The 60948-nt window shown below is 37.3% G+C and overlaps 1 long non-coding RNA gene across 2 annotated transcripts; it reads right to left on the bottom strand.

The window, feature by feature from the left end:
* Positions 1-480: 480 nt before the first annotated feature.
* On the bottom strand, positions 481-37981 carry LOC119150216. 2 transcript variants are annotated; one of them, XR_005104967.1, is made up of 7 exons: positions 37374-37981; positions 31357-36336; positions 29549-29641; positions 21401-21520; positions 18520-18577; positions 1299-3485; positions 481-653 (listed from the first exon to the last, which is right to left on the bottom strand). It is a non-coding gene; the product is annotated as an uncharacterized LOC119150216 (long non-coding RNA). The 2 variants fall into 2 exon arrangements; XR_005104968.1 differs by lacking the exons at positions 18520-18577; positions 21401-21520.
* Between the last annotated feature and the right edge of the window lie 22967 nt (positions 37982-60948).

Below are 60948 nucleotides of genomic sequence, written 5' to 3'. Positions count from 1 at the left end.
TTACTGTATAGTAGAATGAAAGACTTATTACCTCTATCAAGAAGACTTAAAAGTTCAGACTTGAAGAGTAAATCAAACCTCTCAATAAGAAGTGCTGTAAGAACAGGGTGAAGTGGTAGTCTTTTAAATGGAAATTTTCATTGGGCGGGTGGATATTATATTCAAACATAAATGCTCTCAAACAAACCTTGGAAAATTTGTGTAAAGATGGGGAAACTGGATAAGAACCATTTTCTGGAAATATAAAGATAATGAGTCATATGTACCCTTTATGTTGTGTGTTGTGCATAAATGTATTTTGTATTGTGTATCAGGTGTTACGGCAACTTTGAGACAGAGTGCACAAGGTTCCATAAAATTTGGAGAAAAAACCAACTCTTGAATAAATTGTGCATTAGGCATGCTGGTTTTTTTGTCTCATCACAGTCTTTTGCCTCCTCCAACAGCATCAATCTTGGACAAAGAAAGGAAAATGGTAAATACACACTGATTGACAGTTTTTGCACTTTTCAACTTTGACTAGTGAAATTCCCAGGATGCCTGAGTACACACAGCAGGCTTGCCAATTTCCTCACAAATAACCTAGCAAATTCTCTGCAGTGGGCTGAGAAAAGACTGTGAGCAGTTGCATGCTCTGTCCTCAACAGAAGATGCTGCAAAAAGAGACAAACAAGTGCATAATGGAAAGTTTGTTTCACAGCCTGTCACACTTGGGTATTTTTGTTATACATGTAAATCTATGACATACATAAATTAGGATGTGGCATTTTGGGATAATACAAAAAAAACTGACTCAGCTTTCAGCAACCTTTTTTTCTTTTTGACCAAAGGTTTCATCATCAAAAAGAACTCATTGGATTGCTATAAACTGGACCTTGGGAGTAAACCAATATGTATGCTGTGTAAAATGATTAGTTGACTTGGCCCTGGAGCAGACAAGAAAGCAAACCAACCTGGCAGTCTAGCTGTATTCAAGAGTGACAAAAGGTCACTTCCATTTAGTTAAAACTGATTTTTCCATCAACAGATGACCCACCACTGTCCCTAGCAGTGAAAAATGGTTTCTATGTATTGAATACATGCTATAAAAAATATACTTCTCTGATTTGCAACATTATAAAGTTCATGTCATGAGGACTACTTGTGGAAGTGAGAGTAGCAGCTACCCAGTTTAGCACACAGTAACATACGCATTTCTAACAGACATAATATATGTAATAAATTTTAAAGTGTTCTCTGCGTGGCTCAGCACAGAGGGCACTGGTCTGGAAGCTACTGGATGCAGGTCCTGTTCCTACCTTTGCCAATTACCAGCTGTTGGAGACATAACTCAAATTCTGTGGTTAAAGATGATACATTTTGATAACAGAAGTCCTGCTGCCATAAGAAGATGATAAATTTTAGAAATTCATCCAGTCTGTGCATCAACTCTCTAACTTTTGGTTGAAGTGGAGAATACTTTTCTTCTGAAAATAAATAGAAATATTTTATTTTCTAAGTTCATATTTAAAAAAATACCCCAAAATAATGACATTTCTGTTAAAATTCTATTTTATATTAACACAAAGTTCTCATTCATTCCATTATTCACTATCTGCATTTCATCATGTGGAGAGAAGGAAATAGATTTCTTGGAAGTTTTTTGTATGAAAAGCCTGTAATATTTAATCTTTGATGGAATTTATTCCAAACAGAATTTTAACAAAAAATATTCATCAGCATTTTAATAATTTATTGAATTTGTAATCTCAGAAGTTGCAATGCTCTTCCTGATTAACAATAATATTTTATATTTATTTTCATAGCTACAGGATTATGGGTAAGCAAATCCAGATCTCTGTGTCTTTTCCTCTTCTGAAGCATCCAGTTGCAGAATGGATCCTGGCCTAAGCAAAAGCCTGAAGCTAGAAGTTATGTCCTCTATGTATTTCTTTGAGTACACTGTGCAAAGTACTAGCAAAAGTTGAGGTCTGGTGACACAGCATGCAGTATCTTTCTGTTTGCAGAAAAACAGATCAAACCAACCAAAATATATGAAGCACTGGATAAGGGGTTGGGAAGAGTGACAGTGTAGTACTGCAAATTAAGTAAAGCATGTGACTGGCTGAAGGACAGAACAAGACAAGCCCCAACGATCCTAATTTAAACAGCTGATATTTGACAGATTGGTGAAGCTAGATCAGAATCAGCAACACCAAAATGAAAGAAGCTATCATGTTTTCCATGAGGGTCATCGCTGGGTCCTGAATTCTCAAACAGATTACTCACATGACTGTTAATAAACTGATTGCAGTTTTTTCAGACCACGAGTAACATCTTTCCTAAAGGCATCTTCAGACCTGGTGACACAATCCTGAATCTGATTGCTCCATAAACATTATAATAAATATTATATTCCAAAATATTTGCAGTAAAAGCTATTACCACTATTGTCATGACAATCTTTCCCCCCTGCCTTCAGATCTGAAAACTCTAAATAACATGAAACAGGGAATTTCACAATGCATTGTTCTGGTAGGTGAGATCTATTCAGGGAGGATCCCACACCATGCTAATTTGTGGCTGCCTTTACTATAACTCACAAGTATCTCAGTTTAATAAAATCTATTTCTTCTTTCTTGCCTCATTTAAGAGCACAGCAATTCGTTGCAACTCTATAAGAAAACACAACATAGGGCACAACAGCCAATTAAAATTAGACCCATAGAACCTAATTACTTGTATTTGAGATGGCTGGCAAGTATAGGAGAAGTACTGAGCTAGATACTACAGCAGGATGAAAACATCCAAATTTCATAAACTGGCCCCATTACAGTCATATTGCAGAACTCCAGAAAAATAGTTTGTTGGGCTAATAACAAGCAGGTTTTCAACAAACACACAAAATAAATATTTGTATTTCCATAATGAAAAGAAAGTTTGAATTGTGAGGTCATAGTTATTGGAACCTAGTGGAAAACGCCTTTCCAAAGAGAAATTATGTTTGGAAATGAATGACATGATACAGCATAGCAGTTGAAGCCATAGAGGCAAAATGGCAATTTATATCTAGTTGCTGTTTTGTTTTCTGAGCTGCTTTTTTCAAATGTCTCAGAAGTAGTTAAACAGTTCTGGATTCAAATTAGTCTTGCCATTTCATTTCCACACGTGTTCAAAATGATTGTATGATCATACTGATCCAGGTAGGGAAAAAATAGTGAGAAAATACCATATTATTCATAGGGCTTTCCTCATTTCATCTTAACAGAAGAAAGAATAAGGATGTGAACATACCCTATACGTAGTTTCTTCCAGCACAGGTCATCTCCCCAGAAAGACTGCATCCTACTTTGTTCTCACTTGTCCTGCAAGGCTCATCTTACCTAGCTAGCGTGCCTTCCTCAGGAACTCCAGGCCATCCTCCAGAAGCACTCTTGGTCCTCATCTTCCTTCACGCCACAGCTTTAGCATACTTTTATTTCTGCCGAAGCTCTTCCCAGGTCCTGCTGCATGGAGGTAGAAGGCGAAAGGTGTGCATATGGAGTCCATCATGCAGAGAAGAGACATGAGGCCAGGTTTAGAATCATGAAATCATAGAATAGTTTGGGTTGGAAGGGACCTTTAAAGGTCATCTAGTCCAAATCCTTGCAACAAGCAGGGACATCTTCAACTAGATGAGGTTGCTCAGAGCCCCGTCCAACCTGACCTTGAATGTTTCCAGGGATGGGGCATCTACCACCACTCTGGGCAGCTTGTGCCAGTGTTTCACCACCCTCATTGTAAAAAAAAATCTTCCTATTATCTAGTCTAAATCTACTATCTTTTAGTTTAAAATCATTACCCTTTGTCCTATCACAACAGGCCTCACTAAAGTGTTTGTCCCCATGTTTCTTAAAAGCCCCCTTGAAGTACCGACAGGCTGCAATAAGGTCTCCCCGGAGCCTTCTCTTCTCCAGGTTGAACAATCCCAACTCCCTGAGCCTTTCTTCATAGGAGAGGTGTTCCAGCCCTCTGATCATTTCTATGGCCATCGTCTGGACCTGCCTCAACAGGTCCATGTCTTTGCTGCGCTGAGGGCCCCAGAGCTGGATGCAGTACTCCAGGTGGGGTCTCACCAGAGTGGAGCAGAGGGGCAGAATTACCTCCCTCAGCCTGCTGGCCACACTTATTTTGATCCAGCCCATGATACAATTGAGTATGGATGAGCTGGATGAGCAGTTCAGTCACCCAGCACCCTACAAGGGTCAACTCTGTGAGAAAGGATCAGCATGGTCAATCAACTTCAAGAGGAAGAAAGGCACCATGTCCTGGATGTAGTGAAGTGCCTTTCTGCAACCAAGGATTGGTTGCACCTTCAGGTCCTGGAGCAGTGTGAGAGTTACCCAGGTGCCTGTTTGACTTTGCTAAAGGATAGTGTGGAGAACTCTGGACTGGGCACTTGTTTCTGGTTATAAGCCGTGATAATTCTGGTGTCCCAGAGCCATCCTCTCTCTGTCCATCTTCAGGGATTATTCCCCCATTGCGATTAGACAGCACTCATCAGTCCCAAACCTCTGTTCACCCTGTGTCAGTGTTCAAAGGCTGGCACTGTCAGAGCTATGACCAGGATGTATCCACTCACTATCGTCTCCTGGCTGTGGGCTGGTGGCAGCCGGAGAGCCAGCCTAATGCTGCCAGCCCAGCAGCAAAGTGGTGTCAGTCCCACATGAGCCACACTGAAACCACCCAAAACTGAGCATATGCAGGCTTTTAAGAAGCTTGTTGGCACTGCAACCAAGACGTCTGGAAAACCCAGTAATCATACTGGCCATACCCAGACATCTAATAAGGCTAGCACTACACTGGAGTGGTAGAAAGCACTTATGCCTACCTCACTTGGTCACATTCGCAGCCTGGCTTTCTAGCTTAAACTGCTGATAAAGGTGGAGATGAGCTAAAATATGAGAGGGGTTGTGCTGACATTGGCAGAAGCTTTGCAGTGAGAGTTGAACACTGAGCTGTGGATTCCAGCAGACCGGAATGCACCACAGGCTTGGACACTGCCCAGCTCCTCTGTGTACACCTCCCCGTACACCAGATATTTACGATGCAGGCTTTCCATCCATGCTGTGTGAGCCAGGCAGAGTGAAAATAACGGGGTTTCCACTGAGTATTGATAAAACCCGGCAAATGTTTACGTCAGTAATTGAACTGTTTGCAAACTGAGGGAGGAAACAGAAAGTCCTGATAGGATAAAATGTGATCAGAACAACAACTTGCTGCTGAGCACCTAAAGCACAGGTAACGTGCCCTGGGAAGTGAGAGAAAAGCTGAAAACGCAGCAATTAAGACCTTCACTTAGCATTTAACAGGCAAATACATGCAATACCATGTGCCTTTGCACAATCAAGTTCTAACAAGTTAAGAGATTTCCTTCAAAATAACAATACTGTGCAGTACCTATTGGGATGCATGATAGGAACGTGTTAGGCTGTTCTTGGTTTTGAACAAATGTCAATGGAACTGGATCTATGTAATGGGATATGGCATGACAGAAAACATCACTCAGCTGAAGGAATTTTTTAGAGTGGCCTGTAAAAAGCAGCTGAGTTTTGCAAGCAGAGCATCGCTTTTCATTGTTTGCTTTTTAAATTTAATCACTGGTATGGCTGCAGATGTTCATGAGAGAGTGAATCACAGAAGTTAGACAAATGTTTAGTTCTTCATGCTTATTCATTTCACGCTTGTTAGAACAGAGGGAGGGCTGAGTATTTGCCTACAATGCTTTCCAGCAGCTGTATTGCTGTTGCAGCAGCCACCCTTTCAAAGGAGCAATTTGGCCCATCCCATTGTCTCTGTCTCTTTTCTTTTTTTAGGATCCCCAAGGACAAGCAGAACTTACAGGTTGTTGGCCCTGTCTTCTTTCAACACAATGAGAAGACATAATTGAAAGAATTTCAGCTAATTTCATCTCATGAAATTTTCTGGCTTTGCTAATCTCTTTCTATGACACAGGGAATGGAGAAACATTAGGGCCCTAAATTAAGTACTGGATGAGGTAAAAACTCCTCAATGTCAAAAGCAAACAAACAAAATGTAGTGACTATAAATGAAAGCAAGAAAAACAACAAAACTGTATAACAGCTGTTGATGTGGTTAGAAAAAACAATTATTCTATGAGAAACAATTAAATCAAACAATTAAACAGGAGGTTGGCATAAGGCAGCTACGTAAAGCCTAGGAGTATGGGAAAGCAAACAGGTTAAGCAGGTTTTGCTGCTGTCTCAATATCCCTGAGGAACCTATGGATAATACTAGGTTTGCTTTGCTTGAGTTTCATTGGAGTTACATCAGAGATGTCAAAAACTGGCATTGTACTTAAGGGACCACCCCCCACCCCCCGACTTCTGTTATTGATGATTGCAAAGACAGGGGAGCCTTTAATAAACATCTTCTTGCTCAGATTACATAAATGAGCAACTGCTGAAGAGAATTCAGTGGGATGTCTGATCTACTCTCCTTCCATATCTGGGAGACAGTCCTGACAACTAGCTAATGTCTGTTCACTTACTCATTTGGCTTGAGATATTAATCACTGCTACAATGATTGTTACTTCCTATTTTTCAGATGGCAAGGTATGTATAGGAATACCCTGTGTAGTATACATACTATTCCACCTGAGTGTAATTTGGATTGGCTAACTTGTTAAATATGTATGCATTTGTGAAGCAAAACCAACAATTCTTGTGCTCATTTTACAAGAGAAAATGCCAATCTATAAGTTTTAAATAAATATAGATAGATATCTAATAGGAGGAATAAAAGAAACAGGATATTTCAAAGTAATATTTGTACACTGAAGCTGTATAGAGATGAAAAATACTCACTGTGTACAGGGGAAAATATGCCTTGTGATTAACTACAGAGTTAGATAACCTGACCATCCACCTCCATTCCTCATTATATGAAAGTAATTTCCTGATTTCTTTTGCATTTACAAACCCTTCTTGACTCCAACATGATGTAGGGTAAAGCGTGTATTGTTTTTATGGGATCTTCTATTCCATTCCCAGTCAATATTTTTCTAAGTATTTAAAATATTTCTAAAAATTATAAAATTTATAATTTACAGGCCTTATTCAGTTTTTAGTTCATATAAACTAGATAGTTACTTTACATTTACTTCCATAGCCATTTAGAACACAGAGCTGTAAAGGAAAAATAGGGAAAATATGCAAAATATGGAATAAGTTAAAATTAAAACAAAATATACAAGTTCTAGCTGTGTCTGTGCCCTGTAATTTGCCTACAGCTTTCCTGTTGTAAAATGGGTTGTTTATGTCATTTTATTAGGTTTCCATTCATGAACAGAAGGCACATCAGGCAAAATTGTTGATCACATCTTTGCAATACCATGGAAGACAATCCCTGCTACAGGTGTAGATTACTGATGGTTTTGCTTCATACAGTCATTAAGGGTGGACATGCAGTCTGGAAAGGTTTAGCAATGCAGGAGCTGGGAGAGAGTCCTCTGGTAAGCTCCCTGTGTGGCCTGGTAGGTGTTTCAGCTCTTTTCTTTATGTAACTCTCACTTTCCTGGTGTTTGGTAACCTGCTTTTACGTTAACCAGCTAGTTTTCATTTTAACTGCCTGGGTGAAAGCACCCAGGCGACCATCCAATCCAAATGTAACCAGCATCCAAGAGCCATCTGGAGAAGAAAAAGATGACTGCAATGTCCCTTTCCTGAAAATAGCATCCCTACCCTCCACTGTTTCTCCAGGGTAGAAGTATTCTTATAAGGTGATGCTACCCTTCAAATCACATTTTGAAATTAAGATATTATGAAACAGAATAAGGAGGATGATGTAATTCTAGGTTGAAATGGAAATGGCACATCAGAGTCCATACATATAACCTTTAGTTATAACCCCCTGATCATCTGCTCTTCATGTCCAGGTTGCTTCATACTGTATCGCTGGGTATGTAGGGCTCCCTTGATAGAAACTTCGTGCTTCACCTGTAACCCATTTTGCCTTTAAACATGCATGCATTTTGCACTCAGCAACACCCCTTTACACTATAAGTTTTAGGAAGAGACAAATAAAACCTCCTTCTGAGATATGTTTTTTGAGATGCTCCTTGCTGCCTAATAGGATGGGGGAAATGTCTTCTGCTTCAGGGACACAAGGGCTCTACTAAAAACTGAATCACAACTTCCTCCATAATTTTTACGTTCTAGTGCTGTATAATAAAGATAATAAATTGACGCCTATAAAGCACCAAAAATTCCCAGAAGGATTACACGTAGTAAGCACTTGAGATATGCCAAGTTTCATGTGACATTGTAATTGGTTGTACAATGTATTTTAGAATTAACTATATTTTTCTATCAAAGTAATAATAAATTTTTAGGATAATGCTTTCTGTGTTTTGAATACCTAGGATGAAATTTTGTAGATTTTTCAAGTTTCAAATGTCCTCTTAAAAAAAAACCCAACCAAAATAATAAAAAAGCACTTCAGCAAAATATTTAATTTATTTCTATGATCCTCTGAGAATGAACAGCTTAATTTTAATTTACACGCCTAACATATTATACTTCAACTTGTAGCTCAACGTAAGTTTCTGATACCATTAACCCAAGGTAGCTTATACATTAAAAAAAAAAAAAAAAAAAAAAAAAAGGTAGAATTGCATGGCCCTCACCATGCTATCTGATATACAACTTTGTTCTGAGACTAAGATATAGCTGCCTACACTATCCCTGACAAGTTCTTGCTTTATCTTTTCTTAAAACTTTCTGTTTTGTTTCACTTACTTTTCAAAATTGACAGAAATGATCATCCCACATTTGGAAAACTTATTTAAATAATTTAATTTGATAATTTAAAAGAATGGCCTAAGGGTTTGGAGGTGTGTGTGGGGAAAATCCAAGCAAGTAAAATGTATTAGGAAGTTGAAGATAAAGTTGATAATATTTTAGATCTGAAAGTCAGCCTGTTTAGAAACTGGTTTATCAGAAATCCTAGAAACGACAGCATATAATAACAAAATCCTGTTACATAAACCTTTATCAAAGACAGGAAAATAAATATAATTTAGATATTATTCTGAAAATGTTATAGAATTTTTTAAAGTTTTGGAATCTTAATTTAGGTTTTAAGTCATCTTTTAAATGTAGTAAAATGATTATTATATATGAGATTTTATAAAAGTTATCTTTTTCTATTAAGTTCTTTATTCTAGAAAGAAAACTTTAATTTGAGGTCAGAAGTGGATGATATGGATGAGATTTAGATAAGGAATTTAAATCTTTCCTTCTTGCATTAACCCTTCATTTCATTTTTACAAATCCAGATATGATATTATGGTAGAGCCCAAGAAGAGCTGAAATACTGGCTAAGATTTTTCTGAAAATACAGAATAAGTTGTATTGTTTGCTAAAGGTTTGTGCAGAAATGCTAAGTGAGAGATAATTCACACTCCTCATAAATTATATAGCTTGCTGTCAATGACTGTTAATCTGAGATGAAGCTTGCCAGTAGGGGTGGAATGTGCAAGCTGTAATGTTTCTCCCAGCATCAAGTATGTAGGAGGTGTTTAAGAAAGAGCCAGCTCTAGCAATGTTGGCACAGGGTGCCTTGTTCTGTCTACTTTTCCTTAATGATACTCTTCAAATTACTTGGAAGTTCATCCCACACATGATTAACCAGCACGTTCAGGACAATTAAATGAAGAGTAGGCTGTATTACAGCGCCTTACCCAAAACTGTGTTTCCAAATCATAACACTTTCTTTCTGAGCAGGACCTTGACCTTCAAGACATGTTTACTGTCCTCAACATACCGTAAACTTATGCCATGCATATTAATGTGTGAAAAGCATGTTGCTCGCCTACTAGTCTCTCATGCCACTCAAGGTGTGTCTTGCTAGTTCTAGCTTGCAGAAACTAAGAGTTTTCATTGATATGCTACAGGGTGTTCAACCAGTTCTCACTATATCTGCAAATAAACAAGCATGAGATATAGACACATATTTTATCCAAGTGGAAGCCATCATATGATAATGTTAATACTCAGAAGTGACAATCACAACTTCTCTGTATGTTTTGTTTTTATAACATGTATCTCATTGTATATCGCATAGGAACATCAGCTTTCATTTCACAATCAAAAGGTGACAGCACTCTTCCAAACCTTTACAGCAATGGAAAACCGGGACAATGAGGATTAGAAACTGCTCAGTGAATTTCCAACTCATTTGTACCTCAGGAAAGTTGTAATTAACTCTCCATTCTCTTCCATATTCTGGCCAACACAGGAGCATTTTAGAGAAGTATACAAATGTACTAGTGATGATCTAAGCCCAAATCTGAGGTGAACCATGGTCCTAAATTCTCTTTCTAAGTCAGCCAACAGAGTTGAATTAACTTCCAAAAAGGTTCACAATACTTATGCTCTCTGGGAATGCTGAGAGGGAAAATGTGGTTTGCTGTGGATTCCTGTAATTCCGCCATGATACAGAGTTGAAGACCAGAGGGGATCACTACCATTAGGTAAGTTGCCTGTGTAATGCAAGCCATTGATCTTCCATGGATCCCCTTTCTGCTCAAGGTCCAATACCTCTAAAGAAAAGATACAGCTTCGGAATCAATATCCAAAATTACATAAATATATTCCTTTTATATAAACTTCTCCAATTCCCATCTACTCTCCATTGAGAGGTTCTCCATTCCCTTGATAGTTCCTCAAATTCTTTCTTATTTTGATTCACTACCTTTTCATGAGAGCTCTGACTTGACAACATCATGACACACATTTAATCCTGTATTGGTCTCTTTTCCCCAATGGTATCATAATTACAGCTTTCCCAATTGCACAAAGGCATGCATTTAGGTCTTTAGACCTTCTGTGAAAAGAACTCTTCCCATTAAGCAGTGAGTTTTAAGTGTACACAGTCATCCCTCAGTTATCAGGGGTAATGGAGGACTGGGAAAAACTAGATAAAACAAAAATACAGATAATAGCAAGCACATGAATTGCCCTGTGAGAGTACATTTAGTACATTTTCTTCTCAAAGCTTAAAAAGTCCTGTTTATGCAGTTTTCACTCAAAAGAGGGGTACTTTTACATAGCAACAGGCAGATTTTGACCTGTTTGTATTAAGCCTTCTTTATTATGCATTTTATGGACAGTTCTGTATGTGATATGTGCATAGGAGAGGAAGGAATGGGGGAAGGTATGGTTAATATAAAATTTAGATAATCCACTTGGAAGAATTAAGTTACCTGAAACTACTGGTCCATGTATCTCTTCCTTTAGTACTAATCCTGCTGGTTCTGATATAACAGGCATGTACGTATGCCCAGTGTAAAACTAATACATACCACTTGATTTCATGGCAACTGCTTTCTTCATCACTTGCAACTACTCTTCCATGAGGAATTCCTGGGAGCCAACAGTGCTGTCATCCTCTTTGACCACGAGGCACATGCTCCCAGTGTGCTTCAGATATCTTCCCACTTGATGCACATGGTTTTGATGGTTACATTTGGATGATGTTTTGGACAGGACACCACACTCTAGCTTTTCATAAGGAACTTTGATTTCGAATTATTCATGACTTTCAACCTGCTTTTGTCGGCAGTAGTTTTGGCTCTCAGTGTTTGTCTTGTGTCAAAGAACAAGCTTTCAGTCAAGACTGGACAATCTTCTTTCTCAGCACGTTCTAACTCCTTGCTTAAGCGTTAACTCTGGGTTTCCTTAACATATCTATGAGCTTTGGCCTGTATTCTGATCATGATTTAGCTTGTTATCACAGACTTCATTAGCCTCAAAAACTTATAGGGAAGACTGCATCTGCTGCCCTAGAGTAGAGATGAACAGCTTTTTTTTTTATCTCATCTTTTCAGAAAAATCTCTGTATTTTACACAGAATGTTGTACCCCCTGAACATTTCTGATTTCCAATTTAATTCTTAACTCAGGTTAAGACTATGGCTTATTAATAGCCAGGCCATCTGTTGTCAGAAATAAGACCGTGTTCTGACTAGCTAGCACTCATAATTTACAGTTACGACATTGAAGTGTCTACCAGTCCTGCACGTTTCCAGAGTGTCAATGATGCTTTTAACTGATCTACTAAAGGTGGTTTTTAGATGCCTTTAATTACATTAATGTGTTTTGCTTATTCAACATCCACAGCCAAGAGCATTAGATAGATCTGAACATGAGCTCAAGCACTGATCTGCAATTGTCCATACTGCTCAATTGCTGGTGTTTTCCCTGCCACACGCACAAACTGGCTGTGCTTGAGGAAGAGTGCTTAGCTGTAACTATACGAGCTGTGATGTATCATTTGCTTGCAGGATCAGAGAACAGCTTCTTGCATGTTATATTTAGCAGCACATACATAGCCAAAGAGTCTGACAGCGATCTGCTTCCTTCAGCCATTAAATTTAACTGATTACTAACACGAGCCACCCAAGAAGACAGCTAGTTCCAATCAATGTGGTCTGTGGCAGCTGAGTTCCAAACATCCAGAGCCTATTCCCTTAAAATTCAAAGTGCTTGATTTATTTTTCTGTCCACAAAATGGTGCCGGTGCTAGGGGAGGAGCGGGAGAGAGGAGGTCATAAGGAGGTTGAAGACCAACACAGGGGCTATAAGGGAAGCCCCTGTGGCTGGGACTGAGCCCTGTCTGATCTTGCACTTTGCGCTTGCAGGTGGAGGATTTCAGTCTTCTCATCCCCTCACACTTGCCCTGACTCCCAAGTGACATGTTCTCTTTATTACTTAATGAAAATTATGTCACACACTAGTTATCACAGTTTAATAGTCAAACAATACTAAGGGACTATATCTGATAAAATATATTTTAAATAAAATACACTGAGTCTGGTTATACATAGACAGTGAACTGAGAGTGTTCACGCTCAGGTTGCTGGTAAAAATATTCACTAAGCTTTAGCCAATAAATGATTCTTGGAATGCCCTGCAAAAACATAATGAAGAGTTTTCCCTTAAAGTTACAATTAAACATGCAAAGTATCTAATCAACACATATGTTGTCAGCTTCCAGTTCTTTCAGCCTGTTCACTAAAAAGTCATGCAATGAAATTCAGATTTGTATGTGAGTCCAAGTAAACTAAACCAACATTATTGCACTAACATTCTATTGCTTGAAAGGACATGCTTTCAATAGATGGGTCTTTAGTATTAGGTGATTGGTATTAATTATATCGTCTTGTAGCTTTCTATTAATAAAACTTCAGAGCAGCTTGTATGTAATTTTACTCACAACAACTCATTTTCAAGCATGTCATTCTTTGGTGACATAATTTTGTCTTTCAAATACTGTAAAGCATTATTTTTCTTCGATTTATATGCCTCTTTTATGGATGTCGTAAGATTTCATTCGAAACAGAAAAGTAATCAATAAAATCCTTTGCTCCCATGCTACATTGTCTCCTACTGAAGATTATGACACAAAACAAAAGCTTCATCATCTAAATAGCTACTCAATAAACATTTATTTTTACTTCTATGATTGCCAAAACCTTGCCATGAAAATTCAATACAATAATTGTGATAAAAATGTACCAGTTTTGCTATCAAGCCAGCAGTAAGCAACATCACTGAAGATTTGTTAATGAGAACTCCTTGGTTTGTTTTTCTCTTCCTCTTAACAGTGTGTAAGTGGTTGGTTGCACATCAAACTTTCCCAGCAAAAGATATGTGAACAAGGGGTGAACAATCATTCAGTTTTCTGTTTTAGGTGGGGATTTATCCCACAAATTCTGATTAAAGAAATGCTGCAGAAATATGAGTTATGCTGCATATTTTGAAAGTATGTACACAGCAAAAGCCTGAAAAGGAACTGCTTAAATATCAGGAAATCACCTAGTAAGAGTACAATGGGAAATTAAGTTTGAGATTTGGTTCTATCGTTTCTGTCTATTGTTTCTTATATTTCTATGAGGCCGGAACTATGTTATTTCAGCGATCCATGCTCTGAAAGTTATGGTCATTTCAAGGTGCCTGGTATTTTTGTGTCATTTCTGCAACTGCTCTCAAGGATGTTAGACGCTAGATGCATCTGTTTCTGAAGTTGGGAATAGGGTATTTCTAACTTCTTACCTGCTTTCATACTAGAAAAAACATGGTGCTTTACTTGTTTGATAGAACCAAGGGATTTAGTTCTCTCCCACAGAGCAAAGTACCAGGCCATTGAAGAGAGCAGGACTTATGTCACCAACTTCAGTGAAGCTAGAAATGTATTATCCTAAGCTGCAAGAACACCGTCAGAGTGAGAACGCAGTTCAAGCCTTTATGCTCAGTTACTTTTTTCCAGAGGTCAAGATAATCAAATTAGTTTTAGAAAGATTTTTTTCATTTTATTTTTTCAACAGAAAAGGGACTGTTTAAATTGAATCTGCAATACTTATATTTACTCTGGTTTTATTGCTTAACAACTCATTGGTTTCCTTTTGTCCTAAAATACCTCGCAGAGCTTCAAACATGCTTTGCTGCTGCTATTGAGAAAACTGAGTTGTAAAATCTTTACAGCGATTTCAGGCAGTTTTGCATTTGAGGCTTGCTTTTAAATGCTCAGTGACCTGAATTTTGCAAAGGACTCAGGACTGTAAGATATGACACTGTGACATCTGTAGAAGGACTTGTTGGCCAGGTGGCTCCTCAGTGTTTTCACAACTGTATTACATAATAGGTTGTGTAATTGGAGTTTGCACAGCAGCCTGGTGTTACAAAGCCAGATTTTTATTGACCAACAGACAAGTAAAGCAGAAAATAACTCAAATGATGACTAAACAACACTATATACAAAAAGACGGCAAGATGTCTAAATATGACTAGCTGAACATGGTCACGTGCATGAATCCACTTGTCTTTTACAAGTTAAGCTAATAAAGCTGCACAAACAGATTATATTAATTTGACTAACAGCACTTCATGTCACTATTAGAGCTGAAAGTTGGCAAGTTTTCTGTCTGAAAAGATGTACCAAAGATAACATCATTCATACAGCCAGCCTGTTTTTCTTAGGAAGTTTCAAAGTGGTTATTTTCCATTTCCATAGAAACTGTTATAGCAAGTGCCTTTCTCCACTCCTGGGGATCCTTCAGTAACATACAGTTAGTTAGAGAGGGCTCCACAGGGGCTTTTACCAGATTTTGAGTTTTTCCCTTTTCATTTTGCACCTCAAAAAGCAGAATTCTATAGGTAAATAAAAATCAATTCGTTTTGAGTCTTTTAGGAAAAAAAAATTATAAATTTATAATGTTTTATAAAATGCCAAAGAGAAGGAAATAGAATGAAACCAAAAAAATAACTACAGCCCACTGATGCATGCTGTTATTCTAGTGACAACCACATCACATAGGAAGCTCAATTAGAATTAGTTTAGACTGACTTTGAGGCTCATTACTGGTTCAAAATAAAAAAATAATATAACACTAAGTTTTTCACCCATAAAAGTTTCTTTACTTATATTTCTATTTAATAACATACTTTTGTCTTCCTTTTTAGTCACTTTACATTTTTAATGAGTTTTTTTCTAAATGGAATACAAAATAAGTCTATACCAGGATTCATAAAACAAAACAAAAACTTAAATACTGTTTAAACATCGTTTGTAAATCATAGTAAGGATGGTTAAAGTTAAGTGTTGTGTATATATCCTACAAAGTCACTTCCTAATTTGAAAATTCCTAAATCTACAATTGTTAATTTGTTTTGAGAAGATGACTGGACTGGAGGAAGAAGGGAAACTGAAAGGTGATTATTTGTATGTGGGTGGGCAAAGAGAAGGCTGAGCGAGGCAGAGGATGTTTTGAGCGCTTTTGGGCGAGGAGCGGGAGAACTGGCAAGGCAGCTGGCTCTCTTAAAAGTAGGATGGTAGAGAGGACCTGTGTAAGAAGCAGAAGTCAGAAAGGTCTGTGTAGGAGACAGGAGTCTGGATAGTTTTAGAGAGAGATTTCTGTAACAAACTATGGATGTGTTTCAGGGAGAGGTAAAGGCAGAGGATGCTCTTCCTTCCCTCCTTTAGTCATCAAATTCCTCCTTTTGTGCTCTTCTAGGGTGTAAGAACAGCGTTCCCTGTTCCTCTTCTCCCAGCAATTCCCACTAGGAACAAACAAACCACCTTCCTGGGTCTTTGGAACCTCTTGGCAAGGGCAGGCCAGTTTCCTTTGGGAGGAAAGCAGCAGGATGCTGCCACTCTGAGTGCATCCAGGTGAGTGCTGCAGTGGGGCCAGAGGTGCTGGACTGGACTGGTGGCTGTGAGGAAAGATGGCAGGGCATCTTCTCAGGCAGGGCTGCAGCAGACACCCTTCCCGTCACCCCAAGCCACGGTCCTCAGGTGCATGCCAACCCTGTTCTCCAGCAAAAATATCTGGAACGCCTATAAATTGATTCACTGACTACCAAAATCTTTCTGTATTGCTAGCCCTTTCCCCCAGATCCTGAGTCCCGGTAGGGAAAAGTGGAAGCCCTGTCCCAGGCAGCCAACTGCTCATCCCACAGCAACAGCTATAACTGGAAAGTGGAAAGTACAAGCTGGGGTACTCTCGGGTCAAGGAGAGAAATCTTCTTACTTCTGAATGATGGCTTTAAATGCTTATACATTACTAGGGAAAAGGATAATTCTTTCTGATGTATTTTTTGGGGAAAAAAAACCCAAACAAACACTAAAAAAACAAACCAGCAAGTTTTAGACTTTTATGAAAGAGAAGATATTTTTGGCACTAGAAATCCAGAGTGCAGAAGGCACCTTCTAGCAGCAGGTGACTGGTCAATAAATGTCCCAGACAGACTGTCCTTGAAATTTCCTGTCTTGGCTGATTCCAGTCTTTACACATCGGCTTCTGAACTTTGCTCCTGTGACAGACTGGAGGCACATTGGGAAGGTTTTTGATTCTGCTACAGCAACCAAATAGATAAGTCCTTTTTGGGGAACTTGGGCTGAAGCAAAGTGGGAATTAGTATAATTTAATCTTTGTGTTAGGACATATCTTAAAAGTTTTTAGAAAAGTGACTCATGTAGATTAGGTATTCCAATCAGATTGCAGCTATTGTGGACAAAGACTGAATAGGACCAGAAGCAAACAAGACACTTCATTTTATCTACATAGTTTCATTGCCTATGAAAATAAAATTTTATTAAAGGAAATACAGTGTGCTGGTCTCAGTATCACTTAGGTACTGAGCAAATTCATACTGTGAACATCATCTAGCCGAAGCTGTTACCAATGTAGACAGCATTTAGCCAAAAAGAAAAAGAGCAATAGGAGCCTAGCCTGGCAAAAACCCCTGCGTGAATCCCAGGTTACTCCAATCTCACAGACACAAATGCTTCCAAGCAAGCTAAAGCCAATCTCCAGCAGACAGCTATTGTCAATGAACATTAAATGGGAGCACTTTTGATTTGAAGAGGTAGTCTAGCAGAAGGGGCTCCACTTAACTTTGCCTCTTAGAGCTACTGCTGCTCAGAGCTCCCAATTTTCTCTGTGTTCCTCTCCGTTCTTAAAAAGCATGGGCAGGACAACAGTGCTTTGCTCATTATCCCTTTTTGCAGCAGGACCTGTTTGTGCTGGGAAAGGTAAAGCAACCTCTATTAATTCATGACTCAAATGAGTGGTTACTTCATGAGTTTTGAAATGACGGGCATTAGGAAAGCCTTTGCGTCTCTCAAGGGGCTCTGTTGTGTGAGCAGAGAAGGTCTAAGTTAGACCCTTCAAAAGCTCTCCACCTACCTAGCTAAGAACAAGTCGACAACTTATCGCCTGGAATAAGTAAATCTTCTTTATTATGATACAAACACAAATGATGTTTCTGCCAGCTTTGACATGACCTAGACTATATCGTTTTAGTTTCTCCAAAACAAACTCCCTACCCTTCTAGCCATACAGGATGTAAGTCTTGGAATTTAAAATAAAATTTTTCATTTCGGCAGATCAGGTTTGATTGAGCATCAGCATATTTGGGTTTAGCTGCAATATCTGTCTTCACAATTTAGTTCTTTCAAGCCTGCTTTCACCTGAAGCATTGCAGTATGTAAATCAAGCTGTAATGTCATGTGGTACTTGCAGGAGATTATGAGGACAGTGTTCTGCTCATGAGTGTACTGAAAGTTAAGGAATCAAACTACAAACCTTAAAATTCATCACAAATTCATAATTATCAATTGTGCTACATACCATATTCACCTCAACAGAGTTTATTAAAATGAAGAAAATATGCAGGTAGATTTAGTAGTAATTGTTACTAAAATATAACCTACTATATATAATTCAAGGGGTAATTTCTCTCCGTTGGATACTGTATAGTTCTTTGTAACCATGTGAAAGGAAGAGCAAGCCACCCAAAAGACTTGCTTCAGGCATTTTTTTATTCTGCACCCATTGTGAAATCTTTTCAGCCCTTGGCAGGAAGTCTGACATTCGCATACAAAGCCAAATAAAATAGTTACAATTTTATACCTTAAAATAAGAAAGAAAGAGATGAGAGTTGTTAAAAAAAAAAAAAAAAGAAATTTAGCACTTACTAGATTTTGGTCTACAATACGTGATGGGCTGACGTCACAAGAAAATAGATGCAGTTCACTGTGAAAATAATTTGAATGGTCCACTTGAGGATTTAAAAAGATTGCAAAGAAGTCGAATAATTAAACCATTTCAAACAATGCTCAAATGTTATTTCCTGAATTGTGAAATCTAGGGAGTGAAATCTGAATTTTGCTGTTAACTAAGTAGAGTCCTTCAGGACACACTGTGCCTATTTCTCAAAGTACTACAACAAACACAATATCCTCCTGAAGCAACAAAAAATATCACCCTCAGCTTTCAGCTGGGAGGAGCATCTGAGCAAGCGATGACTAAAGATCCTGGTAGAACTGGGAAAAAAACCCAAACAAACAACAAAGTAGAACATCATTTGATGACTCCTATGTACAAAAATGCAGAATATAAATATTCAAAAGGGGATTGTATTCTAGAGGTCAAGTGGAGGAAGGTTAAATCCTCAGTAAATATTGAAAACAGTTAAGCTGATTTTTAGAACTATTAAGAACTGAGGACAAAACAGAAATTTCATTATTTTCTGTCGGGTTTTGATGGTTCACACACATCTTAAAGACACAGTACAATCGTGACCATCTATATTAACAAAATAAATCAAAAGGGTAATAATAATATCTGAAGATGTGAGAGAGCTTAAAGGGTTACTAAAAACATAAAACTCATTGGCTAAAGGTGACAAGATTATGATGAAGATCTGGAAAATCACAAAGAGTGGAGATTTGAAGGAAGTGAGTAGGGATGGATAGCTCACCGTCACAATATCTTGGGGACAACTAATAAGATTATGAACTAACAGAATTATAGCTAAAAAGGATTACTTTTTTTCTGCACAATGTATAATAAAACATCGAACTCATTGATGGGACATATTAGAGAGGACAGATTATAATGAAATTCAAGCAAGGAAATAAATGGAAGATAGGTCCCTTGCTGAGCATCAAAACTATTGCTATTTCCAGTGTAAAATATCCTTGAATAACCAGAAGCTGGAAGTATTTTCTAGAAAAAAAGATCCCCTTTATCAATGCAGTAGTACTTCAGCACTGGTTCTCTAATAGAGCACCTCTGACCAATGGACCAAAGACCACTAGGAAAAAAAAAAATAAATGTGAGGAACAACAGGAATAAACTAAATGATTTATGAGGCAACAAATAATAAGAAGAGAAAATTAGTGGTTCAAAATAGTAAAATCAGAGATGCATCTGCTGTGCACATATCCTTTTGCAAAGACATTGAAGCAGCTAATATTATGGGCCAGGCTGGAGGTAAAACAGCAAAGGACAAGCAGGAGACCCAGAGGCATGTGCAAATCACTAAAATAACTGGGCCAGGACACCAAGTCAGCACTGTTACTGTCATCTGTACCATTTCATTCCCAGCATGCTTCCAGGCATGGCAGGGCTAGTTATAAGGCTGGAGTTTTAAGTGGCAGGGCTAGTTTTAAGACCAGGAAAGGTCTGAGGAGCAGCAGGTGTCAGGGATTATTTCCAGTATTTAGTCTGGACAGATCTGTGCTGTTTGGATCAGGGAAGGGAGTTTAGCTATGGCAAGCTATGCAACACCACTTGCCCTCAGGACCACGTAAGAGGCCCTGTTTTCTGGTATGGATATGTGGGATCACACGGATTCCTGCTAAGCTTTTTGGTAGAGTGGATGGGCTGCTAGCTCTTCACCAACTTGGAAGAGGCTGGGCAAGCAATTCCCAAGATTACAAAATCATTAAGGATATAAGATGAAAAGCTGAGAAGAATATAGCCAGTATCTTAGTATAATGTTATAATGGGGCTGAAAAAGAGGTTGCACTATAACATGGTTCCTTGTTGCTGTGTGTAGGTGTCCCCTCGTCACCACAGAAAATAGAACTAGGGGACAGGTAGATAGATAGATACGTAGTATTGTTTGAGGCTTAGTGGAAATAAAATGCACACCACTGTTCCTGGGCAGGAGAAAGGAGGATGGAGATTAGTAGAAAAAACCATGTTTTTATGGCTGATGGTACTGCCAAGTGGGTTATTTTTTTTTATCTTAGGCTGCATTCGATCCTGTATGTGTCCTAAACATCACTCTAGGAGAGGAAATAAATGGCCTGAGCTGCTTCCACACTTTCTCCTTTTCTCTTTAAGACCATGCAAAGACACAATTCTTACTAGGGGCTGCACAGAGTGTGTGCCTATTCAACTCATTTATCTCAGCATTGCCTTTACGCTGGCTGAATGTCAGGCAGTTAGCCCACCTCCAGCCGTAATATCTGTAACTATTTCTCAAATTCAAGGTGCAGCCAAGATAATGAATCTCTTAGAGAATAAATACATTCCTATATGTATGAAAAATGTTCATATGAACAGTCATTTCTGCATCAATGTTGTGTTCCTATTTAAAATTCACAGCAACAAGCAAGGGAAATACAAGCCTCTCTTTGAGCCTCCACCCACAAAGTGATGACTCTATACAGATCAACAGCAGAAAATTCTGCTTCTAATGAACCTGTGACAGTGGTGTAGCCATTTTGACACAGATCTTGGTGTAAAGAATGAAATACTTCTATGCAGCTTGACAACCACCCAGGCTTGTTCTTGCCTTCTTTATCTTTGCAGGTTTGGCCAAAACTCCACACTTGACAATGAGGCCACCCCAAAGAAGCTCTACTGGGCTTATGAGTTCTGCTTTTCATTTAATTCCTTTTTGAAGAGGGAAAGTAATAACATCTCCCAACCATATTCCATTTTTGACATCAGGTTAAGATCACTAAGTCAACCATGTTAATCCATGACATGATTTCTCCTTTCTAGTTCAACAGGCAAAAATGTTTAATGTCTCTCAACTTTTAAATAGTCGACACTACTCACCAACAGGAATGCGTTGATGTGAAGCACCCAGAACTGTTGCATAGAATGCATGCCAGGTTTGTCTCTGCATCCCCATGCTCAGTTAAGAACAGAGTTCTGTTGTTATCAGAATGGGTGCAGCTGAATAAAGCAGAATTAAAGCTGAGGTTGTGGAAAATTAACCAGCAGCATCAGAACTACACATATAGCCAGCAGGCATCAACCAGCCTTTTCCAGCAGAGATGAGCACAATGAGAAAGATGCCACTCACATAGGTAATTGAGAGGATTTTTTAACTAAGATATCTATCGCCCTCCTTGTGGGTATGACAGTAGAAATGGACAGTAACAATTTAAATTACTAATCTGGTCAAAACCTTGCAATATTGTTAGAGTAATCTAAACTTATGAAGAACTCTTTTGACCTACTCATTCAGTTTGCTTAGTTCCAAGATCCATATAAAGGGGGAAAGAAAGTTGCATTTTCAATTACATGGACTTGAAGTGGATAAGTCTTTTATGGATTTTTATTGATGTTGGGGGGATACTGAAGACATGCAGAGAGTCAGATTGTGCACCCCAAATCCAGAGGAGCTGTTTCTCATAGGCCCACTAATTTCAGTAGGTTTTCTCTCTAAAAAAGGACCTACCATCCTGAGAAATAACTGCCTGAACCAGCTCAAATTGCATCCTTCTGACTGCTTTGGACAGCTAAAAAGAGGAAAAGGAAGCTACTTCTCAATTTGTTTAATGTTCATTTCTACCCATAAGTGTGGGAGAAGTCATCCTCTGAGTACTTTTTATTCTGTGGTGACACAAAATAGCAAATGCCAAATAACAAGCATACAAACCTGCTGATGAAAGAAGTCAGCAAAGTCCCATTTTATTGAAGGAGAGGAGGTGTTAATTACAGACCTCATGGTAACTGAGCTGCCGAGAACTACTAAGTATAATATTCAAATCCAAATGGTGCATTATTTCCTGATTCTTACATGTTCAGATATTTAGACTAAGTTCAAGATGGATAATATTTTTCTTTTTACTTTAAAAAATGTTTTCCTACACTTTATGTTAAAGTCTGTTTTATCTGCAAATACAGTGGAGAACATAAGGCAGTAAAAAAGGCAATTGTCTTACCAGAATTAAAATTATGAAATATCCATAGACCTAAAGACAAAAGCAAACTTGAAGCAGACATGCTACATCAACAGAAACCAATGTAGCCCCAGTCAGTAGTATCAATTTCTCATTGTGTGCAGCAGCAAGCCCAGCTACGGTTCAGGTGGGAAGTCCTGGTCCCAGTGGCCAGTTGTTGTCCCAGGTATCTAAGGCCTGGGTGAGGTGTCTGATCTGCATTGGCAGGATTTAGGTGTCAGCCTTCCTTCACTGCTTTGGAGAAATGATGCTTCATTGCCTCAGCTGTGGCAGGCACCTATGTTCCTCTCAAAACCATGCGCTTGTGTCCCTTGGCACTGCTAGTGAGTACATTCAGGTGTGCTTCCCTGCTGGCTGCACTTCGCCAGAGGTAAAGGCTTACTCTACCCAAGCCTACTTGACATTCAGGTGAGGCATCCCTATGCCCAAGACTCTTTGAGACCTCAGTTCAGCCTTTGAACATCTTTGATGCTAATTATGATATAACAGCTATGTGAAGTATAGTCTATATTTGAGTCGACTAAGACTAAGACAAATTGTTGCTACTGAAACCCCTCGGGATTTCCTGTATACAACCTGTTTAGTGAATGTGGGATTCATTTCAACTCATTGCAGCCACCATTGCAAGTTAAACTGTCAATCTAAGCTACATGACCTCAAAGACACCTCCAGAAGATGATTCATTTCACATGCTATGAACACTTCTCTGTTGCTCTTTTGTCTCTGTTGATCACAGAAGGAACTGAGGTGCCTCACTTAGCTTATGATCAAGTGAAAAAGGAAGAATTTAATGTTAGGGCTGTTTGATCTTATGCTTTGGTTTCTTGTAATTTATTATGCTTTGTGTATAAATTAGGTTCTGTATGGGAAGTGTTCGTTGTTTTGTTACCAGTGGTCATAATATCAATACTAATAAACACACCTTCACATATGGAAACTGAAACCTGAAGTGTCTTATTGGTGCTGGTTTCAAATACTACAGCTGGCTAGAAGCAGACTATTTAAAAGCATATTTTTTTAAATAAAGAGGGGAAAGTAGCAGATCAAACCACATGAGAGAGTACAGTGAGTGGGAAGGATGCAGCTTTATATTGATGATAATTTTATTCTTTCAAGCTCCAGTGACTTACATTATCCTTTCTGCAGCTAAAATTCCATTGTGTTTATGGCATTTAATAAAAAAGTACAGGTCGGTTATTATTGCTGTCAGCAAAGGACTTTTCTTGAAGTCATTTAAACTACATACTAAAATTTAAATGCAGTGAGTTAGGTGTCGATTTCACTTGAATACCTAAGCACACGCAGATATTAGCTCAGAATCTTTTCTGTTAGACAATGGTCACATAAAGTAATTAAAAATGAGTTATCAGAACTTCATTTTGTCAGTAATTTATTCTGTAATTCTTAATAATGATACAGTGAAGATGTTTATTAGTACACTCAGTTTATTTAATAACTTTTGTGTATGTCGTGTAACTGAAGTTTGAGCTTAGATTTGTAGAGGTACTTCAGTTCTATTCTTGCTACTATTTCTCCTGTCCTTATGCTGTTCTTCAAAATAAAGTTTTAACATACTATTATGGATACACAAAGAAGGGAAGATTCAAGACATGCAGATAGAAAGAAGGAGCATGATTCCTACTGATTTTTAATAGATTTGATACGTAACTGCTATTTATGCCTTTAAAGTATTTCCTGAAATGATTTAAATCAAAGAGAAAATGGAATGTTCAAACCCTAGTGCATACAAGCAAACTGCACATGCAGGTAAAGATTTTAAACTTGCATGTTGTTTTGGTACTTACATGGCCTGCTTACCTGTCATATCCAAGCATTTAACAATACATATGCCCTTCTGTCCTCATCAAAGAAAAAATCATGGGTTAGTTATTTTTGGTTTGCCTGCCCCAAATCCAAAGTACATGGGAAAGGTCATGCTGACTTCTTGGTTATCCTTATTTCACAAGTAGTACCTAGCACCAGTGAGGGCTGTGCTTTGCAAAACTACTGTTCGAGACTTCTCCTGCTGAGAGAAGGCTGCGTGTTGGACATGACCACAGTGACAACCAGCAGCGGAGATTCACATGCAACAAGGGCCAGTTTCTGTTGCAATTTTGACACTATAGGGCATTCAGGAGAAAAAAACCCACTGCTCACAGCAAGGTCAGTGAGCTGCTGCTTTTTTTCTAAAAACTATCACTGTCACAATATCGGAAGCGTTGTCCAGTCCAGTTTGAGCATGAATCTCCCTGGCTAGATTTATGTCATCAGATGTGGGGTTTGGGATTGCATAAATGTAATATATTACCAAGTAGAGCTCAAGGACATTAGGGTTGCAGACTAACAAAATGCAGAGTCAGGTGCCACTGTTTGGAGAATATGAGAACAAAAGGTTTACACCTTGGGGTTTTTTTGTTAGCAGTAATCTCCTTCAGTCACAATGACACGTGGGTTGAGGTATCTGTTCTTTCTTCAGGTGCCATTCCATGCTGATGTGTCAGGAGAGTTTAGTGCTTATGATTTAGATGCACTTGCTATCAGAGCTCTGCTTTTGTCCTGCTAAATCCAGATAAATCACACCTGAATTCCCAAAAATATTCTGAGAGGGCTCAAATAATATGGGAGATATAATAATTTTTGTAGTACTTTGCGGGGGGAAGTTCTGGAAATCAGTGTAACTTCAGCCCCTAACAGCCTATGTTTTACCCTGAAAGTATTTAAGAGAGCTCCCATTTGCCTCAGCAGTCAGAAAGACTACTGGTTATTAGCAGTTCAGACTCAACGAAATATGCCCATGCTCTCCCTCCTAGTCTTTTCTGTGGTGCCGTATTTCAGACAGAAGAGTTTAAGATGCTAGTAGCTAGCACAGCCAAAAGATTATTATTTTTTTTTAGGAATTACGTGTAGACTAATACTAATCCAAATGGAAGTTGATAGATCTGAACTAGCAGTGTATTTTGTTTCCTGTACCTTATATTTTAATAGCTAGTAAGTAAAACCTAGTTGGTGTTAGTCTACTGGTAATTTTAAGTGTAAAAGCAACCCTCTCTGTGGTCAAGACATCTGAAATGACATAAGAAAAGGAATGAAAATAAAAGGTGTAATGTGAAGACAGATGGGTTTCTACAGCCTTCAGCTCCCATGGTAACAAAGGATTTTGTACTAAATATTCACAGTGTAGGTTTCAGGACAGAATATGGAACATCATACAACATTTCAAAGAAAGTCTGAGATGCCTAAAATTCATTATCAGAAGAAACATGATAAGGGTTAATCGACAGACCATTTTTCTTTCTAATGTTCTTGATCTGATTTGAGACATTTCTAACAGAGAGATATTTTATCCTGTATAACCACATTTCCGTAGCAAAAGTTTTAGACCCACCCATGCCCAAGTGGGCATTCAGAGCCCTCCTCTCCTGCAGACCTGAGTCATTGTGGAGGTTTCCCCAGCAATATGTAACAAATTCTTTATGACTTTGTTAGGTGTTTTGCAGATACTGCTTTTGCACTAGCTATTTAGCATGAACTAGTCTATGTGATTCACTTTATGAAAATTATTTCCTATTAAAACCTTTCTACTGGAAAACTTAAGTCAATCATTATACCATTCATTTTATTCAAAGCTTGTGGTTTTGATTGCACGGTGTTTAATCAAATAGAGAATGTTATTTCATAAGTAACATCATTCGAAATCAGTTTGATGAGCACAGGAGCTGGAGGAGCCAGATAACAGCAATAAACAGGAAAGGGCATTGTGACAAGTAATGCAAGGAAGTAAAGGCTGTGATGGAAACTGAGACAGCAGTGTAAGCAACCCAAAAATTTAAAGATGGTGTGTTATCCTTCAGTAGATGTAAGGTAGTCATACAAAAGAATTATCACCTGACATGCCTTCAGTTTCCATGTGCTTTTAAAAATAGGGACAGAGCTGAAGAAGAATGGGTATGTGAAGGAAGAGCAGAGAAGAGACAAAGTTTCAGGGACAATTGAGCCCTTGCAGATACCTGCTGAAAAACAATGCCTGGAAAACAGATATGTGCTCAAGAACAAAAGATTTATGAGCGAGGCCAAGGGCTGTTGTGACTGGTGGAGTAAACAGAGCTGTTGACTGTCAGATTAGATAAGAGGAGTAATCCTAGTTATTTCTGCTTTGACACAATCACAATGATCACAGAAAGCCACCAACTTCAGCAACAGTCAAGAGGGTATTAATGTTTTCAATGCCAAAAATAAACATTCCAAAACACAACAGTCTTTGTGTTAATCAATTGTTCTACCATAACTGAGAAGGTGGATAGAGAGGGAAACATGCTGCATGAATAAGCATGAACGGGCCCCTTAAGCATACTTGTATTTTATTTTATACATATTTTACAATCATATGTGTATACCCCAAATACATATAAAATACTTTATTTTTCTGGCAAAACTTCATTTACTGCCTTTAAATCTGTTTTCTGTTTGAAACAGGAGTAGGAGTTCTGTGTTCCTTATAAAAATTACCTAAGCTTCACAAAGTATCCTGTCAAAATACTTGGTAACCAGGCACTTCAGTCTCATAAGTATTTTGGAAGAATACCATAATTCCCTTTTAAACAGTTTTCTGTTGAAGAAAACAAACACACCAATTTAAGCCTATTAACACAAAACAGATCTCTTTTGTCAAACCATGTAATTTCTTTCCCTTAACTATGCACTAAAAAATTCCTAGTTATATCTATCAAGAGATTAGTTTCCTTTTTTTTTTTTTTCTTTTTTCTTTTACTTCAAAAGCAGCTAACTACACAAAATTGAAGAGAATATAATAGAGGAAGTTGGAAAGTTGGAGGGTAGCATAGGTTTCAGATCAGAAGCAAAGGTGCTTCTCTGGAAGGTCTGCATGGAAAAAGTGAACTTGAAGAGGAAAAATAAATTTTGCACAATAGTATGGCCTCTGAAACCAATCTGAATCAACAGAATTCAACAGGAGCTTCAAAGGCGATTACAATGATGACCTGCTGTCCTGTGAAATAATAATATAGTCACAGAGATAGTTTTGTAGAAGCCATTTGTGGAATTCTTGAAAGAAACTAGGACTTTTCAGTTAAAATGTATTTATAGGTTACTGACTTACTGACTGATGACAAAGAAGTGAAGCCCACACCAAACCCATAAGCAGACAATTTGGTTTCCTTATGAAACAGGAACACAAATACCAGATAAGTAATAGAAAAGTCAGAGAAATTTCTGACTTTCTATAAAAATAATAATAAAAAAAGGAAGTAAATGTTGTTTCTGAATAAAATTGTCTTGCTCTGGTATTCAAGAAATAAGTTTCCCACAGGCACTGTTGAACCCCACTGGCCGAAAGCCTTAGAGGAGTTCTAAAGTAAAAGTGTTGGTAATATGTGCCCTTTTTACACACACACTCATGTTTTAACTTGCAATAAAACTGCAGATATGTAAATTACTTCAGAAGTTCACTTAATACCCCATTTTTTTGTCTATAACTATGAACTTGCTATGAATTTCTTCTGCTGAACCCTTTTTGCATAATACAGTAGGTTTGACTGTGGCCTTATTATCCTTTAGTGCCATCCCTTACCAACGTAAAACATCACCACAGACTTTGCCTGAACTTCCCCCTTCCCTCTTTGTACAAGCTTCTTACCATCTGCTATATATCCTTAGATGCTTTCTTTGTTTACATATGGATTTTGGTTCATTATCTGTCAAAAAACCACAGATTTATTTCTCCCAAACTGTCCCCTCGGCTATGAGGTGTTCTGTCAGTGTTTTTAGAGTAACACCCCTATTGCTATTTGAAACAATGCCTATAATATTCAATACTGGCAAATTTCCAGATGACCACTGGATTCCCAGAGGTGATCTGTGCAATTTTCAAGTGAAAGCAAGAGTCTCAGTTTCAGGACTATGCAGCATGGGAGCAAAATATCAAACTAAGGTGGTCCCAAGGGAACAGCTGCAATGCCAGCTTGATTTCTTCAAAAGCAGCAAGATGTTTCTGTTTCTGTTGCTGTTATGTTCAAAGCCCCATAGCTCTAAAAAAAGGTTTTCACAATTAGATATGGAAAGAGAGATGACATATAGGGTTTTTTACAAGTTAACATTAAAACTTTGTGCGTTACTACAATGCAGACTTTGGCTCCCGTGAGAAAATTTGCACACCGGAGAGAATTCCATTTATTTAGCCCAAGTTTCCTAATGATTTCCTCTATTCCCAGTTTTCCAAGTTCTTCTGCACCTGTCTCTGACTAATACTAATTAAGGTGCTCTCTTTAAACTCTCCTCTGCTCCACCAAGTGTTTTAAAGAGTGCCAAGCACACCACCCAAATTTTGTGTGCTGCTTCTGCCATCTCCTGTATATGTGTTTAATCTCTGACAGGTTTGCAAAAAGCAGGAGAGAAGGAATAATGTAAGAGGAGGAATAATGTAATATTTATCAGCAAAACCAGTTTGAGAACAGCAACAATACAACCTACTGATTCTTGCTCCAGGAATAAAAAACACAACCCAGAAACAAAACTCCTGCTCCTCATAAACTAATCATACAGATTAGATATTTAGATGAAGAATAAGCTTTTAATCTTATACCATGACATTTGTACATGGGAAATATTTAACAAGAAAGGCAAGAGGGGAAATGTTTGAAGAATGTCCTGATTTGGGAGATCACCATTTTATTTACTTGGAGCAGGGCATTATTGTAGAGAGAGTTCAGAAAATTAAATGAACTTTAACAAATTTGCTGGTTATACACTTCTTGAAATGAATGTTCACAGTTACTGTAGAGATCCTTCTAGAATTTAGTTGTGGTTGGGTTTATGAGACCTTTCTGGTTCTATTAAATGAGCTGAATACAGACTAAGGACTAACATAAAACCCACTGAAGTTACTGTAAGTCATTTATATACTGAAGCAAGAAATCTAACCTCTCTTTCCTGTACAGGTTTCAGGTCACCTACAAATGAGCTTTTTCTCACTCATTTATGATAGCTCTCCTGCACTTACCTAGCAGAAGGTTTCACTCTTGGATAAGGCAACCTTCCCTTCCATTTAATCAGCTTCTCTGTGTGCCCAGGGAAACTCATGTGTAGGTTCCTTCTGACAGGAGAGGGACAAGAAAAAATACATTTAAAGGAAAGGGAGGAGGAGGAGTTTGCAGGTGCATGGAAGACCAAGTGAACAAGTACAAAACTGCAGTCTCCTCTTCTGCTGCTGCTTCCTGAGGACCAGGCACATGGATTGGAGTTAGACCACAGACTGTCCTGCTCTTCAGAGAAAAACAGGAAATAACACTAAGCATCTAAACAGTAATTCAAGAAAAATATGCCGATTTAAGTTACCACTATTCTTAGATAATAAAAAAAGACAGTCTCAAATGGTTCAGAAGGGCTATATGATTACTGATGTTGTACATGCTCAGGATACCAGAGGAAAATAGAATTTTCCTACACGAGACTCACAATCTGCAGGAAGTTCATCTTTTATAAAGCAGCTTTTTCAAAGAATCTATATACAGAACTGTGACTCACCACCACCCAAGTAGTTTAAGAGAAGTTAAAAGAAAAAAGCAAGTAAACAAGCCTAAGCCTAGTGTCTTGCTCAATCTCCCCCAACCCCTCTGCCTTTCTTCCACCCTTCCCAGGAAAGATTCAGAAGAGTTTATAATGATGAAGAAGTATAGCCCTATAAAACATTAAAGAGGCCAACAGAAATAGCTACTTTGAATGTCTCCAAAGCCCCTTTAAGGTCTTAATTGCCAGTCACGTTAAAAGCTCTCTGTACAGACTCTAATTGAAAATGAAGTGTAGGAGAAATGAAATCTAGCCTCATCTAAGTCAGTAGGAGTCTTATCATCTACACTGACAGCAGCAGAATTTCACACAGGATATTTACTGTTGCCATCCTGGTGAATAGCTCAGCACCTTTTTTAACACTCAGCTGGAAACTTTTTAGCAGCACAGTACAACCAGATTTTACAGCCTGATCCTTGCTATGTTGTGTAGTCACAGAGAATGTGAGCAAATGTATAGACAGATGTGACAATACTTACATGCTTGTAAGATTGCTTGGACTTTTACCAATGGGAAATGCTGTGACTCATATGACCATTATTACACAGTGCCTTGCATATAAGTGACTCCTAAATTCTTTGCAAATCTCAGTTCTATGAGAATTTTAAATTAAGTTTTGCACTGTCCATTTTTTGCAGTCATGATCCTTGCAGCTATGGAAGGGTCCCTTTCAAGTCTGAAACACAGTGGGGATAATTTTGCACTTCTTTTTCTGCTTGTTTATATCTACTTATTGTAATCCCTGTTCAAGCAATAATGAAATAAAATGAACAACCTAACTGAATTGTCAGTTTGAATGTTTCCAGCATTCAAAAAAGAAAAAAGCTACAAACAACTAAGATTCAAGAGAACAAAGAAATTGTGACAAAACTTTTTGATCAGAAAGCAGATGGTGTGAGGTATTAAAATTAGATACCTGTTAAATATAAAATATGTTATGTGAACAAAAATGCAATATTTGCCTTTCCTACACAGCTTTGCATGAACGTGTTTAACATCTTCCCCCCAAGTGAAGACTGAGAAGGAGCAGCTATGGTTTCAGGACCAGCGTTTAATGGAAGCACAGAAGTACTGGAGAACTTAAACATCACAAGCGTATTACTCATTCATACTTTTCTACCATTTAAAATGCACAAAAGCTGTAACACAGACAGCATTTTCATGTTTTTGATTAAGATAATTCTTCTTATAGCTGTAACCGGTACTTTTTATTCACTAAACTGAAGTTCTGTCCATACTTACCTTTCAAGCCAGATGGTGATTTTTGCCTAGAGGGATTCCAGAAGGGCATTCTTGCAATAGGAATGTACTTTGTATCTGGTACAGAAAAACAAAGAGCAGCCAGGCATGAGGCTCTGTGTTGTTCTGTTCTGCAGACTGTTTTTTCACGTATCTCTCTCTCTCTCTCTCTCTCCCTGTTCTGTTCTCCATTTAATTTCTTCATGCACCTTTCCAGACCCCTACCAAACCTTTATTGAGTAGAAGATGACCTACACTATCTAGATTCCCAACAGCAGAGACATCCTTGCCCATCTGAGGTTAGTAACTAAAAGGCATCAGTTCATTTCAGAATGAGTCATGATTCAATATATTAATTCAATCTATTAAAATGGCCATGTATTTGACTAAAAGGCTTATCGTTTTGTTTCTCCTTCACATTTATGATAAATCTTTTCAGGTTTTACAGCATTATCTTCTTTAATAATATTTGTTAAAACATGTGTACATTTAAATGACGTTTTCTTCAAAACAGAACCTAACTGGTTTCTCACCATTGACCATACCAAGTGTTAGGAATTAGGTTCTTTGAAGCTCAGTTTCTTAATTACCTTGAAAGCAGATATTGCTGATCTACTTAAAGTTGTTCTATTTTTTTCTCATAATAGACCCCAACATTTTCAGAAAAAACAAATAACAGATGGGTTAATCTATTTTTATTTATTAAGTGATAAGTCTAAGAGACTTAAGAAAAAAAGGAGTCTGAACTGTATGTGTATGGAGGACACTAAGCTGTGTGTTATCATGCTTAGTACTGTTTGAACAAACATCTCTGTAGTGTTCACTCAGGCTGAATTCATTTACTCTATTGGGCTCAGTATTTGTCTGCAGTATAAGAAGAAATCCTGTATAAAATAAAACTTAAAGGAAAATGGTATTTTCCCTTGAATTGAAGTTCTTCCTGTGCAGGCTTGAAATGCATGTATGGTATAGAATATATCACTTTGTTGTTGCAAGGTTTCTGTAGATGAGGAGAGAAGAAATAAACAACAGTTTCCCCCAAAGCAATTTACAAATAAATATAAAATGTCTTAATGGATATTATATTAATGTATCTTCATATAGGTGACCAATAGTCATATGTTACCCATTTATTTATTTATTACTGTAGGGTAGCAACTATTATAAAATAGAATGAAGGCCTGGTTAAACTAATATTTAGCTAGTTGTTTATGTTACAGTAAGATCCAAAGCATGCTTCAGGGTGCAATGGTGGTACCCTAAAAGGGACAATCACTTAAGATGAACAAAATGTAGACAAGGACACTCTAGAGCTGTCATTGTCTTAGAGAGATCTGGGTTATGCAAATTGCTACAACAGAACACCAAGAGGAGACAATTCTGCAAGCAATTTCTGTTGTACAGTTACATAGGCTCAGCTTGTCACATTGTATTTCTATTCCATAATACAATATAAAATCAGATGCTCCTTGAAAACTTCTAATTAATTTGGGAATTTATACGAAGTAATTTATCTTTGATTCAATCCTTTTAATTTTATGGTACAAGAGAAATGTGAATAAAGACATCATCTTCCAGCAAGTCTCTACATGACTGGGCCAAAGCAGTGAAAGGAAGCAAGTTTAGATACTAGCCCACTCCCTTATTGGCAAACGTTGAAACAACTTATCCCTGATTGAGCTGTCTTGCTGCATTAAAATCAACACACAGGTAAGAAAAACAAAGAGTAGTTCAGTTAAATAACACAAAACCAGAGCAAACAAGGAATTTTATCATAGCGCTAGTCAGCAAAGCTAATAATATGCAAATGACAACCTTTTTAACTACACATGAGGGAGTTAGACCACTGAAATGTTGAAAGTTTATCTCATTTTTAAATCCCAGCATTGTTTTGGGAGTTCCACAATTCTGTATATATCACAGAAGTCTAAACATTCCCCTTCATACATACAATTCCTTTCAAACAGAAAAACTTCTTAGGAGGATCTCTAAGTTTCTCTATGCACTTGCTGGAGAAAACAATAAAAGGTAGCAATTTTCAATTCTGGCAGTGAACCTATTACCTGACAATTTGCTATAGTTACCCATAATTAGATTTATTGATAAAACCTATACTTTTTGGCGGATTTGATTTTTCTATATCTTTAGCACCCTTTAACATGGGTCATTAGACCAAATCCACAGCATTTTATTTATTCCACAAATATGATGAGTGCTAGAGCAGGAGAGACAGATAAATGCAAAATATGGAAACTCTGAATTCTTTCTAGTTTAATGCTCTATATAGGTTTTATCGATTTAATATACCTACAAGAGAAAAGGAATTTCAGGCTCACTGGCTACAGAATGAGAAGCTTTGCTAATACATAATTTAGGTCAAATCTTCAGAGCTTGTGATTATTTTTTTTTTCCCCAACAGTAGCTAGGACAAAATTTCATCAAGGTATTTATTTTGCAGCAGCACAAGCCAGTATTAATGCCTAACCTGATTTCAATACTGTCTCTCCAAAAGCTTAAAACAAGGTGGCTCAAAATATCTTGTGGCCACATCTCATAGAGTACAAATAGTCACCTGATCTCAGTTCACATACTCTCCTACCAACTGATTCACTTATCTGATCCATCGTATTGATAATAGAATGAAGTTAAACACAAGCAAAGTCTGTTAGTGTTTTCCTGGGCATTACCTGCCTTCCATCTGTACCAGGCAAAGCCAGAACTAATATTATAGCCATTTTATATATATACTATATATATATATATATATAAAATATTGACAGGAGATACTATCTAAGAAATAGTAGCTACCTATATAAAGCCTCAGGCCAGGCAGGTGTCCTGGGTAGCTCAAAAGGTGAGTTTTCTATGCTGAACCGGAACTGTGAGCCTGAGCATAAATCCTGGCCTAATAATGGGAATTCTTTGTGTTGATGCTCTGTTTTTTCCATCGCAGTCTTCTTTCACAGTACAAAATATAGTGAACACTAGACACTTCTGAATCTCAGAAGTCTTTCACCAACTTCTCTTTGAACCCTGACATGAGTGCTTGAATGGTTATTTGTAGCTGCACAAGCTTTTAAAATGCCTCCCCTTAGAACCTGTTTTACGAGCAGTAATACCCGCAAATCTGTTCTCAGGATAGCAGTCAGTTGGTAGTATTTGATAATACTGAATTATTCACAGAGCCAGTTTCCTTGTTACATGCCTACCTGGTTGGTTTCTACAATACTGTCATGTTTGGGTTGCTGCTTGTAGCTGATATTAGATGTGATGCATAGTGATTAAAAGCTTTTAAGATGCATATTTTCTGAGATTTATTTAGTTCACCGTATTTAATATTATAACCCAATATTCTTGAATGATCTCACACTTTTTTTCTATCTCACTTTATGCATTCTCATAATGGAAATTAAGTAACTGAGTGGTAATACTAGTGTTTTTCTCAAAAATTATGTGAGATTTCCAAGGCAATTTGATTTTAAATAATTACACCCTGGAGTTTTCTTGTTCATCATTAGGATAATTTAGTTGGATTCTTCACAAGTCCTTAACTGTGTAGTATGGATCAGTGCTTCTTCAAAGATTTTGAAGGACTCAATAATTGTTTTTTTTATTATTATTTCCTTGCCCTTCTGTTGACACTTATTTGCTATTTGAGCAGATGAACAAGTTTAATGACCACTTAACAAGTTTAAAACATTAGGTCATTATTTTTAAGTACTCTTCTCCTTTTGTAACAGTGTACATCATTACATACAGCATAAGAGAGCCCATTTATTTAGGAGATAGAAGTCTAAGAAAGCAGAAAGAGCAATGGAGAGTGAGTAACAGTAATGAGAACAATTTAAGCCAAAGGGCAATGCTGGAACAGGAACAGATAAATATAAATTGCCCGTTAATTGAATATTAAAACATTTTTAGTCTCTTAGTTGCTGTCTGTTATAATCCCCACTGGACCCCTTTTGCAGATGGTTGTTAGTTTGTACCCATAAGAAAGCTGGGACATGACAGCACCAGCTTTCACACCCAGACTTTTTTTGACAGTTATTTCTTATCTGTCTTGGTATTTAACAACCTTAATAGTAAAACAAAGAGTTATTTACTTGAGGTAACTCTCTTAAAAGCAACATGTGCAAGGAAAATCTTAAAATAAGAAATGTAAGATACAAATTTAGTGCACAGGGTTAGCTACTTTGGTGCATCTCTCCTAGTTATCCTTCAATGTGCCCAGACATCTCCTGAATACATTCTCCTTCCCCAGAAGTTCCACATTTTTGCTTATTCCTAACCTATTTTTCTTCAGGGTTACATTTTGGACACCACTAGAAGCTTTCTTGGCTGGAAGCAGATTAGACAGATGCTTAAATGTGGTTCCTCAAAACTGACTAGCAAGCAGATATGTGAATTCTATAAACATCATTGGATAGTTCTTCCTGGAATGGGGAAATTCAGATACTTAAGGATTTTCCATATGCTTCTAATTAACACTATCTGCCAGTTATCCCCACCCAATCTGAACTACTCATTTATCCCAAGGCATACTTGGCATGAGTAATACACTCATAATAAATTTTGCGGAGTTATTAAATCTATACCTGTTCAGTTATCTTATAATCTCTAGTTCCAACACAAGCTTTTTATGGAGTGACTTGTCCTATATCCCTGCCTGGTAATAAATAGCTAAAATAAAGCTATATAGTGCTGTGAGGCACATAAGAAATAAAACCAAACAGTGCTTTGCATATTTTCTTATCAGGAGACCTAAGCCTTCTGTTCAGCATTTGTTAAAGCCATCACCAGCATTAATGTGCTTGTTCATATAATAATTGTAGATTCACAATTAGTCCGAGTAATTCAATGCATTCTGTTGTTGAAGGAGTAGATCTCATCAGTATTCCAGCAGAACTAACAAAGTTGCTTCACACAGAGTTCAAGAGTGCAACTTTAAAGTCCAGATACAACTATTTTTACAGTTTAAGATTTCTGTAATATGAAACAAAGAAAAACATGTTCATTATTAAGGATCACAATTATGTTAAGGAATAAGCAGTAGTTCCGTGGAATGATGCAATTCTCATAGACTGGGTTTTAAAAAAAATTGAACCTATTGAGATTGGTGATATTGGAACACACATCTGAAGATTTTAAAGCAAGAGTTCTTGCTTACATCTGAACAAAGCCTAACGCAGCACACACTATTCATTACCCTCACATCTGCAATTCTTTGTAAATTGAACTAATACATTTTTTACCTAAAATTTAACTTTGGGTTTAGCTCACTTTTGTATATAAAAAATTAATTTTTTAGTTACTTCGGAAGCACTAAACTGGTACTTTAGCTGTAATTTTAAGATTCTTCTAAAGACAATAAAATAAAAGGAACACAGAAAATATGTTGAAGGGAAAGAAAAAAAAAAAAGAGCTTTTGCAGACCTGGATTATGATTAATTCACAGTTCTAAAATGCTTGTCAAGCTAATCTGGGCTGCTGTAGTCAAGAATAGTGGTCCTTGCAAAAGAAAACATACGGACAAGAAAATCTGGTAAAATAAAACAGCGCTGGCAAAATGATTAAAAAAGAATTGTAGCAGTGTTATACTTTACACAGAACTGTAATTCTATGCAACCCATGCTTATATAAGTGAAATAAACTTACATCAATAGTATTTTAAGTTCCCACATAAACAAAGCTAACTAAATGCTTCTACGATATCACACAGCAAGTTCACAATGACTAAAATTGCATTCTTTGGAAAGCACAGCATTTGCCACAATAATGACTATTGTCCCATATGAGGGTCATGTAGGCGGGAATGGATGCAACAGAGCTGTTCTCCGAAATAAAAAAGCAGTTTTGTTATAGATTTTCAGATTTTTTCTTGCTTCTGACAAATTTTAACGTCTTGCTTTCTTTATATTTGAAGGCAATGTGCTTTTGTTGTGGCTTCTGCTTCTGCTCCCTATGGACAATTTGACTTTTCAGATATGAATACCACAAAATTAATGGTCCAGTTAACTTACTTTTCTAGGAGGTTAGCTGTCAGTGCCACCTGTTTGTGTGGTACATGCTTATCTTTTCCCATGATGGTGATCAGCTTTAGGCTTTCTAGTGATTTACCATAAGTATTTTCTGCAAATACTTTCCACATTGTTACAGCGTGTATAGCAAGGTGTAGAAAACACTGGTGACTGACGCTTCTGCTGCCCATTCCCAAGGGCCTCAACTTCCTGACTGTAGACACCAGACACTCAGGAAAACCTTGCTAGCCTGTCCGATCACAGCTTTTTCTTGTAGAAGAGATTCAAATGAGGCTAGTGTCTTAACCACTTTCTTCACCCTACCTTTATTACCAACTACTACCCTTCCTTCCTTCCTCGTTCACTCATATGCCTATTTAACCTTTTGGGCTTTCTGATTTCATTGCACTCATTTCCAACCACTGATTTTGAAGACTAAATCTTTTTCATTGAAATGGCAGCCTGAGTGATAGTTTGTGTTGTTTGCCTACCTTACTCTCCTGCTGTGTATGTACAGGTTTTGCATTTGTTTTGACCTGAAGAAATGTAGAGGCATGAAGCTGGGTTAATTAGCACTGATAACATACAGCTGTGGGCTGGCTTCAGGGGCGGTGGGTTGGCTGGTGTAGATAAGGTGCAGCTGTGGCTGGTTCTGGTAAGGGGTTGGGCAGCCGAGGAAGAGAGAGGAGGAAGAAGCAGAAAGAAGAGAGAGACCGTGTGCCATGGATGAGGTGAGATGAGGAGAAGGCAGCAGAGGGACTGTATGAAGAGCATGCTGGTATGGGATGGTAAAAGACCTTGTTGCAGCTGGCTAGTTTGGAGAGTGCTGTGACAACAAAACACATATATTTGTTAAGATACAGCTCTTGTGCCTTGGTTTTCTCTCCTCCTCAGTGAAAGATGTAGTCTGTTAGGTAGAACTGGCTTTTAGTGAACCAGCCCTTCCTATTCCCCAGACTTTCCCTTGAAGCATAATGATTTTCAGTCATTACTTTTAACATTTTGCCTTGTACTGATACAAATAAAAAAGTTACAGAGAAAGAGAAGTTTCCTTATATTCCCTACTGTAAAGGCTAATTAATGTAAGAATTAATGTTACTTCCAGAAGTTGTTGGGTTTGGGGGTTGGGCTTTTTTTCCTTTTTGCATCAAAAAGCATGAAGCTGAAGATACCTCAAAAGGTAGCATATGTAATAAGATTTTTTTTAAAAAGCTCCTCTTTGTTTGGTATTAAACACCCTTTTTGATTAATGTTCTATGAGGGAGTATGCTATATGTTACTAAAAAGGAATAGAATTTAAAAATGCCATTGTTCATTTATATACTATGGAAGAGTAAGCATGAATTTTTTTTTAGTGTGATGAGTTGACTCAATCACTAAAATATAATTATGGACTATCAAGACCACTTGTATTCAATACACTGGAAGTTTATTCTCATGTTTTAAAGAAATAGCCAGTCTGTGTCTGCCCACTAGCAGATCAGATTGAAACTACCATGGGACATCAGCAAAAGATGAAGCATCCACAAACTTAAGCAGCCACTCAGGGAAGATACTCTGAACTGTAGTTTTGGTACTCAATTGAATGAGTACATTTACACTCCCTCTTATTCCTTTTGGCTCTGGACTTAATCGACCACAAAGTAATACCATAAAACACACATTAAGTAAATACCTCCAGTTTTATTATTAAAGAAGTTAATGATAGAAGTCAATGAAACAGAAACAATTGGATGGAGTCTCCTTCTCTGGAGGCATTCAAAACTCACCTGGATGCGATCCTGTGCAACCTGCTTTATCAGGGGGGTTGGACTAGGTGATCTCCAGAGGTCCTTCCAACCCTGACCTTTCTGTGATTCTCTGGCTAAGACTCAGGTATTTCACATTTGCTAATACAGCAAAAGCAGCACTGAGACCCGGCTCGCTGTCTGAGCCCTACAGCTGAGTTCATGAGAATCTCACCTGATTAAGCCATGTGGAAGTACAACCTAAGGCTGTAACATCTCTGCTTACAGTCTAGGGTGGGGTTTTTTTGCATAATTCAGTTAATTTCACGATACCTAATGTCATAATGGTCACACATGACACAAACTGCATGAGCTTTATGGGAAGGGTGGAATGACAGCTGAGAGTCTGCCATCAAAATTGTTTTTACAAGTCAGGTTTCATTAACATCATTGGTATGAATCATTATATGACAGCTTGCAAACTGAATGCATACAAACAGCTAACTGCTTTCATTTGAATCAAGGCTGAGACAGGCTCTCAGCTCATACAAAACTGTTGGCAGTTGCTTATGAGATGATTGCTATGACTATGAGAATCGATATAGATGTTGATTCTGTTATGATGCTTACTAAAATCCCATTTTATTTAGCATTGAGATGCTCCACCTAGAACATAAATCAGACGTCACATGCTTCAGAGGTAAAGATAGTAATGAGGCAGGTGTGACAGGACCATTTCTGTTGTGTCTCTTTGAATGCATACTGTGTTCCACCCCCTCACCCACTTCACTCCAAGGATTATTTATCAGCAGGAAAAAAATAATAAAACAAATCCTCATTTGGGAAGTCATCCTGTACCTGAGAAAATCTAGCTGCGTTCTTTTTGAATCATAACCTCCAGGAAATCTTTATTCCAGTAATTCACTATTACAATACAAATATTACAATACAATACAAATCTTGATACAACAAGAATTAGTGAGTCAGTAAAAGATCCTAGTGCTTAGTGCATTTCTCAGAAAGTTCATGTGTCTTGTAGTACAAATATCCACACTTTTCAGCTCACAACCATAAATGAGCATGAACACAATCATTGCCCTGCATACATTTTTGTAGAGATATAAGATTTAAAACTCTGCTGCCCTAGAAGAACAGAACAATAAAAAAATCTAAATACAGAAATGGAATAGAATAATTTCTTTCATCTTTATGAAGGCCTTTCTTTTAGTTAACAAAATCCATTTTAAAATGGTTAATTAATCAGCTATGGCTGTTCAGCTTTCAGCTGAAAGGACTTCTTAAACCCACCTCTGTGTCCCCTTTTCATTTCCTTTTTTTGTTAGACTGGATTTCTTTTCACAGACATTGCTATGAGGTGAAGAGACAGGGTATCAGTGGTTCCATCCACTTGCTGTATCACAGGTCATGAGTGATTTGAAGAAGCTGAAGGAAGTTATGATGCAAATAACACTGTGTGGAGAGAGGCATGTCTTTCTACATTTCATATCTTTGTACTGCATTGCTTCGATCTGCTCTCAATTTCAGAAGCGTTTTCTGTCACCTGTCATTATCAAGGTCAGCTTCTACCTTGTTTTGGAGAGGGAAGTAAGAGAACACTACTCTGTCTTCAAAAAATCTTATGAAATATGTCAGGATTTTAGCTTTTGATGTGATGTTCTTGTAAGGTCACCTTGATGGTAATTTTGTGCAAGGCAGCATGTTGACTGAGCAATGCTGAGAGGAATAAGAAAGGTGAAAAATGCTAGAAAAAGTTTTTATTCCACATTGCAACGTCAAGAAAATCCATGACACTTCCTGTCAATTGACACAGCTTAAGCTCCTTATTTTGTATCTAAATCAGGAAATGTTCAGTGTGAGCTTTCAATGACCTATTAGCACAATAAATTCTGGTACAAAATGGGGTTTTGCTTGGATTTACTATTTGTTTGCTTGTTTGTTTAATCTGACCCATTGCAGTTGTGATTTAATGGTAGGGACTTAGCAGTGAACCCGCTGCTTCTCAACCTGAGAGACAGGATCTGTAACTCACGAGTTTGTGCTGTTCTTATTAAGTGGGTCTGTCTCTGCCAATTCATCTTAAAACTATTCTGTCATGTAAAACAGCTAAAACATACAAAACTAAAGGTGACATCAGCTACAGGCATAAAAAACCAAGACACATTGAAATTTTTGTCATCTATGAGAATGATGTGGAGCTTCAACTTGAGCTTCAGCTGGACTGTCCAATATATACTGGCTGCACTGTATATATCACAATGTAGTATGTAGCCTACTTATACAAATTTAAAGTCATTGCCAATTGATAGCTCTTTAAATGATATGGCCATAAACCCATGCAAAAGATAACCATGAAATTCACCCCAACTTGTCTGTATGGCTATAAGACTTCATTTCTCTCAAACAAAGGAGGGGAAAAAATGTTGTACCACTCCTGTGGTATGAAATACTCTGTTTGGAAGTCCATTGGTTTACACTCATATTTTGTACTTCTAATTAAGTTCTGGGAATTCGTTTGTTTTTTAAAAAGTATTGCACTGGCATTTTAACAGGAAGAGCTTCACCCTTCTTTGAACATACCCTGGTGTGAGATCACTTGTTTGTAACATAGGAGACCATGACCAAGTCTCTTTCTTGATCATATTGACGTTACTGTAGCTAGCCCTAGGAAATCCTCATCAGTGGCGTGCCAGAGCTGTTGCCCAGTTCTGGAGCTCGGTCAAGGACTGAAGTGTTTTCTGCATGAAATCCACATGAATTTGAGCTCTAGAATCCCTAAGGCAGTCAAAACTATAAATATCAGCAGCAGCTCTTTGAATAACTAGTCAGAGTTGCTCCATTTTCAGATTAGTCTGTGTAATTAGCTGGAGGGAAGGGGAAGCCCAGGTCCTCAGCTTGTCCTGCTTTAGTCAGTTCCCACCTTCTTTGGTGTAAAAAACTTATGTTCCAAGTTAAGCAGCTCATGAGTTACTATTCTGAAACACAATTTTAGATATAGATTCCTATAATATTTTTAGGTTCTACTTTAATCACTGAAAGTCTTCCTTTGGATTTGGCCCTTTGTTTCTTTAAGGTACTCAGCTTTGTCGGTAGAAAGGGATGTGGTTTCTATATCTCAAAGGAATGTGTTAAGGATAGACATATAACCATAATGAGATGATCCACTGTGATGTGGCCACAGAAATATCTAATGACTAGACATACCTTCCTAAAAGAGATTTTCAATAAAATCATCAAAAATTATAAAGTTTCCAGCAAGGACTTGTGACTTATTAAGGTAACATTTTCTCAGCAGGAAACAAACCTTGCAAAAAACATTTTAATCGATACTCTGATCATCAGTATTCAAGACTTCTGTGCTTAATGTATATTCAAATATTGACTGAAATGTTTTATCACAAGAAAGGGTCTGCTTTCAATGCAACACTACAAATAAGTTTTGGTAAAAGATTCTGATCTGTAATCTGACCACCATGTTTAATATGTATCAATTATTCATGGTGAAGTCTGGTGGTTAATTGATTGTTTTGTAGACAAGAAGCAGACAATGTTCTGATTAACTTGAGATTTTGAAAGCAGCCTCGCATATGTATTATTTCATATGTTCAGATCAAAATTCTCAGTTGTATTCTCAAAAAACAGGTGAAATTTTGACTTCTGTGACCTTATATATTCTGAAATTTTTTAATTACTGACTTTTTTTTAACAATAAACTTTTATATAAAGAGACATATAAACGTAGCTTTTTTTTGCCAGGGCATTTAAATGAATATAAAGAAACATTAGAACTACAGAAGAAATTTACATACCTTGGGAATCCAGTTCAGTAGGACACTGACACTGTCATTTAAATGCCTTATGCTGCCTCAAACCAAAATCTACATTTATTTTTAAGTCTAACTTTTCAGTTTTCTAGATGACTGAGATGTTGTAGATGAGACAAGAGATCATGCATGCAACTTGATATATAGCTGTCAAGTATTTGTACAAAAGTGAAGTATAGGGCAAAGACAAACTAGTTGTTCCTTTGTGCTTTTGTTAAAAACAGGACAGCAAAGTCCATTTGGCAGAAAAACAAAGCAATATTCAACTGGTCTTTTATGTCTTTTATCCTGTAGAGAGATTTGTAGCTTTGGAAAGACGTTAAAAAATGATGGCATGGGTAGCATATGAAACTAAATTGGATAAGCCTTCAGTTAAATTTGAGCTGTCTGTATAGACATGTATGTACATTGTCTATTTGAAGAATGTAGGTAATTACCTACTGTGATTGATACCAGTCTGGTCTCTTTTCAGATAGGCTTTTTACAATGTAAGCAGCTGTAATTTTCCAGCTAGATGGCACAGCAGGCAGCACGTGAAATATGATGTGCTGTTCCTTTCCGTGAGGAGTAAAACCATAATCCATTCCCTTATAAACCTCACTCTCTTGGCTGGACAAGTAAGTCTGCAGAGAGTGCTGAGCAGGCTCAGCATCAGCCTGACTGAGGACTGCTTTATGTCTCTGCTATGGTTTCTCCAGTCCCTCCCACTGCAGGCTCCAGACACTGCTGACTACAGACACTTCAAAAAGGAAGGCAAAAAGTGCCAAAGCCCCCAGCTTTAATTTCTCTCTATTGTCTCTGTCCTATTGCTCTCAATTATGTTCAGTCCACCCAACTTCAGCAGCTTTCCAGCAGAGCTCTGCCTCCTTCCTTCCTTCTAACAGTTCTCCATTATAACATGATTATTCAATACTTGCAAATGGAAAACATAACTATTCACACTCAGAAACACTGTCATACTTTATTGAACAAAGTCTATCTTTATCTGCATTCCTGAAATTGTCTCTGCTGTTTCTGTAATTCTCTCTTTCCCTTCATATTTTAATATGTATGACAGAGGCGAGTAGAAAGATGCACACAGAAGACAAATGAAAATAAGGTCTCAGAAGCAGGAAACAGTTTAAGAAGAGATACCAGTAGCCAACACCAATATTGATCATTTGAGTTCATGTAATGTCTAGAGCAGAAATGGTGATTTGAGTTCCTGTGTTCTTAATTATTTAATCTTGGGGTTTGGATATCATTGATACTTATACACTTGTTTACCACATAACTCTTGATGCACTTAGAATTCTTTGACAGGCAGCTAAAACAGTATGTGTAAATATAATCATTCCTCCAGAAGATGTTGCAATGCCAAAAAACAGTTAAAACACACAAGGATTCACCAAAACCCCCACATTTTGCTTGTTTCCTCATTTTTAGAACCTTTATGATCTCTGAAAGCATCGACTTTGCAGAAGAAGATTTAGAAGGATCATAAAGTGATATATATTCTTCTGACCACTTGCCGAATCCTTTGTCTCAAGAAGAGATTGATTCTGCTATTGAAACTAAATTGTTGTGTAATGTGAGCTTAATTGTTATTGTTCCATTCATTAACACTTTTTAATGTTGTAAACTAAAGAAGCTTTAAATTATGCTAATAGAAATTAAACAGAAAATATCTGGGCATTTCAGCTTATCCACAGACATATAGTCTGAACTTTGTAGAATGGAGTCTGGTTAAAGCTAAAATTGCAAAACCTCTATTTAAAACAGGCATCATTTGAAAAGCAATATTCCTACAATTCCTTCAGTTTTATCTTTAAGATCTGAAATTTTAAACACAGTTTATATGGTAACGTAATATTCTGTGCATTTCTTTTTTGCAATATGCCATACCGCAAAAGCTATACTAGCATTCAGTACAATTTTTTCCACACTGCTCACAATACTGAGCATGGAAGAAAAATGGAGCTATTATAATTTCATTGTATTTCACTTTGCTGCATATGATAGCTGTTAGTCACACACTTCTGTGTAGGGGGAAGAGCTTAATTGTTATGGTCTTAGCTTCCTCTATGAACTCTTCAAAATCCTTCTTTAATGCACACCCTTGTTTGTCCTGCCAAAAACTTATACTCCACTGGTGCCTCTTATCATCTTCAAAGTCGTTGCTGCAGCCTGTGTGTCTCAGTCTCAGAGGAGCTGTTTTCCTAAGCATTTTGCATTGCAGGCTTCAGTCCTGCAAGAAGGCTTGTGTGGAGTCATGGCAAGTGCAGCTACTCCCTCTCAGGTGTTGAGGGGTTATCTACAATTTGAGATATGCACAGGCAGGCAGAAACAGCAGTGACGGAATAAAAATACAAGAGAAACTGAGATGGGTAACTATGCACCTTTGCTTTGTGCAGCTTTTACAAACGGAGCATCTTCAGACACAGAAAAGAGGAGGACACTTGATAGACAAGAAGACAACTCCTTGAACTTTAGTAAGTTCTGTGGGGAAAAAGTAATCCTGAACACAGGAAAATGAAGAGGGACTTTGAAGATAAAAATAGAATCAATGATTTTTGAACCAGAGGCACTAAAAAGTAGACAGTATACCTAATTACTAATATTTTACTAGTGCTTAGAGACTTCCATCACACTTAAGTTCTGTTGAGCTGCATGTCATGTGGTCTGGCAGTAAAATTTATTTCCTTTCCCTCCCCAGGAGAATGTGCAAAGTATTTAAGAGGTGATCTGGCAAGCAGCTGAGACAATAAAGGGTAGTGGGACAGAGCTGTGGGGAAGAAGATGGGGTGCAAAAAGTAACAGCAGGTATCTTGGAAAATGTGATGATAAATAACAAATTGTTGAGCTTGCATTAACACCACACATTTTCTTTTGAAGACTGGCTTTTTGCAGTAGCCTTTGGTATTCAAAATAATGTGGTGGTTCTGGGTTTAGTCTTGGAGTGTTTGTCTACATAGCTTATAGCTTGAAGATACAGTTCTAATACAGTTTCTGGATCAGGAAATTAATTTTCTTTGCTACTCCAGGAAAATAACCTCAAATTAAACCCAGTAGCAGAGCCTTATCTAGCCCCAAACCCATTGCTCTTGTTGTTGATGAACTGGGAGAGGTCTGTTATTTTTTTGGGCTGCCTTGCAGGTAGTCTGAGTTCTGGGGCTGCCTCATGGACTAGTACCTGCCATGTGCCGAGAGCCTCAGGGCTCAGCCTAGCTGATCTCAGCAGTCCCTCCCAGCACAGCGGTCTCGGAAGCACTCCACCTATTGCAGAAGTAACTGCAGCTGCTTCTTTCAAGGTTTCTTTCAGACTTCTAAAGTTGATGAACAGCAGAGTAATATCAGCAAAATAAACTTAACAAGTAATGCTACTTGTCTGTATGGATTAGTATGAAGGTGTGTTTTGAGCCAGTGCGTAGTAAGTAACATCTTCTACTGCTGGACTTTTTTGTTGGGATTTATTCACATTTTTTGCATCTATACTACCAATATCCATATTCTTCTCATTCATCCGTTTTGGACAATTCACCCATCTCCTATCTTGGGACTGCCCAGAAACAGTTTGGTGTACCCAAAATGCCCTTGTCTTGAGGCAACCTTTCAAAGGTACAATGTACAAAGAATACTACTGTGTTCTAAGTGCATAACAAATTCCTGTATTTGAAAACTGTCTCTAGTACTTTTGAAATGCATATCCATTATTGAATATTAAGAATAAGGCTTTAGCTAGTAAGCTTTCCACATGATCAGCCACAGCAGAGGAAATCATTGCCCTGTAAGATAAACCACAAAAATGGAGGTGAAGTGCAGCTTCCACTGAACTAGAGAGCCAGTATCAAGCAAGATTTGACCATGAGAAATGTTACTACTCTGGGTGATTTTCTGAAGAAAGACGTTGTGTATCCTGGGAGATGGAAATCTCAAAAGATATATTGTTTTTTAGTGTTCCCATAATTGTAGTTACTGATAACAGTATATTCATAGCATACTTTAACTCTGAGAATTTTTGATAGAATTTTCAGTCAAAATTATGGAAACATAACCTAAATGATATTAAAATGAACTACTGTTGTAACAGCTAGATTTCTAAAAAGTTACCAATTACTGGAAACTCCTGGATTGTTGCCAGCTTCTTCTTCCCTTTTCCCATCAGGGATAGGGTATTATTTGCTTTGAGCTTTAAAGGAGTGAACTACAGCACAAGAGAGCTGCACCTAAGCCTTCTCAGACATTGTTAATACCTGAAAGGAAAGAAATCTGAGGACACTTAAACCTCATCTGATTTCCTAGCTTTTTGTTTTCATTTTAACCAGCAGTAACATTTGTTACTTTTTCAATTAATATAGGCTAGGGAAGTTCATCTAAATATTTACACTTCAAACTTGATCCTGAAACCTGTTGCTTGAGCTACAGCCAGAATGAGCCCAAATGTGGTGGTTCATGAGAGATCACTTTGAATCTGAGCAGGTGGAGGTGTTTTATAGGAGAGGTGGTATGAGGCAAATTCAGGAGAAACAAAGCAAGTCATTACCATAAATGGTCAAAACACTGAAAAAAAGAGCTCTTGACAAAGCTGTCAGACTGCAGAAAAGAGGAGATTGAATGTGAGGTGGGATAAGTCAAGTCAGAACTAAAGACAGAATGACAAGATTGGTTTTGCAATGATACAGGGACTAAAAAACCCTAAATCAAATCTCAGCTAATGCATCAGATTTCTGGACAAGGATTTATGAAGAAAGCAAAATTTTAACATTTAAGTAAATGAAGAAAACACTACTAAAGAGGGTGGGGTTTTTTTTTTCTGTACTGCAGATCCAGACTGCTAAAGATTACTGAGAAATCATCATGAGAATCATAATAGGGTGTTACTCCTGAGCAGTGCGCTGAGCAGATGGGAAAGATCATCCTCTAGACCTGCTGGCTGCATTTGCTGATGCAGACCCCGTTGCTGTTGGCCATTTCTGCTGCCAGGACTCACTGCTGGCTCAGGCCTACCTCTTGCTGCCCACCAGAACACCGAGCCCTTCCCTACCAAGCTGGTTTCTAGCCTGCTGTGGTGGTGGGTGGTTAGTCCTACCCAGCTGCAGGACAATCATGAGATTCCTGTCAGCAAATTCTCCAGCCTCCACATATTGACCATTCCCTCTAACTTGGGGTTGTCCACAAAATTGCCAAGAGTGCAACCATTTAGTTCATCTAGGCCATTAATGAAGACATTAAATAAGTATTGGTCACAGTATTTTGTTTATTTCCAAATGGGAATAAGCCACCTTATCTTCATTTTCCTTCCTTTAATCTGACTCTCATGTCTACAACCTTTTTCCAGTGTCTTAACTGTATGTAGTAACTACTTGCTTTGCATTTGCTGAATGATCTCACGCTTCTCCTGTAAACCACTACCACCTGCTCAAATTTGGCTTGAGAGATACTATTCACAGCCTGACTTTAGCCATCCCTTTTGTTGCTTAGAAAAAGATACAAGTATGATTGAGAACATACATAACCAGCAATCATTGCAGAAAATGTATGTTAACCAATAATCATTGTATCCTCAATAGAATATTAGATGTGGAAGAAAATATTAGTGAATATGACTCCTGAAAAACATTTATGCCAATGGACTTCCCTTAGAAGCACTTAGAATTTACCTAGGGATCATTTTCAGACTTATCGAGGTTTACGCAAAGCAATGCTTTACAAATGCACAAGTTGAGGACACAGAAGATTTCAAAGCTGCGCCCAAGTTTGCCCTGTGAGGCTATGATGGCATGATAAATGTTTGAAAACATCCAGTCCCACTGGGTATTGGCCCACATTGCTTTCCCACACAGTAGAAACCATTTAATGTAATAATAATGCAAGGTTTCTATTTATCATACATGTTAAAAAGAGATGTCTTTTCATATTACACATTACAAAGCATGTATTTGAGATGCTTGACAAGGAAAAATTTTCTTTTCCTAAATTACAAGTCAATTACAGTCTTGTGGTATAAAGAACAGTATGTAGAAAAGGTAATAAACTAATTTTGGCTATTCAGAATATCTGAAAAGCACATACCTGTTGAGCCATTGATAGCTATGCTAAATAACTGGAAAGATTTTATTGTTTCCTGACAAAACATTACAGGTGCATGTCAAAAAGCCTCCCAATACGGTGCTACGTTAAGAACAAATAAAGGCTTCCACTGTTGTTTTTTTAAATGCTCCCATCTTTTCACATAAACCACCGTGATTCAAGGGCACGTGTATTGCATAACAGCAAACAGAGAAATCCACTGGGCATAGGCAAAAATGAAAAGGTGGTGTAAAGACTGTTCATGGCTCTAGAGCATAACAACCAAGGCGTGAGCAGGTTTGACATCCTGTGGCAACTCACAGTTGCCAATAATGTTTATATTGGCACATCGAATCAGTAGCTTAAAACAAGATCTAGAGGAGCAGAATCACCCACTCAAAAGTATCTAAATAAAATAAATATCAAGATAATGCTTATTGAAACATAGATTAGTGACTTCTGTTTCTGTTCTTAAAGGGGCTGGGTGGCCTTTGCCTGGCAAAGCATTGTCAACTATCCACTATGTCTAGCAGCGCATTTGAATGTGTATTGTTTTTGTGAAACATCAAAAGCCATAAAACAGCTTAAAATCAGAGGTCTGTGGTGCTGAAGGGATTTTCAATAATTGCGCCAGTCAATTTGAATCTGGAGAATATATTTTATGACCAGCAGTACCAGGTGTTCAACTGTGCTGCTCTTAAACTGCAACATAAAAATTAGTCTGCTCCAGGACTCCACTGCACTATCTTTATAAAACATCTCCCACAATTTAAGTGATGTTATGCCAAAGATGAATATTTTAGTCTGAGTCCTGCTTGGGCTGTCTATGGTTGACATGACTGGCCATCATGTCCTTTTTTAATATCATTATATATGGAAACTTCTGAAATCTTGCTCAATTTTTTTTTGCTCTTTTGACACTATTAAGTACACAAAATCTATTTTTATTCCTATAAAGGGGTACAGGGTTCAGGCATCCAGCGCTGGCAGGGGCTGCAGGGCCCCTGTGAGGGGTGGCCAGAGCTGTCCCAGGCTGGGCACAGCCAGTTTCAGCTGGTTCCCACCGGCTCCAGTGCATCCCCACCAGGCACAGCTGAGGGGAAACATGTTTAAATGTTTGTCTTCTTGTTTCTCGCTGCCTAAATCTGTTTCAATTGGCAATAAATTAAATTAGTTTTCACCCAGCGGAGTCTGTTTTACCTGTGACAATAAGTGGTGAGCAGTCTCCCTGTCCCGACCCACGAGCTCTCCCATTCTGTTTCATCCCGAGGCCTGTTGAGGAGAGGGAGTGAGAGAGTGGCGCTGTGTGTGTGTATTTGGCCGTTAGCCAAGTTTCACCCACCAAAAAAGCTTTTCACAAAGAACTTCTGAGGATACTTCATTTCAGGGGAAAACCGGAAACTCTGCATCAAAAGAATATGCAATTTTTGAAATGTATCTCTCATCTTTATTTTAATTATTATTGTGATATTTCCTGGCATTTAAGCATTATTGCTGTATACTGTGACATCTCCTGTCACACTGTATTTCATCACATTGTGACACAGTGTACCAGCAGCAGTAAAACTCAATATATCATTAGAAATGCAATATTATATTATGGCATAATATTTTTTTTTTCTAATTGTTGAAACTATTTTAGCTAGGTATTTGTAAATATTGTCTGAAGACAGTGAGCATTTACACTGCCTACATTAAGCATTTCAATTTAGGTCCCTAAATTGGCAGCCTGCTTGTCCTAACATCTGTTTTCAGTGAGTAGTGAGCTCAGAGCAGTTTAGAGAATTTCAAGCTTCTGCTCTTACTGAGTTTCTGAAGTTACGCGTTTCTGCCCATAAACTGTCAAAAAGAGAGACTAGACTCATAACTCAGGGCTTTAATGCTACATGGCATGAGTACTCTGGTTATCCTGAAGGAAGTGAGATGGATGCTGAACTGTTTTCACTATAAAGATAAAAAAATTCCTCCTAACAAAGGTACTAAAGTTGCTGTTCACCTAATTACAATATTTTCAGTTTATCTTCTTTTGTGTTTGAAATGCCGAAGTGTTTTGTTACAATAAACACAGGAGACATTAACTTCTAGAAAATCAGTGGTTTCAATCAGTAGTAACAGCTGACCTTTAAAGTTAGAGACATGAAATAAAGTCTAGCAATATTTTTATATTATTGTGAATTACTGCTGATTGATTCACTATTCTGTACTTTCATGAGAAAACAGAGAAATGAAATAACAGAACAGAAAAAAATAAAGTGATTTTGAAAGGCTAATCTCACTTTAAAATGGCATTCTTTAAAATAAAACAATAAACATTTTTATCTCAAAACATTCCTCTAAGAACAATTTAATTTATGAAAGAAGAATAAAATCAATATAACTTTCTGAAGAATGATTGAATTGATGATAAAAGGTTTAATGAAAATTTTGCACAAGGTTTTGTACAGATCATCAGTCAGGTTGACATCTCAGATAAATAATCCAGTTATTTTTAAGAATGTGAGATAACTGTCTTTGGAATGACCTACTTTCCCCCCCCCCCCCCCCCCCCCCAGTATCATGACATTAAACATATGATATGCTTTTTATGCTTACATTCAATTTATTTTTATTTTTATTTCTTAATTGTTAGAATGCTAATTCTGTGCAAAATTGTTTTTGCATATCGTTTCACCCTTAAAAAAAAATACTGTTTATCTTTCCATGTTTGTCAGGTTTTATAAATAAACTAACTGGGGAAAAAAATATCAATTCACACACCTGCTTTGTTTTGACATATGTCTTTCTATAGAGCTACCAGATACACCTAAGGATCTGGGTTTTCTTTTATATATTGTTGTGAATTTCAGTGGCGTATTGGAGATCCAGGAGCACAAAGAGGAGCAATATCTAGAAGATGTATTAGGACACAGATATTGGCTTTCCAGTACTGTGCAACTGAACCAATGCAGATAAAATGGGCAGTAGGATTTCCAGGTCACTGGTCATCAAAGAATATTCAGTAGAACCTGGGCTATGTAAAAATCTGATGTAACTGTCTTTTCTGCTTGTAATCTCATTTATTTATTGTTCTCTACCTCCAACAGAATGTGTTTGTTGTATGAGACCATTCTATAACCCTTCCTGGGTTTTGTTACATCTTTATCTAATATTTTTCTTTTTTCACCTCCAGGTTGTTTCTTATTTTTTCGAAGTATGATATGTGAAACAGATCATAGAAGTAACAACAATATCCTTATAACACTATTTTTTGATTGCTTCAGAAACTACAGCATCTTGTTTTCTTCTTGGTATTTCTTTTCTTGTCCACTTCTATTTTTGTCCCATTCCCTTCCTGTCTTTTGCTGATATATAAAGGAAAACAGAAACCCCAAGCACTTGCAACCAAACAATTAGTAAATCATAGCACATTTAGACCATATGTCATGTTCATTGATCCTGCACAAGTACTTATTAAGCACATCTTATAAAGCCACAGAATATTATTCTTTTTAAGAAAAGTGTACAGCTGTGAAATCAGACCTAAAATGTAGCATCTGTTTCACTGAAAAATTGAAATTATCTTTGGTTCTCACATATTCATTATTAGCTTACTCTTTTGAGACATATCTCTTCTCAACTCTAGGATTACCAAAGAGGTTACAAAGCTAGTGGTTCTAATATCAAGATACTTCATGGCAGATAAATGTTTGGTGGAAAACAGAGACTAGAAGTTTGCCATTATAATATAATGCTTAAAATGTGTCCTATAGATATACAGTACAAAAATGTAGAATAATTAGCTTTGATTTTAATCAATTTTAGTCAAATGGAAAATCTTGGATTTGAAAAAAATACTTGAAGTAAACATACAAAAAGTGTATGCTGTTGAGAACAGTGAAGAAAGTTTAAAAAGTGGCCATTGATTGCACCCTTCGTTGCACATTAACACTAAAATGTTAAAATACTAACTCTTAATGTGACACCACACTTGGCTAATGAGAAAAATGCATGTAAGAATGACTTTCAGTACATGGTGGCTGCTTCATTTTGTCTAGATATTGTAATAAAGTCTTTTAAAAATGAGTGAGTTATTTTGGAGAAAACTGTAGGAATTTCCCGATTGTATATTATTTTGATAACCCTTTCTGTTAGGCATAAGAACACAAAGATATTTAAATCCTAAAAATTCTCACTGAGTTGAAAATGTGTTCTATTTGCAAAGTATGGGCATTTGTGACTAAAGTGTGTTTCGGCAATGTGACCTGCACGCACTGCCCAGTGTGTCATGCAGGAGCACTTTCATGCTCCTGCGTACACCCTCCCATCTCTCTTTCATGTGCTGTGCACACCTATCGGATGGGTCTGGCAGGTGTGAACAAGTCCCACCAGCTGCCCAACCATGCCCAGCTTTGTTCCACATGGAAGCCTGGCACTCACAGCCCTTTTTTTCCACTCAGTCCCTTGTTTGGTGTTTTGATTTTTCAGTATGCCAATGGGAATTTCAGGACATATCTCATCTTGCAGTCTTCACACCACCAAAAACAAACCAAAGTTAAAAACATAGATTACTTTGACCTCCCTTCTGCTTCTGCAGCTGGAAAAGTGGATTTTTACACTGCAACATAATCTTCTTTCAAGATATGCTGCCTCTGCTTCCTGCGGTTCTGTGCTCTTTGGCAGAGACACAGTGTCAATCACCACCGCTGTCTTTCACCTAAACGCTCCCTGATGGGTGAGCCAAACACCAGTGGCAAATTTTCTGCACGTTGTAACAATTTTATTTTTTTAAAATGAAAGATTTTGCCTTAAAATAGTGATTATTTTTTTTTTGTCATCGTTCTTTAGTGAGTCAGGCAAACAGTTGTATATGTGCCATACTGTATGATCTCACAGCCCAGGGCTATACGAGCTGTGTCTCAAGGCACAATTTGGCCTTTAAATGTATAAACATTTGACATGCAATGTACACGAGGAAAAGGGCAACAGTAAGGTAAAGAGAGAACAGATTAATTTTGTTAGGGCAGCAATGACTAGTAATCCTTAGAAATCAGTAATTTACCTATGTGCATTGTGTTGCTCAAATCTCTACCAGATTATACTTGAATGTACTCACTGACAAGGACGGGGAGTCTTGGAAGTCCACTTAAGAAAGGGACTTCTATAGAGCTGAACTTGTTTTCCACATATAACTAAATAGAAGAGATGCAATAAGATAGGCTCTTGAAAAGAAGGAATATAAAAGACAAAAAGAAAACAGAGAAGTTGGGTTAGTTGTAGGAAACCCCAAAAAATCGAGTTTCTGATGAGGTAAATATTTACAACTTGGAATCTTATTCAAACACTGGACACTTCTTATGAACATTGACATCTGCAGATCATCATACTTAGAATTCATGTGCAATATATTTCATAAATACCTGATGTAGATAACTTAGAAAGCAAGCTTCAGCTCCTGAATGAACTGGATCCTAAGGGTTTAAAGATCAAATCCCTAAAGACATGATATATTCTACCGCAAGATGCTAGCTGGCAGAAAGATACAGGAAATTCAGACTCAAAATGAAGCTTCCAGCTATTTCCAGAGTCTGAAACAGTATTTGTTTGAATTCTACTGTTCAACATGGATAAAAGTTGGAGACAGTATTTATAATTTTAGACACATGCAGTCAGCCTACAAAGACTTTGATATTAATAACTTTTCACCTCAAATGTAAAAACAGTGATTTCCATGAAAAACTCATCCAATTATTATATCAGAGAAAAAAATGAAGCTGACAGTATTATATATTTCATGGCATCAGTTACAGTATGATTACCAGCATGTGATAAACCTTAAAAAAAGGACTGTGCTAACATTTTAATATAGAAAAAACAAAAGGTAGCAAATGGTCTGCCCAAGTTTCAAGGATATTTGAAGTCCCTCAGTGAGCGACAATTGTCTCCACATTTAGATATTACATTTATGTGAAAACAAAACAAGCTCTTAATATTTGCTCAAATTGTGGGTCACTTTTTCCTGTGAAAATGCCTAAAATAGCAAAAAACCAAAAACCCCAGAACAACATCAAAAAGGTTTTTCATGAGTTCAGAGGGTAAAGTCACTTAGAGGGTAAGGTTTCATTCTTTGCACAAGAGGATAAAAGAATAGGTCATTTAAAAAACAACAATAAAAGAAGAGATTATTAAGTGATTAAATAAAATTAAGATTAATGGTTTCGTTCAGATCTCCATGAAGTCTACACAGTTTTCCATTCATTTTAGGCCCTGTGGTGATACAATATAATCTTATAGAAATTTGATCTTTATATTTATTCATTCAGTAAACAACATTATAACTTTGTTTAAAAGTATATACTGAATGGATGCAGTTATATCAGAAATGTGTTCAATGGCCACAGTTCCAGTTTAGCTCTTGTTTAGTGCTGCAAAATTAAAAGGAAATTAATGAAGAGCTATAAAAAGTCATCAAAGCAAGACAAAGTGACCTTTTTCAGTAGAACTAATACATAGAAAAAGGATTTAAACCAAATAATTATAATCATAAAAAAGGAAGCATAGTATATTATATTTGAGAGGAACACACATGACCTTACTCTGCCCTACGAAGTAATGTGATAATTGTTATCAAAAGTTTGAAAGCGCCAGTAGAAACGGACAAAAAGAGAGCTCTATGAGGGTAAAATCTTATAAAATAGTTCTGGAGTATGTAGCTGAAAATTCATTAAACTTAAAAAACTTGATACTGAATAAAACAGAGTACAGCCACCATCACACTTAGATTCTTACTTATTGCTAAATCAGGGGACCTTCCGTTTCCTATTAGAAAGCACGGGCAGAAAAAAAGGTGGCTACAGTGGAAGGAAAGAAGCATTAATAGGAACACTGTCTGAAGGAAGTGTGTTTTCTCATTTCATATCATATGGACAAAGCATCCACATAGAAAGAAAATAATTGGTCATCATATAGGCTTGGCTTCTTTCAGTGTCAAATAATGTCTGGCTGCAACAGGGGCGAATGCAATGAGGCTTGGAGCAAGGATGGACACTGTGTACGTTCCCTGAAAGCTCATTATACACCTTTGAACAGATCAGTTTCTTGGTTTTGCAAAAGTACTGCAGCATGAATGTCAAAGACTTTTTAATATCTTGATTAAAAACTGCCGACTGTCTTGTTGGCAATTATATTAACATCTTTAGGTAATACCATGATAAATTATCTAGAAGGCATCAGATTAAGGAAATAATTTCAAGCTGTCCTTTCTCTCCAAAAAAGAAACATGTACCTTAGACAGAAAGAAAAGACTATTAGCATTTGTGTGCCTGTTGAATACATATGTAACCCATAAATGCAAAGTAAATTTTGCATGTGATTCCAGATGAAGGCCTAGGTAAAATAGTGAAGAGACGGTTTACTTTTATTTTATTATCTTAAATGCTTGTAGTTAGTTTTTTCTCTCTTTCAGTGGATTTGCAACTTTAACTAGTAATTTTAAAATTAAATCTTGTAACTGATTTCAGTTTGCAATTGATATTGCAGAAAGCTGTTGTGTGCAATGATGCAGTCATGAACTAATGAACTGAGGCAGTTTCTAACACTCCTAAAAGCAGAAAAGCCATTTAAGCACTGAAAAGAGAAAAAGTGAAGAACAGTCACTAATGGAACTAATGGAACACTGTTTCCATTAGATTAATTCTTTTATCAACCTGTTGGAACAGGTCCAGAGGATGGTCACAAAAATGATCAGAGGGATGGAGCACGTCTCCTGTGAGGACAGGCTGAGAGAGCTGGGGTTGTTCAGCCTGGAGAAGAGAAGGCTCCAGGGAGACCTTACTGCAGCCTTCCAGTACTTACAGGGGGACCTGTAAGAAAGACGGAGGCAGGCTTTTTAGCAGGCCACAAAGTGATAGGACAAGGCATAATGGTTTTAAGCTAAAAGTTGATGGATTTAGGCTAGATATAAGGAAGAAGTGTTTTACAGTGAGGGTAGTGAAACACTGGCACAGGCTGCCCAGAGCGGTGGTAGATGCCCCATCCCTGGAAACGTTCCAGGTCAGGTTGGACGGGGCTCTGAGCAACCTCATCTAGTTGAAGATGTCCCTGCTTGTTGCAAGGATTTGGACTAGATGACCTTTTAAGGTCCCTTCCAACCTGTTCTATAATTCTGATTCTATGATCTTGGTTCTTTGCTTTTTAAGTATTTGCTTAAAAAGTACATACGCTGAGCTTGATATATTTCAAGCACAGTAAAATAATAATAATAAAAAGTGGGTGATAGCACAGAAAGTTTTGTTTCAGCCAGTTCAGGTATGGTCTGAGCATGAGAGGTGAGGGAAGGGAGCCCTGCCTTGCTGCAGCAGGCTTTAAGGGTATGAGTACTAGACCCTTAATTCCCAAAAGACCATTTCCACCTCTTGTTTATAAGAGAAGAAATCCCACACTAAATTAGCACCTGAATTGGATAGTTGGCTGCCAGCAAAGTAATTATTAATGTCTATTTTATAAATTGCTTATATTTATTCTTATAACATTAAGTTATTATAATTAGGCTGCTCCTTTACTGAATTTCAGATGACACCTATTGCTATTTGTACCTGTGATACTAAGGAGTATTCTGGGAAGGAATATCTGGTGCTGATATTATGGGGATTTTTAAAAATTTATTTTATGAGATACATGGCATAATTATATTGTTTGGCTTATAACATTTTTTACTCCAGTTTTGAGTTTCAAAGGAGTTAACATTCTTGGCCATAAATACTCACAAATGCATTTATAAAGACTCAGGAAAGCAGGTTTTGTAGTTCTCATTTTACCTTAACTTTTCTCTACTGTTTTAAACTATTTAGCTGGTTGTAAAACTGGATCTGTAATATATGTCACTGCAGATTGCAGCGCATTGCAAATGGTTAGTTGTAGAATTAGGGACTATTTTGTCAGTTGTCAATCAAACAGCAAGGACATCTCCCAAGACACCGAGGCAATGATACATTGGATGTATGTGAGATATCTAGCTCAAGAGATGGTGACAAGATAAAGTTATAAAGCTCTGCCAGATGATGATATTTTTTTCCTTATAGAGATTTTAATGACTTATTCAGTGTTTTTGTGTCGCTTTGTTTTGGTTTTGTGTTTTTGGAGGGTTTTTTGAAGGTAGGAGATGACAAAATGATAAATTTTGGTAGTGTCCTAATTGATAACAAGTAAGATTTATAAAAAACATGGCTGATTCTGACATTACTTTATAGCCCCAGAATATACTGGAATAAAAATAGCCTTATCAGTTATGGCTTAAGGTGCTAAATCGCATTTCCTTTCAATGACTTATTTTAGAAAAAGATGCACGATATGATTTCTAGTACTCTGAAAAAGAGGAATTTAATCAAATTTTAATTTCTTGATAAGAATGTCATGCCTATTCCTGACCAATCTCAATAATGGAGATGTAAATAATCACTTACTACTCATTTTGATCCCATAGGTTCGGGTAAGATCAGTATACTTCTCCCCCTTACAAATTCTCTTAAATCATCTATAAATATTCTAAGCAGAATTTCCCAATCCTTACATGAAATTATACAGCTCACATTTCCTATCTGTAATACAGTAAGGTCTCACCATAAGTTTATGAAATAAGTACATTTAATTCTATTTCTGAAGGGAGCCATCCTAAAGAAACTTTCTCCTTAAGTTCTTAAAGCAGAAGTACAAAATCAGAATGTAGCCAAATGAGTAATTTTTATTATTTGCTCTTTTGGATTGGCTTTTCATTAGCATTTTCTTTCTTAACCAGTAAAGTAACCATGGTTGGTATCTTGGATTACTGAATTTACCTGCAGTGGATGTCTTCTCTATAATTTGATAAGGTGGTCCTGGGATTAAAAGAGGGACATCCTTTAGCCAGTGGATTATATCAATTCAGGTTTGCAAGGCTAATTTCAAGTGGAAAAGATCAAAAAAAAAAAAAAAAGACTCTGCTAACTAAGTCTTCAGATGAGTCACAAAGATGCTTTTTGCCTCCCCTCCTGCTTATGGATTTGTGTGTAATTAAAATCCAGACACCCTGAACTAAACCAGACGTAAATCAGTTATATCATAAATCTGCTATTATAGACTCAGTGGCCTCCAGAACCTAGACCAAGGTTTTTAGGGAAAATCCCAGTGCTGGTACTTTGTAGAATGATACATGGCAGGAACAAACATTAGAGCACCCAATTTGGACAAATGTCTCAGTTGCCAAGTGCAAGTACACCAAAGATAAAGTCACCACCTTTTCTTCTTCCTCTGACAGAATGAAACAAATAAATCCATCAAGAATGGAAAGAGAAAATCGCAAGTTGCTATTCAGTAGCAATCACTGGTTAAGGTGACTGACATGGTATATCGTGTGGCCTCAGCAATCTTTTCTGAATCAGAGTACTTGAAAAATTATGGCATTTTCAAGTATTGAAAAAATGTGAAATTTTTAATGATTTTTTTTTTTTATCAGCTTGCTCTGGCTTTTAACAGTATGAATTTATTAAAATATTATTGATATGGAGACCAATGGAGACCAATAACATATTGTGACAGGGTGCCCTGTGCCCTTTAAATTAAAAGATGTATGAATTAGTGTGCCATTAACTGTCTCTGTAAAAGCCAGCAGATTTAAAGACCACTGTGAAGAAAAAAACATACTTTTCAGATACACAGTGTGCAAAATATTGCAACTGTGGATTTGTGATTTCAACCCACTTTCTTTCTTAAGAGAAAAAGGTTTATATGAGTAGAGGAATCAGCATTAAGGACAGGAGAACCTCATTAAGTTTTACATAAACTGAAGAACAATCCATTAAAATTTTCACAAGTGTAGGATACCAAAACAAAAGCAAGAGTACTGATACCCCCTAGCTAACAGATTGGTAAGGATGTTCTGCAGATGTGATGTAAGGAACAGTACGATCAAGCTAGGCCCTCAAAGCCAGGAAAGGTACCTAAGAAATCCCTTACCTCAACGAGAACAGGAGGCTGAGCTCTCATGTGCTTTGATTTTGCACCTTCTTGTGTTTTCATAGGATCAAAAGATAATTCAGGTCAGAAAGGACCTCTAGCCACCTACACCAATCCCCTGCTCCTGTCTTGTTCTTTCTTTCTACAGTCGTAATTAAGGTCTTGACTTTTTGCTTGCCTCAAGTAAATTTGTTTTCTCTTTAAGGTCCTGCCACACTGCAAAGATGGGACAGTATGTGGCCGGGCACAGAGTGCAGTTTCTGTCCACATTGAAAAACATGAGGTTACTCAAAGTTACACCTTTGTGACTGTTGCTGGGGCAGATAATGCCCTCACTAATTTCACAGCATCATCTCTCTGTTCACATTTATTTCAAGAGAACCTATGGAATCTCTTCTGTATAGATTAACTCTCTTCCTTCAGCTAAGATGGCAAATAGGAATAATTTATGAGAAAGTATTTCAATAATTGTCACTTCCCTGGATTTCAGGAGTGTGTCATTACAACTAAGCATTTTGCCAAAGCTCATCTATTTTTGTTTTAATACTTTATTGATACATAGACATTTATAATGCTTATTTCCTACCACATATGTCTGTGCTCCTGCCTTGTAATTCAAGCCCAATTTTATTCAGCAGCTAGTGTTGACTCAGTCTAAACCCTTCACTCAGAGATGTGCCACCATTTTCCAGAAGTAACTATGCATGGGATAGAAACAGGTTTTTTATCAGCTTTAGATTTGCAACTCTCAGTTTCCCAGAATGACCCTATTTCTTGTATTATAAAAGCCCAGCTCATACAGTGCATGATTCACATTCTGTGATTCGTGATTGCTTTGTATATCCATATCCCATGTCCTCTTATTCATCAGCTTTACAAAACCAGGCAGTGAAATCCTGACCTGATTGAACTTGGTGGGTGTTTTGACATTGCCTTCAATAACATTGGCATTTTACCTAAAATCTTTGTAGCATTTAAATAAAAGAGCCTTTGGTC

This window comes from Falco rusticolus, chromosome 6 (assembly GCF_015220075.1).
Source record: "Falco rusticolus isolate bFalRus1 chromosome 6, bFalRus1.pri, whole genome shotgun sequence".
In the NCBI taxonomy this organism is placed as follows: Eukaryota; Metazoa; Chordata; class Aves; order Falconiformes; family Falconidae; genus Falco; species Falco rusticolus.
The sequence above is the reverse complement of the archived record's forward strand: the minus strand, read 5'-3'. Positions and strand labels throughout refer to the sequence as shown.